We start from the raw sequence: 72,089 nt of genomic DNA on the forward strand, positions 1-72,089 counted from the left end.
GAAATTTGCTATTGCTAATTTCATATTTTGAAATAAGTTCTTCAAATGAAATAAAGGTCCCATCGTGAATAACATGTTCTAAATTCTTTATTCCTTTCTCTTTCCATGTTGAAAAGTTCAGTACTGTCTTTTTCTGACATATATCTGGATTGTTCCAAATGGGTGTCAGTTTACATGGGATAAGTGAAGACTTTGTTATCTTTAATAATTCCCACCAGGCTGTCAGAGATGTGTTTATGTCAAGACTTTTAAAGCATTTATGCTGTTTAATACTGACACTAATGAAAGGTAAGTCAGAGATTTTCACTTTTCCACAGAGTGTTTGTTCTAGATCCAGCCATGGGCTGTCTAAAGGGCTTGATTTGATCCATCTTGAAACATACTGTAATCTATTGGCTAAGAAATAGCGATAAAAGTTTGGAAGTTCTAGACCACCACTGCATTTTAGCTTTTGTAAAGTCTTTAAACTTATTCTTGAGGTTTTATTTTTCCAAAAAAATTTTGAAATGTTTGAGTCCAGAGATTTAAACCAGGCAACAGAAGGTTAATTAGGGATCAGTGAAAACAGATAATTGATTTTAGGCAAAATCATAATTTTTACTGTGGCAACTCTCCCCATGATAGATATAGGTAGAGAGTTCCAACGTGTGAGATCATCCTCTACTGTTTTTAATAGAGGAATATGATTCAACCGTACCAGGTCTGACAGCCTGGGGGAAAAATTAACACCTAAATATTTAATATTGCCAGATTGTAGTGAGGTGGTCGTGGTGTTCTGAAAATTACAATGGAGTAGTCTGATATAGATGAGAACTTATCTATAAGTGTGATTGTTTTTAGAAGAAAGGTTTGTGGGTTCCCAAGGAAAAGTAATACATCATCAGCATAAAGGCTTATCTTATGGTCTGTGTTTTCTGTTTGAATTCCTTTAATATCTACATTTTATCGGATTGTTGCTGCTAGTGGTTCAATGAAAATGACAAAGAGTGAAGGAGAAAGCGGGCAGCCCTGCCTGGTGCCCCTCTGCAGACTGAAGCTTTGGGAAATAAGATCATTTGTTCTAATACGTGCATTTGGAGAGCTGTATAATATTCTGATCCAGTTTTTGAAGGATGAACCAAATCCAAATTTGTGTAGAACTGCTAACAGAAATTTCCAATTTACCCGATCAAATGCCTTCTCTGCATCTAAAGAGACAACTGTGGTTTCTAATTTATTAATAGAACAGTAATCTATTATAATTATCAGTCTGCGTGTACTAACCTTCTGGCAAGGACTTTGCAAATTATTTTAAGGTCTACATTAATGAGAGAGATTGGCCTGTAGCTGGATGGGAGTGTGGGGTCTTTGCCAGGTTTAAGAAGTAGACTAATGTTAGCAGAGTTCGTGTTTGGAGAGACCGCGTGATTGCTCTGAATTTGAGCCACCATTCTGAGAAAAGAGACCACAGACCAAAATTCTTTATAAAACTCTGCTGGAAAACCATCTGGGCCTGGGGCTTTATTATTTGGGAGATGCTGTACTGCTTCATAAAATTCAGATGATGAAAAAGGCGAATCAAGAGTCGCAGCCTGTTCATCATTTAGTTTAGGTAGATTTATGTTATTAAGATATTCTTCAATTTCAGCATCAGATGGATTAATCTGTGATGAGTATAAGGCTTCATAGAAGTCTTTAAAAGAGTTATTTATTTGTTGTGGGTCGTGGGTTATGTTACCAGTTGAGTCCTTAATAGAATAGATAGCTGTTTTTTCTTTATTTAGTTTTAACTGGTTAGCCAAGAATTTTCCAGATTTATTTCCATGTTCGAAGTTTTCTAAACGCAGTCTCTGCAACATGAATTGCGTCCTTTTATCAATTATTTCATTTAACTCCAGTTTTAGTTTCCTCAGGTTGTTAATTATATGTTCTTGTGGTGAAGCAGCATAGGCAGTTTCTAAAGACTTAATTTTATGTTCTAATTCTAACACAAGTGTGTTTTCTTTATTTTTCTTATGCGAGCAATGAGATATTATTTTGCCCCGCATTAGGAAAAGATTTACAGTGAGCTGTATGTGAGGCTGGAAGGAGAAAAGGACTTGTATCATTTGGCTAAGCAGAGAGTTCAAGCTGGAAAGGATGTGCAGAACATTAGGGTGATTAAAGATAGAGCTGGAAATGTACTTGTCACAGCACCACTGTGTGGCAGGCAGAAGATTGGACTCCAATGCAAGACTCAGTAAACTGAAGGAAACTCAAGAAACAGCTTTATTGCTCGAGTGTTCCGCAACACAAACCAAACACAACATAAACAGACTGGAAGCACATCAGTCGGAAATAACAAAGCCTTCTGCGAGTACTCCACACAACATGAGGGAAGACACTACAAACAGCAGGAGGAAACGCAGGCAATAAATACACATGAAGTGATGAGGGAAGTGGAACCAGCCGGGGAGGACAGGTGACCAGAATGCACTAATGAGGTAAGGGGAAACACAACTGAATGCAAAGTTCACCATGTAAGGTTTACCAAAATAAAACAGGAAGTAACTTAACAGACCTACACATGTAAACTAGACACTGACAAAACTGAGGAAACAAGAGAGGAGGAAGAAGATAACTTAAATCATACAAAGGGGAGAACCCCCCAAATATCCCGAAAATACAACAATCCTGGGTCTGACCCAGGGACCATGACAGTACTAACAAGCAAAGAGAGTCTCCTCAGAAGACAGAAGGAGTACTTTGAGTAGCTCATAAATGAAGTAAGTAAGGGAGAGAGGAGGACAGATGGAAGAAAGTTGGTGAATCAGGAAGTGCAAAGAATTAGTGAGGAGGAAGCTATGAAGAGGATGAAGGGTGAAGATGACATACCTGTTGAGATATGGAGATGTCTAGGAGAGAGGGCAGAGGACTTTTTGACCAGACTGTTTAACACAATCTCGGAGAGCGAGAGGATGCCTGAGGAATGGAGAAGAAGCAAACTGGTACCAATTTTCAAGAACAAGGGTGATGTGCAGAGCTGCAGTAACTACAAGGGGATGAAGCTGATGAGCCATACCATGAAGCCTGTGGGAAAGACTTGTTGAAACTAGGCTAGGCTAGAAGTGAGCAGCAGTAATGCAGTAATGAGAGCGCACTACAGATGCGATGTTTGCTTTGAAAGTCTTGATGGCGAGGTATAATGAAGGTCAGAAGCAGTTGCACTTTGTCTTTATGCATCTAGAGAAAACATCTATTTGGGTGCCAAGAGAGGAACTGTGGTACTGCACGAGGAAGTCAGGAGTGGCAGAGAAGTATGTGAGGATGGTGCAGGACATGAGGACGGCGAGACAGTGGTGAGGTGTGCAGTAGGAGTGACAGATGAGTTTGAAGTGGGGGTGGGATTACATCAGGGTTCGATTTCTTTAGTCATCTCCCTATGAAGGATAAGGTCTTTATGAAACTGAGTTCTGTAGTGTTGCTGTAGTCCTTTATTGCCTCGTAAACCTCCCAGTGGATGGAAAGTGATGTGGTGATTGGATCTGTGAGAGATGTTTGCCATCGGGGAATTGTGTTGCTGTTTTTGTTTCCTCCTTGTTGCCACGCAGTTCTCACATTATTCATCTCCAGTCAGAGCTGTAGCGTTAGCTCGCTGATAAATATATTTTCTGTTTGTTGACAATATAATTTGTGGTGATGTCTTTTGATCATTAGCGCTATCGCTCCCTTGCACGCACACAAAGGTTGCCATGGAGTTTTGCGTACTGTGCTCTGGAGGTTGCCATGGCACCAGTGTTTACCGGTGTGTTGTTGGCACGGTGGTCTCTACCTCCTTCAGAATAAAATAGTTCAAGTTTTTGGCTGTTGAAGACAGCGCTGGATGTTTACTGACTCCTAAAATGGATCATAATCACTGACGTCTGAAGAGAGGAGGATGACAGAAAGTGAGAAAGGCGTGTGTCAGGGATATGATCTATAAACATCCCTGAAGTGTCTGTGAGCACCAAGCAGATCACCACAGACGAATCAAAGGGGGGAAGAAGCACTGTGCTGAGCTACAGCTGCACATAAGAAGGAAAATACAACTTTTCTGTAGTGCTGTTTTTTATCCTAACATCTTACCATTAGTCTCCCTCTTAAAGCAGTACACACATTAAAATTCCTGCCTCTGTGGTGCACATTAAAGGAAAAAGGAGTCTGCAGCAGGGACACACAGACAGGCTACTCCTCAGAATCCATTTTAGCATCATTTTAGATAATAGCATCAAAAGATTTCCTCCCTGTTTGGTGCGAGTTCCCTGATACTGTAATAGTTTCTTCTGTTTGCTCTTCATCCTGCTTTATAAAACAATCAGATACTAAAAATACTTCCCAGTCTAACAAACTGAGTGCAAAATAAGTTTGGTGTAAGAAGACTGTGAAATGTTCAGTTCTGCTGATAAAAGGCAGCTTGTTGAACCTGGTCTCCGGTGTGATGTGATGAAATGCCTTCATCGCGGGCAAACGCATCCTTCTTGAAGCCAAGTAGGTTTCCTAGGAGACGAGAAAAGAGAGAATAAATGGAGAAAGGGGGGAAAAGGCAGCTGAACGGCCGCCACAGAGGTGATGCCAGTAACAACTGATATTCTGCCCATTGTGTTGGCACTTTGACTTCTTTTATATTTTCTCCTCAAAAGCTGTTAACAGCAAATCCCCCCAAAGTCAACGAGGGTTCAAACCTGCGGTCTCATTCTGTGTGCCAGACATGCATCCAATCAACACCCGCCATACCTGCCAAACCCTCCAGCTCTGCAAAGCATTTCTTTGTATACACTTCATATTCATGGACATAAACACACTAAAGGCAAAAGGGAATGAGAAGAACCAGGATAAGGTATGTAATAAAACACAAACTTAAGGAGCTCATTTATTTACTTACTTTAGAGATCGACTGTTTACATATCTGATTATTGTTCCTTCAAAGTAGACAGGACTGGGGTAGTAAAATTACCTATAACTCTGTAAATGCTGCTATAAACCTGTTTTTTTGCTTTGTTTTGTTTTATTTTGTTTTTTTACCAGCAGGTAATTCAGTTAAAAATAATAAGTGCGCCCCACCCGATGACCACTCGATTATTTTATTTTTTTTCTTTTTAATTTGCTTTAGTTTTGATCCCTCATGATTTAAGTACAGGAGAAAGGATGAAAAGCACATTTTAATTCTGTTCGCCAATTTTACATCTACAAGTCAAAATTTTGCTTTGGTTCAGCAGATTTTTCTATAACCCCCTTTTGCGTATCAGTATTATGGGATAGCGATATCATAGTTTGTTTGACAGTATGATGTAGATATAATCAGTGATGCCCTGAATGTTTTATCTGTCCCACATACTGATAGAATTCTTGAAAATGTACCCAAAATGTAGTTTCCAGGCTGTAACTTGTTTGGAGGTAAAATGTTCGATGGCTATATTAAATATCCTAAAGTTATTTTAGAAGAGGAAAAAAATCAGCTGAATCTGAGGAGGTCAGGTGGAAACTGGTTTTCAGGCTGACCCATACAAGTCTGAGGACTGACTCACTTTTGGAGCCAGGCTCAAGTGGCCATTAAAGGAACTGCAGTTTTTGGCACTGCCCTTTGTTAAATGTTGAGCTGCTGCAGCTGGAGAAAAGCAAAGCGGTGCTAACGGAGGCTTTACTCCTCAGCAGCTGAACACAAAGATGCTGGAGCATCAACTGTAAAACAGTGGAGCAGTGCACTCCTTTAATAACCTAATGAGTATGTGACTGATTCATAATTACTGGGCTGACAGACTTGGGTTTAGTAGGTGTTTTACAAGATGATACAGGCCAGCAAGAACATGAAATATATCAGTCTACACTGAGAAATACTCATCCAATTAGGAAAAATATTCTGTAAATGTATAAAGCACAGTGGCACAGTGGTTAGCACTGTTGCCTCACAGCAAGAAGGTCCTGGGTTTGAATCCCCTTGTGTGAATGGTTGGCGGTGTAAGCCCTGCGACAGGCCGGTGACCTAATAATTTCATAAATATTTGTTTTGTTTTTAAAGTGACTTATTAATACTAAACTCTGATGCCGTCTCTGGACGTGTCAGCATCTTTCTCTTTTTTGGTGGCACTCCATGTCTCCCCACAAACTATAAATCCTGATTGTGTTTAGTGTTCACGTGCGCGCGCACACACACACACACACACACACTCACACCAAACCAAAGTACTGAGAGTGAACAGAGGAGGTTGTGGTTTGTGGAGGGGGGGCTGATGGGTGTCGAGCAAACAGAGAGCCTCGGCCTCTCCAGGTTTCGATCTCACTCACCTTTCTCATCAGAGCCGCTATGAGAACAAACAGACTTCTGTTCTGCTCCTGTCTGCAGATACACAAACCTGCTGCTGCACGAACACCTGAAAACACATTGGCCTCTTTTTATGCATGGAGCCTTAACCCCCCCCCCCCCCCCCCCCCCCCAAGTTACATTTTAATCACTTTTAAAACCAAAATAAAATGTGAACTACAAAAAAATGACTGAATAACTACATGTGCACATAAATAAATGTGATGTGTGGTTTTCAGCTGTACTGGACGCTCCCAGGTCATCACTGCTGCCTCCAGAGGACTCGTTTCAGTTTACAGGCCAGGGGTGATAAAGAGGGAAAATGGAAAGAAGACACCAGCGAGATTCTTCATCTTTTTAGAAAGGACGCTTATATTCCTAAAAAGTTTGCTTCTACAAATCTGCCCTTAATCCCGAGATTTGAACTGACTGACTTCTTTCATTTTTAGCTCCTCACACGGCTTTAAAATGAAAACAATAACTAGGCATCAAAAATTATTTGTTTATAAGAAAAGGCCAAAGATGTTAAACTGATATACATAAAGAAGGACTTGCCATGGCTTCAGAGCCTGCTTCAGTGAATATGAAGAAGCTGGTCTCTGAGCTCACCAGGATCATCAACATCTGTGTAGCTTTGGGGAATTATTTTTATAACACTCAAATCCTTACAAATGTACTACGTGTAGTAGCTGATCTTAAAAAATAACGGCAAAATGACGTCTATGTTACATGTACGTGATTGTGTGTACAAGTCAGTGTCGCTAGGAGTGTTATAATAACTGTTTAATAAATCCTTTATTTTCAGAGAATCAAAAATGGACGAGGATTTAGCTTCCAGTTGTTTAGCCTTGAGCACATTATCAATTAGTGTTACAGGCCCTGGTGAGTCCTACGTTAAGGCAGTTATATGAAAAGGATTCCTCCTCAGGGGAGCAACAGTGAGTGCAGTAAACCAGCTGCAAAGATTTTAGTATTTCATGCAGGCCTTTTTTTAATTGATGGTGGCACTCGAGGAAAAAAAATCATGAGGTCGCCATAATAATTAGATTTTACCCTCTGTGGTTTATAGACATTGAAATGGGAACTTATTCTGAACCAAGCTGAGGATTAAAGCCGCATTCATTCAAAAGGGCCACACATTTTTAATATATTAGGACCTTACAAAAGCAAAACAACACAAACTTCCAGCAAATATCCCTCACACAGCGTATACACAACAAAGAGCAAAAAGAAGTGAACAACCCGTCTGTTACACAGGACTCCAGAGCTAACAAGCTGGGCTTCAGGTGATAGAAATGACCCATTTCTAATATTTTAACAATTAACCGATCGATCGATTAATAAAGAAGTTGTTGCCCATTTTATCAAGCTGGTGTTCCAGCCTTGCATTTAAGCTGACTGGATTCATGTGCACAAAGTCAGGTTTCAGATGGAGTTAGACTTCATGTTATAACCAAACAAAGAAATTCACTTTGTCTCTGCTGCAGACGGCTGGTTGCTCCTTAGGTTTATAAACTGTCTTTTCCTCAGTTTAAGAAGTTGAGACACATTTCAAATGAGTCAGGATGTTGCCAAAAGCCTCCAAAAGCAGACAGGCTCATATAGCAGGAAAAAACTAAACACTAACTCCTCTTTTTCAGGACTCAATTTTTAGAGACAGAAGGGAGAAAAAAATCCATTAAAGTTCAGTGAGAGCCTCGTGCTGAGTGGTTCACTCAGACGTTGACCTTTTCTTGGTGCTCTTGATAGCTGCCACAGCGAAAATGACAGCACAATGATAAGAAATGACTCGAATTACACCGAGCTCCTCTTCAGCTGGCAACAACGCCAAAGCTTCTGTCACAGTCTCAGCTGACGTTTGGCCGCTGCTGTTGACAGAAGGAGCCGTCGCGCTTTATGAAAAAGCAAAGAAACCCACAGTCAGCAGAGTCAGAGTTGGCTGCTCTCAGTCTTTGACTTCTTTGTTGACATTCAGCTGGGAAGACAATTATGGAAAATGTTTCTAAAGACTCAAAGAAAACCCACCAACTGTCACGTCTATCAAGAACCAATTAGTCCCAACTAAGTTGTCCTGTTGTATTAGAAAATGGGCATTTGATGCAGTCTGAATAGCACTGAGTATTTAAAATACCCTAAAGTATTTGGACAAACACTGCTTTGTGTTTATGGTCATTTTTCTCCCCTTTTAACTATTTTATGACTGATTTCCACAGCAGAGATGGACACGCTCAGCAGCAATACTCAGGCAGGTGAGTATCCCCCACAAAATTACACCCCCACCACCATCAGTCTGAACTGTGGATGAGAGGCAGGATGGAGCAACGCTTTCATGTTGTTTAAATTCTAAATTCTGGACTAAAATGACTGAGTGAGTCATTTATGATCCCTTTATGTTTTACACAGAACTCCTTTTTTTAATTGTGTTAATTATAGATTTATGACATGTTGCAACATCTATGAATTACGGTTTTCAATCATTTTAATGCAAAAAGGGGTTTTCACACTTCCACCAGATCTTTATATACTTCCATACTTCATATTACCTGAAACTGAACCTGCCTCTGAACACTACCAATCCTTCATTCACAAACAGCAGGTCTGTTTATGACTGCATGTACTTTGACTTCATGTGTCTGAATCCGTTTCTAACTCTGTGATTTACTGTAAAACGCTAGAATTTAGAGAATAGAAGTAGAAAATTACAATAAAAGCAAAGCCTGTATGTTTCAAGGACATAAATGATCCCACGCTGGCAACACCAAACGATCAAATCCATTGAGACTTTCTCTGTGAGGGGAAAGGTGCAGCTCTCATAAACCCATATATTATTCACAATAGAACATACAAAACATATCATATATAAACCCTTTTAAGAATATTAGCTCGTTGAAAGCTTATTAGCTAATTTTGAATTTGATGGCTGCAACATGTCTCAAAGAGTTGGGTCAGGGCCGTGTTTACAGCTGTGTAGCACAACGTCTTCTTTTACCGACAGTCGGTAAACATCTGGGAACCGAGGGGACCGGTCCTTTGGGAAAGAAATGTCGTCCCATTCTTGTCTGATATAGGATTCCAGCTGCTTAACAGTCCTGGCTCTTCTTTGTTGTATTTTTTGTTTCATGATTTCAGATATTTTCAGCTGGTGAAAGGTCTGGACCGCAGGCAGCACCCAGACCCTTCTTCAGCCATGCTGTTGTAATAGAGGCAGTATGTGGTTTAACATTGTCTTACTGAAAAAGATGTGGTCTGAATGGGCGCATATGTTGCTCTAAGACTTGTATATACCTTTCACCTTTCTATAGGTACTTTAGAATCAGCAGCTTATCATCAGAGATGCAGGCTTTTGAAATGAGAGCTGATAACAAACCACGAGCTCCCTTTCCTCTGTGGTCCAAAGAGTGCGGCGTTCCTGGTTTTCAAAAAGAACTTTAAACGTCCATTTGTCTGACTGCAGAATACTTTTCCATGTAGTCTCAGTCCATTTTAAATGAGCTTTGGCTCGGAGAAGACAGCAGTCTTCCTGGATCATGTTCACATACAGCTTCTTCTTTGCATGATGGAGCTTTAGCCTGCGTTTGTGGATGGCACGGTGAGCTGAATTCACAGACACTGATTTCTGGAAGTGTTCCTGAGCACATGCACTGATTTCCATGCCTGTTTTTAATGCAGTGCTGCCTGAGGACCTGAAGATCACAGGCATCCAATATTGAATGATTGATTGGTGAACATCTGCCTATTTTTACCTCTGAGAAACTCTGCCTCTCTAAGAAACTCTATTTATGCCCAATCATGTTTCTGACCTGTTGCCAATTAACCAAATTAGTTGCAAAATTTCCCCCCAATCTACCACTTACATTTCCATCCTTTTGTTGCCCACATCCCAACTTGAGATCAAATTTAAAATGAGCTGAAATGTTTCAGTTTAAACATTTGCTATGTTTTCTATGTTCTACTGTGAATAAAATATGAGTTTATGAGATATCACTGCATTCTGTTTTTGTTTCCATTTCACTCAGCATCCCAATTTTTTGGGATTGTGACCATTAAAAGTTAGACGGGGGGAAAAAAAAAGGGATTTCTGATTTGAGGCCGCGGATGGCTTTCCTGCATTTCTAGAGAACTCTGATTTCCTGCATCATGCGCCACATCACAATGGATCCAAATTTAGAAGCAGCATTTATGGAAATGGAAACATCATTCAGAGAGCATGAGCAGAAAGAGAGGCGGGGACGTAAAGAATCAAACCCCTGTAATAATGTACAGCGTGTGCACAAATGAGCAGATTATCAGTTTTAACGTGTCCTTTCTGGTTTGTACCTGTGTATGACGTGAGACCTGCAGGCATTCACCAGGCTTAGACTGTAATCCACTTATTCATATAAAGCATCGCTTGCACGTTGAATGTTTAAGACATTTCTTTGGAAGCCAAAGCTTTAAGCTCAATGCAGTGATTAAAAATGTAAAATCCCACCGAACAAACATCCCGGACACGTTGGACACGACAATGAAAAAGTCAACATGTCGAGTGCGTCGTCTCTTTGTACAGATTATCCTTGGATTTTGAAGCTAAGTACGGTGCTGTGTGCTGTTCTGTAAGCCCCGTCACCCTGGGGGAGCTCATTACTGGCACTCCAGGCAAGGATTTGAAGCCTGTCAGCCCATACTCTGCTGTAATTAATTCTACTCCTTTTGGCTCTTTTTTCTCCTCCATTAATCTGTGTATTTAATTAATGTCTGCTTGCTTTTACGGGGCAGAGAGTGAGAGGCAGAAAAAGGGACAGAGAGAGGACTGGAGAGAGAGAATGAGCCACAAAGTTACAGACCTTTTTTTTTTTTTATGTGGAAATCCTCTCAATTATCTGAGTAAAGGAGCAGAGACACTCATTTTTACTCAATTAAGATCTGGTGGCTCTGGGCTCACATGACCTATAATTAGCTGTCTCAATTTTCTTATTCTCTCAACATAACACAGACAGTGTGCTACTATCATTTGACAAGTGACTAGTGACACATGACTTGTAGACAGAGTTGATTTCAAGGAAGGTGTGGTTATATCTTACATTAGTCAGAGACTAAATGAAGGAGCTGCAATCAGTTTGATTGCATCTTTCTTTAAATTGACAGAAAATGTTTCTGGAGATTTCTGAGTTCATTGTACTGCTGCCATCATGCGTGACATCATCAATGAAGATTAATGAGCCCGTCCCAGAAGAAGCTATGCAAGCCCAGGCTGTGACATTGCCTCCACCCTGTTTCACAGTTGAGCTCGTTTGTTTGCTAATTAGTGGTTTGCATCTTCTGGTGAATCCTCTGTACTTCTGTTCATGAAGTCTTCTGTGAACAGTAGATTGTGATCCCTTCACTCCTGCCCTCTGGAGGCTGTTGCTGATGTCACAAACAGCTGTTTTAGGGTCTTTCTTTACAGCATTTACAATGTTTCTGTCATCAGCTGCTGTTGTTTTCTTTGGTCTACCTGTTCCACATCTGTTACTTAGAAGAAGAAGACTTTCTTCTTCAGGACCTTCCAAACAGTTGTACCAGCTTTGGCCAATGTTTGCTCAATGACTGATTTTCCATCTTCTCTCAGCTTCACAGCTGCTTGTGTTTCACCCACAGACAGCTCTCTGGTTTCATGTTGGTCACTCCTCTAATTATAAATGCAGTCTGCACAGGCAAAACCCAAATCTGAACCTGAGTGTAGACATTCAGCACTATTTATTGTTTGAATAATCAATGTAACAGGACACACATGGGCAAAAACACACACACACACACACCTGTCACATGTTCCAATACTCCAGGAAAAATGGGTGAGCCCATACAAAAAGTGCTGTCCTCTGAACTGTGTATCCAGAACTAAATACCTGCCCTCTGCCTGCTGTTGCTTGTTTGTCTGTGTCTTGCAGGTTCCTGGTGGGCGGAGCACCTGGCCAGTCTCCCTGAAGCACTTCAGAGCTGACTGTCTCTTCTCTGGAGAAGGTTTTTTCTTTCCTTACCTCCCTTCAACCAGCACCATGTTTTTCTGCTTGTTAGGGTTTATACTGGGTTACCTTATTGTTTGTGACAAAATAAACTGGTGTTCTGGAATTTAACTGGTGTCTCTCCCATCACTTGCCATGGCCCTTGAGCCAGACTATGACACTGGTAATAAAAGCTGAGATGTTGATCTTTTGTTTCATATTCATCTTTTAATGTTGAACCAAAATGTTTTCTTTGTGCAGCAGAAATAAAGGGACTGACCTCACTGTTAATACTTTTGGAGAGGTGTGTATATCTATGAATCGATACAGATGAATGGACAGTATGATGAGCGCAGCTTGACAATAATTAGACAGGCTGGTGGAGATAATCCACACGTTTTTATGCTGCTGGATCCATTCTCCAATTTTGCTAGTTTCTCTTGGCCGTGCTATCTATACCCAGAAACTGCCCGGAACGCTCTCTCCTGTTTCCCATCCACCTTCCACTGCGCACTTTCTCAGCCGGTGCATTTTTTCCACAAACAGAGTGTTGATAACACCTGAAACATGACGGCCTGTCGCCCTGCTTCAGATAAGAAGTCTCCTGACTGTGGTACTTTGTCTGAAGGGGGTGTTTGCATAGCCAGCAGCGAGTGAATTCTCACAAATGGTGTGTACAAATATTTACATTTTATTTAGAGTCTTTTCCACAAAAGTATGCAGTCACAAAAATGATTTCAAACTCAACACTGGCTGTGTTACTAGCACATTATACAGTATGCAGCACTGGGACAAAAGCTAGGGATGCTTTGATAGACAGTGTCATAGACAGTGGTCTCAACATTGTACATGGTCATTTGTGTAGAGCTCTATTCATTTTTGGCAAGCGTTGTATTAAAAAAAATGAGATTTTACATAACATACATAACACAAACTGAAGACAAGAGAGTTCAGAAGTAAGAGGTGAGAGTCTGGTTGCTATGTGGAGGTTAGGGTTCAAGGTGATTGTTAATCAATCAACAAGCCTAAGTCTCAGTCAGTGTACTTTGTTTAGTTTATTTTGATCTCAGCCAGTTCAGTTTAAGGTCACACTCACACACGACACAGAGTATCGCGCCCTCGACCGTCCCCCCCCTCCAACTCCCCACTTTGTGCTTTTGGGGCTAAATATGCTTCACTTTTTTCTCCCCATATTTGACTCCACTGCTCTTCTTTGTCCTGAAATAAAAAGAGCATCTCAACCCCCTCGCAGGCACGCACACTTCATCATGATACTACCGTGCAGACCCAAAGCACTCTCGCAAAGCACAATGCAGTTCAGAATTAAATTTACTTTGTGTCTTGCTTGGAGTCATTTTGGGTCACAGTGACAAAGTGTCCTCTCAAAAATGAAGCAGTTATTTAAGGTGAACCCAACAATCCCTCTGAGCCAAAAGCTCAGGCTTCACACTAAATACTCTGTTTGAGTCGTTGCTTTTCTACTTTTGGCTCTTTATGATGTCAGTATGAAGCAACGTTCCTAATATGGTTATCTCAGGCTCAGATCTCTGACTGTGAGCATAGAATACCACCTGGTATTCAAACCTTCTTCATGAGGGGCAGCCAATCAGAAGAAAGCTGACTTAAAGAGGGAAATGGAGAGAGGAGGAACTGAGGGGGCTGCACTAAGGCCATGTATGAAACAAAGGATTATTTTGAACTCAGCACTACACTGACAATGAGTTGAGGTCTACTTTAAAAACAAGTTTTCAGTTGTGCAAATGGAGGCAGCAGGAATGCTTTGATTTCTGTGTTTAGGGACAGTTAAGAAGCGCATCACATGCATCCTGTCAAAGTCCCTCTAAAAGCAAGTTGGCAACTTACTTGAAATGCCTCCAGGCACTTATTCGGGCAATTATTACTGACAGAAGAGGATGTTAGGTACAGGGTGTGATGGAGGCAAATGAGCAGCTGTGGTGACCCAGAAAAAGGAGCAGCCGATTTTGAAGACTCTGCCCAAGTAAAGTTTGAGCTGGACTCCTGGGGGTTGAACACACTCAGGCACAAAGCCGCCCACTGGGAGTATATTCTCAGTCAAACGTGGACGAGATAGTTTGGGGAAACTGCAGCCACTGATTCCACTCCAAAACAAAGCGAGAAAGAGGAGTTTGAGCTGAGACTGATTTATCCACTGATGCTTACAAGGTCAAGCTTCACACATTAAGTCTGAAAACAAAGGCATTTTCAGGCTTCTTGTTTTTGCCGACCATCAGTCCAAACTCAAAGATAATCAACTCATAATGATATAAAACTGAGACGAGGGTTTTAAATTCCACTGAAACTAAATAATCAGTGTAAATCTATTATTTTCTACAAAAACACCAGGCGTTTCAGTGTAAAGCTTAATTAAATCTGAGTGTGCAATATTAATAGATGATTCTGTTGTCTTCCAGATCTTAGAAAATAGAGAAGGACACCAAAATATTTGGATCTCTGAAATGTGAAGGACCACAGTGAGAGAGAACCTGAACAAGGACTAAAAATGTTTCTCCTTGATGTATAAATAAATAGAACCGATCTGACATGTGAGGCTACAGGATACAATATCTAAAAATGTCTTTTCTTAATAAAAAATGTCTTTCTTGGCATTCAATCCACAGTTCTTAACCAAATGGTTCAAAGTGTTGCTTTAAAAAACTGCTGTGCCATAATAAGTGTACAAAAATACATAACTGTGCAAGACGGAAGCTATTAAAAGAGTCTCTGTGAATACTGCGAGCTCCTTACAGCACTGTGTTGTTTGGTGGGGACGTGGGGCCAGTCTGGTGACGCTGCTCTGAGCACAAAGAGCTGAAGGCAACGCTGCTGGATCAACAACATAAGACAGCAGTAGTGGCATTCAGAGTAAGCAAACAGCTGATATGCAGCATTTAAAACGGTGTAACTTCATTAAAAGAGCAAGGTGCGCTGGTGTGGGGCAACGCTGGGATTCAGATGGCGTAGTCATCCTGAGCAGCAGGGCTGAAGGCGGAGCTCCGCAGGACATCCAAGCAGTTGACCAGGATGAGCGTGCCGGTCAGGTGCTTCCAGCGTTTGGTGATGGGGTTCTTCATCTTGTCCAGGCCCATGTGAAGCTCCTGGATCACGTCCCTGTAGCTGTCGCCAATCTGGGCCGCCCACGTGACCAGGAAGTCATACGCCGGCTTCCACATGGCCTGCAGACAGGCAGAGAAACAAAGGTCCCGTGATCCGCTGGGACACTGACGTGTCTGAAAAGTGTCACCTACTGACAGCACGATAACGATGCACTCTGTTTTTTTTAACTGCATGTTATTAAGTTAACATCGCCCTTCATGCTGACAGGGCACTGACTTAGCTTGTTTTGTCTTCTAGCGTCTAAATAATGCTAACAAAGTAAAAAGAAATGTGATTTTCACAGAAGGGAGAGGTTTTTTTTTTTTAAAGTGAATAATTAATGAATAATTCATATTTCTCATAATGCTACACGAGTCCTTTAAAACGCAATAATCAGGTTAGGAATCTCCTTCTATTTTAGCAGCTCTGAATGACTGTGTTAGCAACAACAATGCTTTGAATGCTAACATCAGCATCCCAATAAATAAACTGAATATCTGGGCTAAATTCAATGACATTTCAAATTTGTGATGAAACTAGAGAAACAGTCTACATCGCCCAAGTCAGTTGGTTTCATCCTCTGAGGAACATGAAGGCAAACAACAGACAAGACAAAAAAACTCACTGGTCAGTCTTAAAATCCTAAAACACAAAAAAGCAAATCAGGGCTGTACAGAATAAATTAGTTGTTTTGCCAGGTGCAATTTAAGATATTGTGTGAAATCCTTGCATTTTGGCTTGTAAGACAGGCGTACCTCACTGTCCACCACCCCGTTCTTGTCACGGTGCGGCGCCTCGTAAGCATCCATCTGCTGGCGCGAAACCTTGGCGAGCCTCTCAGCCAGCTCCCTCCAGCGTCCGGCTACCTCCACGGCGGTGGTGAGGAGGACAAAGTCCATCACCAGTCGGGCCACGAGACCCTGACAGTCCATCTTCAATAGGGCCTGCAGGAAAAGGACAGGGAGAGGATCTTAGATGGGGGTATAAATAAATCATTCCTAAAAGGTTCAGCCTGAAGCGATGGAGGTAGGTACAGATTCAATTCTTGATTCTGGACACACAAAGGGCTGGAAAAAAAACAGATATGAACTTTGGCTGGGAATCAGTGTGTTAACAAAAAGTCTGGTGAAGATAGAAAGTGAACAGAAGTAAGGGAGGTTTGACAGAAATCACCCTCTACAAAGAACCTAATAAATGTACACATACAGGTTTCATTTCACTGACTTGATCCTGTGTTATTTTCCACAGCTTGCCTCTCTAACCCCCTGCAAACCTCCGCCTTGTGCATTTTTCAGATGCTTCATCTTTGATTTAGAAGTGAAAGCCATGTGTTGCTTCAGTCTGATGTCCAAAATGTCCCACATTTTTTTATACAATGCCCCAATTTGGTAATAAAATGTCTTGAGTCTTTTACCACACTCATGATTTAGTTAGGTCAGAGTCAGTGATAAGCAGTTCTGACCAAAGTTTAGGACAGCTGAATAGCATCTCCATCCTCAGACTGTGCTGCACGCGAGAGGGGAAAAAACCAAGAAAGAAAAATGATTAATGCCAAAGTGGTTCCTGTTTGTTTGGGTTTAACTGGTCTGGACAGGAGCCCGGCCCCTCCCATCAGCCCCTGCAACCTCTCTGTCTCTGTCAATTCTGCCCAGATGACTGGTGATTGTGGGAAAACTAAAAACTGTGGCGGCTCAGTCTGTTCCCACAGCAGAGAGAACCTGCTGCACGTCAGAGCAGATTTGCAAATACAAGTGAGACGCATGCAAATACAAGCACATTTCCAATAATGTGTATTGACCTTTACGTGCATGCTTGTGAGGACATAAAGTATTCTAGAGGCCCTGATGCTCATATGGAGCAATTTTCATAAAACAAATTGCAAATAGCTTTATTAAGCAACTGTCAACACCTAATGCTAAAGTTAATCCTGAAACCAAGTCTAAATCCAGCACTTTACAGAAGCTGTGGTGAGACAAAAGAGACCAACAAATATCCAGACGTTCCAAGAATCATCTCAAATGTCCTTCCTGACCACCTTCCAAAATGCGCAGTGGGATGCTGCTGCAGAGTCAGTTCTACCTGGGCCCCTTTTTAGAACCAGCCAGCATTTCAACAGATTTGGAAACTGATTATTACGTAGCCTTCCTGCGATTGGGATCATTCCCGATCAAGTTATTGATTGATTTTTGTTTGTTTGTTTTGTGGCAGCCCCTCCAGTACAGCCACTGATGTAAACTTCAGTTCCAGCACTTTCATGGTGCTGTGATGGTCCCAGGTTTCTGTCAATGGCACCAGCTCTCTTTCTGGTGGAACTGCATGGAACTGGTTCCAGACTGGACACCATCACTTCAGTGGAAACCAGTTTAAAAAGGCTGATCGAAAACTCTCTAAAAATGCCCCCACTACTTAAAAAAATATTCCTACTGCATGGAAGTCAAATTGGTCCTCACAAAGACACACACTCGGCACACAGGCACACACTCGGATGCAGCCTTTGACTTGCAGACTCAACAGAGCGTAGGTGAGTTTAAAGCTCCACTTTAGACCTCAGCTGGATGTGCAGGAATGTGTGGAACGGCAGGATATGAAGGGGGGTGGGGGGTTGAGGATGGAGGGAGACTGGGGGAGGGGGTGAGGAATGCAGATGTCATGCTCCAGCAGCCTCTCTCACTCTGAGACGAGACCAGAGGATGAGATAGCGGCGGCTGGGGGCCAATCAGACGGCGTTGGCTGTTCTGCTGGAATGCTCATCTGCCACCGCATTACATCAAAGACAGAAAAGCAAACCGAGTCATTCAGACACTTCTGGGCAAATTCTCCAAATAAAGCTTGATTTGGACTTTGACTGACAGACCCAATCACACAGTGTTTGTTTTGTTCTGATATCTTTGTGGATGTTGAGGGGAAGAGGATTTTAGCAATACAAGCACCTGTTTCCTTGTTGGATAACAACAGGAAATTCCTAACAAAATAAAGGAGAACACTTCCTGCCTCAACACAACTTTAAGTCGGCCGGGTAACAATATTAGAATCTGTTTACTGCAGTGCAGAGAAACAGTTGGACTGACAAAGTCAGTAAACATTTTGAAAATAAAAACATGTTTTTTGTATTTTGTAGGTTCAGAGATTTCAATTTTATAAACAAGGCTGCGACAGAAATCTCTAAAGTTTACTTTAACTCACATGCTTTTATTTTGCTGTATACTGCTATTACAATGTAAACGTACTATTTCCAAAAAAAAGAGAATAAACATTCAAACTCCAGAAAAGGAACTTTATGAAAGTACACAAAAATAGAAAAACAGAAGACCCAATAAACAAAGAAGTGATTGGTCACCATAAAGATTCAAATCTAGACGGGTCATTGGTGGCCTGGTGGACATTATTACAACACTGGTCTAAGGTAGAAGTACAGTGGTAGCAAGGACCCTTATACCCATCATAGTCTGTTTGAGTTTTCTGTTTTACATTTTAAACTTTAAGGGTTTTTTTGTTAGTTCAAAGTTTTATGTTGGTAACTCCTATTTTTATAGTGAACAGTTATTTTTTATAGTGTACAGTTATTTTCAAACATTAGTGAGGTGGCTGTATTTTTAACACCATCTGCATTTGGAAAAATGAATTTGCCTTTCCTGTTTCATTTAGTCAGTGGTTGCACAAAGCGTTGCTGGGGGTGGTTGTACACTGAACAAATGTAAACCTCATTTTTCCAGCTTAACAAACCATATGTTTAATTGCTGAATGATGTGTGGATTGATCAGGAGCCAAGAATCAACGTTCAAAGTAACTATGTTACAAACCCTATCTTACATATGCTCTGTAATGCTGGTGTAGCTTCAGATACAGTTTGTATTTTTTTATTACAGTCATGAGGTCCATTTCACTGCGTGAGGTTAAAGAAGAAGTTCTGTGAAGCTGCACTTTGGTCTTTTTCTGGAGTGTCTTGGTGGTTGGAAATATTCTCCTTGCTGTAAATTTTTGATGGCGTGTTGTAAAGTATTTATCACAGAGCGTCGCTCCCAGTCACTGAGTCTGATTTTAAACTAATAATTGCACTGCAGAAGGCCGAGCCGCGTACGCTGCTATTATTGCCATTTAAAAAGCTTCTGTGCAGAGGGACAATACTCTGCCTCTGCAGAGGAATCAACTGCTGTGCTGTGTTTTTCCAAAATGTCAGCTGCTCCATGTGTTATGGGACTCTCTGAGTGTGTGTGTGTGTTCATTAAATGCCACTGAGTTTGTTTCACCAGCTCAGCAATCAGTGCTCTGAAGCCCTGCAGCTCTCCCCGCTGCATAAATCATCTGCTTGTCAAAATGAGAAGAAAATTCCTGCAGACATATTTTCAGAGATAACGTGGAAACGAACGAAGCGGGTGGTTTCGGTGTCTGTCATTACACACAAACACACACACACAGCTTTAAGACGTGTAGAAACTGAACCTTAGATGTGACCAGCAATGAGAGTTTTGACAAACGATTTGTTTCTTCTGACTTCCTGTTTCAGTTTTTTAACCTCAGCTAGAAAACTGACACTCAATCTCTCCACTTCAATCTCCTCTTTATTATTTTTCTATCCCATCTTCATTTTCCATCTGACTTCCTCCACCTCACCCATTTTCAGCCTCTACACTCCATCTTTGCCGCGCAGTGTGGTTGCGCTTTCACTCTCTTCCCAGTTTGGTGTTAAACGTTCTTTCTCGTCTCGTTACCACTTTGTGAGCAGCAACCTCAAAACCAAAACCTTGGAGAGATTAGAGGACTTGACTGCTGGTTTTGACCCTGCATTTGAATTATCCTAATTCTTCAATAACTCCCCGAAAGGCTGAATCTCTCAAGAGTAAGCGATCTGTTGTTCAGACAATTATTCCAGAAGCAGCAGCTCACCACACCCAACCACTGAAAGAGGGGGGGGGAGAGGAAGCAAAGGGAGAAAAAAAGAGGAAGGAGCCCACGGATGGTTAAAAAAAACCCTCTAGGCTGATCTGTGTACAAAAATGGCACAGCAAAGAGCAAATCGCATATAATGGGCCTTGCCATTTTTCAGAGTCCTCCACCAGAAATGGGATGTTATTATTATTCCCAGGCTCGATTTGCTCCACTGATCTCACTGCAAGTAATTCAGCAGGGTCAGATGTTCAGCTGCAGAGCTGAGTGAGAGCTTTGAAATGAAAATCCCCTTTTAGCTCTGAGATACAACAGAGGTCCCCCCCCATGTGGTGTCATGCCTCAAGATCTTCTGGAATCTGTGCACCGGCATCTGACTGAAAGGAAGAGCAGGATGGAGGAGGAGGGGTGGAGTTCTTTGGTGCTTCTCTTATTCCAGCTGAACAGAAGATATTCAGCTGTAAGACCAAAGCTCCCAGTGATCTGGTCTTTTTTAAGGGTAAAAGCAGGAAATGTGTTCATTACCTACTAAAGGCAGTGACTCAGCACAAAATTATCTTTGTATTTGTTGCTTTCTGTTGAAAAGTTTTAATCAGTCTTTTGTTTTTCCTCCTGTTGGGTCAAAATTAGAGCTTAAATGATTAGCCCTATGAGGTCTAAGTCATCATCAGTGGTGACTGTAACCCTAACCCCAGGATATCAGAATATATTATTTCTGCTCTTTTTTTAATTTGTCTTCCAACATTTTGGAAATCAGGGCACAAGCAAAGTAATCATCCTAACTGACTTGCATCATCATCTAATTATTTTACCAAAAAGAAAGTCCTTTTTACTTTTCATAGGGTTCAGAGAGGGGGCCGGGTCGTTACTAATGATGACCAGAAGTATTTTAGGGTACTGTGTCAAAGAAATCACAGCTCCAAGATGAGGGTGGTATCAAAGGAGACTCTTCATATGCTGGAGCTTGTTTTAACCAGCCATCTATCCCACATGCTGACATAACCCATGAAATTTTGAATTTTTCTCTGGTGAATCAGAAAATATCCACAGTACCGGTCTCCAGTTCTGCTATAGAAACTATGATATATATCTTTGACGCTGATGCTTAAAGCCAACTATAGAACAAAAACAAAAAGTTATATTGTGATGCTGGATTTGGTTGTAGTTTTTAGCAAAGGTTAAACGTGTCTTTCAGCCAGTAAAATTTCATGTGTCTCGCTCATATATTTAAGAAGTTATGAGGGCTCAAAAATGCGACCTTCAACCCCTATATCATTTATGTATGAGGTATAATATTTTGCATAGTTTCATTAAATACACTGAAGTTACTGCAAAATGTCAGTATAGCTGATTCTGAGGGGGGTCAGGGTTTGGCTTTTTTCAGATTTGACTGGTTTTATATGGAGGTCTATGAGGCGGTCATCATGACCTGACGTTTATACGTAGCACACCTCAGCAGGTCTGTGGGAACCCTGAAGGCCTCCTACCAGAAAAATTCTGCACATTAACTGAAAAACATACAAACATTAGTGTTATTGAAGAAGACTGACAGCATGACCATCACCATCAATAGACACTAGCTGAGATGGACAGGTAATGTACAGTGATACAAAAGCCTGATCAGATTTAATGCTGTTCAATGGATGTCTGGATGGACCAAAGTGAGAAAACCTTGCAAAGATCTTGCAAAGTTGCATGGATTTTTTTTTTTTAAAACTATTTACCACTTTCCACAAAGATAAACAGGCTGCCACAGAAAAGCTGCAGCCAACAGGCTTCCATAAGCCAGCAGAGAAAAGCAGCACAGTCACATTTCTGGCACCTCACATCGGTGTGCACACTGTGAAAAAGTTGGTCTTTTCAGAACCATTTTAAGGACACCACAGGCAGACCATTATACTCCACTTCTTTCTTTAAAGCGGGCACTCGTGATAATGGTGTGCAGCATTGTTACAGTTACTGCAGCTGCTGCAAGTGACCATCAATAGGAAGCACTTCTGACTGATCCCTTATTTCCCCAGGAGTCATGTATCCATGTTGATTTGGCACAATTTAATTTGCTCTTCCTGATGCAACCCTCACATTTGATTCAGGCTCGGGACCGGCACCAGGAGTTCACTAACTTGAGACCCCATGAGGCTGGATTTGTACCCCTTGGAATCTCAACCAGGGACCTTCAGGTGTTGAGCAAATGTATTTAAATACATTTTGGTGTCTAGATCTTGTCCCTTCAACTCTACAACCCTTGTCATAACATCCCAGGTGACCCGACTGAGTAGCAAAAGAATTTTGCTAGTTAGAGTAATGCATGTTTGGCCTTAACCATTTATATTTATCCCACAAATGCTGGTAAATTATCATAAAAATAGGAGTTAATCAGTCTCCAACTCTCTGGAGAGGAGGAAGACAAAAAGTTTCTGACACTGACTGGTCAGAAAAAACATTAAATATTTAAAAGTTTGTTCCCTGAGATTTTTATGATTAAACTGCAGAGAGATGTTCATAAAATTTCTATTGCTTTACCCATTTTCCATTAAAATGCAGACTATTACTGCAATGGCAGTAAATGTTGGCAAATGAACGGTGTTTCTACAAGGCAGGTTTACAGTTTACTTTAAAACCTGAACGTGCCTGAACATCATGTGGGGGGGAGAGGTTACAGCAGGACACGAGCAGATAAGGAGAGGGGGGGGGGGTGGGTTAGAAAGAAACCTGCAACAGCTTAAGGGGGGAGCGTAGCACGGAGAGAACCTGTAAAGACTTGCCCAGAATTTCTCAATCAGGACAACATAATGTTGAAATCATGTAATTTCCTTATCACATTAATAAATATTACATTTTTTGATAAGAGCGGGTCTTTACCGACCCCTGAGGGAAATATCTCACTCTTTAATGTAACCGTTATCAGGAAACACTCATTTGTCTGAAGAATGTGAATCTGTGTGTATTCCCTTCCAACAGCCCCAGAAAAGTAGAACTGCAGATTAACAAATACCACTTACTTAATATGTTATAATATATTTATGCTTTGTCCTCTTTTTCTTACTTTCACAGCAGTAGCATTTCCCAAAACATTAAATATGAACAAAATAAAATATATGGCATTTTACTGAAAATTGAAATGTGCTGTAGCGAGTGCCATTTTATAAACACGTTCTACAATTTTAATCATAAAGTGAAAAAAACAGAGAAAAAAGCTAATAGAAAAACTGCAATTTATGATGAGACTTTTAAAGCCTCAAACTGCAGAAATTCCCCTTCAGTCTGATTTCTCAGTGAGTGGATGTGATGTCCGGCCTGACGTTATGAAAGCATCTGCTGAGATTTTGCTGCTGCTGTGTGTGAAACAGCAGAAAACATGAGCACAATCTCTCAACACTGAGCTCAAAATGAAACCACATCATTTTCTCTCTCTTGGTTTTCCCATTACAGTTTGGAAGGGAGGGGCTCACATGCTCTAACATGCACACATGTCCAGATTGGTTACCAAAACATATAACAAAAAATCTCAGATTACAACACACACAGAGGGAGTGTGACTTCATCGCTCCTATGTATCTTTATAATAGCAAATAGCTATCTGCTGCTCTATCAGGCTTCAAATTCTTTATTATCTTTTTCACAAAGCACCTACTATCGTGGTCTCGACACCTCCACTGCTCTCACTTGCCCTCAAGAATGTTTGTGTGCTTTACAAGTTGCCACCCGAGGGTGCGGAAGTTAATAAGATTGTGAAGCAGCTGGATTCGCACACCTGACGCCCATTCTTCATCACACTTCAGTGCTTTTTAAGACCTGCTCCTCCCATCCACCTTCACCAGGTCGCTCAGCTTCAGTTCGATCCGGCTCCTTTTTTGCTTCATGCATTGCTTTCTTCATAAATCCTTATCCCGTGTCTCCATCTTTAGGAAACACCCAATGTGCGCTCCATACCCACGTGGCTTCCCAGAAAGGATTCAGCTGCCTTCCCAGGTAAGTGCCTGCTCACTTACTGGTTAGTTACTCTGCTTACATGCTTTCCTTAAGGAAAGGCTGTGCTGACAATTTACTCAATTTCAACTCACTTTTTGTAAATAAACTGCTGCCTGTGTCAGTGACTGAATGGCCAATGCCCTCCTCTAAGAAGCAGCTGTAGTTCTTCTTAGGTTTTACCAGTTTCTGCAGCAGGGACTGCAGCAGAAACTGTGGCTCCTCTCACTAAACTCACCTCACCAGCTATCTCCTTTCTCTGGTCTCCTTTCAGCAGATGCAGCCTTGCAAAACTGAACAGAAAAAAAGGCACCCAAAACAGAGCTTTGGAAGATCCTCCAGGAAGCCGTGAGAACTATTCCTAAATACTACTTGAAGTTACAAGAAAGCTGCCTGAGAGCTCAGTGTTGAAGAATAAAGGTGTTCATACCAAACACTGACTGTCAAGCTCTGTGCACACTCTGTTTTTGCCTTATTTTTAATAAATCACAGCCCCTATTTCCCATTTTCTAGCAAATTATAAAGAAATGAGGGACAGCTTAAGACTTTTGCACAGTACTGTAACTGAAACAGTTAACATATCAATCTGTTGTGCCCCTGGCATTAACCGCACATCATCCACCTGCCACAGGCAAGTTCATATTGGTCCTCTGTTCAGGGTCCGGGTCAAGGACGAGTATGGGAAGGACAATGAGGTCGTGTGGACTGCAGGCGCCTGCCAGTCCACAACTGCATCTTCTGTTTAGTTTGCGAACAATGAAACAGGAAACATCTGCAGGTCTGAGATTCAACAGACACAACTTGGATCATTTCCATTATCCACAACAACAACAACAAAAACACTCTTTACATACCAACGAAGCTCACGTCTGCTCGTCCTGCAGGGCCACACTGTTACATGTGGAACGGAAGCTATATTCACACCACTATTATTACTCACAGCCTGAAACAATTTCACATATAATGTATTAATTAGAATAACATTCAAACACTTTTCCGCATTTAAAACTCCCTGCTCACTTTAAAGCTCAAAGCAGCACCTGAAAGGGTGAAATTCAGCATCAAAATAAACGCACCCATTTAAATCGGACGAGGTTTGACCTGTGACTTTGTTAGCAGGCGGTCCTGATGGTACTTTACCCTCTACTGTTGGAGTATAAACTGCTCCACAAATAACAAATGATTTGCAGACGATTTCAAATGTAAACAGTATCTCTTAATACACAACACAGCCTTATTTTTCTGTTGGCAACTAAGCTGTCACTGAGCCTGAAATCACTCCCCATTAATTAAACTATTTAGTGTTCTTAATTTACATTTAATCCCCCCATCTCTCACATTTTCTTACTGTCACATATCTACTGTTAATCACTGTGTTATTACAAGAAAAAATACTTTTTTTTTTTTTAGATGAGAAATTTTTCCAGCATTGTAATACATTTTTTTAAAAAATACTGAATACTGGTAAAATAACCAATGCCTGTGTAGTCACACCTGACAATAAATATCCAGGTATGCTCCTGAGGTTTCCACTGAGACGTCAGGCCTGTGCCTGCCTGCTGCTACAAACAAACTTCACAGAACGAGAGCTGCTGATACACTCCACTGCTCTCTGAAAATCACCTTTAGCAAAGCAAAACTACTTCACCTTAATCTTAATTTAGCATTCTGACTACTGTTGAACATTTCAAAGATTAACTATGGGAAACCTATGTATGGTAGAAAAACAAAAACACAACAAAAAACATCATTAGTAGTTTAGCTATTAGAGTCTTATCAGTATTGGTGCTAAGGGCTTCACTGTTCAGACAGCAGCAGGGAAACCATTCTTGTCCCTTAGAATTACAGCTGCAATTAACAATTATTTCCACCACTGATCGATCAGTTCACTGTTTAATAGCTTTTTAAATGAATAAAAAAAAGACCAACAGGAATCCAAAGCAATGTCTTCAAATGTCGTCTTTTGTTTCATGAGCAGAACTCAGCCTGAAATTATTAATGTTGCTATAGCACAACAGAGAAGAAAGTCCTCACATTGGCGTGGCAGAATTAATGGAATATTCAAACAGCTTTTTCATCCTTTACGTGAGACGCAGCCATTGCAACAAATTCATTTGTAATCCCATGCAAAGGGGTGACTGTGGCTCTGAGTAATCCACTGACTGGAAAATTGGTGATTCGATCCTCTGGGTAAAGTTTACTGCTAACGTACCATCGGAGGAGTCGGCCGCCCCCACAGCCAGCTTCACCAGGCAGGCCGGAGCTGTTATCAGCTGTTACAACTGTTACACTAAACATGTAACATTACAGCGGCGGTACAGCTTGGTTACTAGCAAGTACACAAGTCAACAATTTATGCCACGCTGGTCTAGTTATTTTTGGATATTGTAATGTGGAAATTTTACACAAAAATAATGATGACAAAAAAGAAATCACAGAATATTTGGCAGTCTCTGGTCATCAAAAATGTTCACTGACTTAATGGATTAATCTCAGCAGAGCAGAATGACAATTATTACAGAGGAGTGCAGTTTGACCTGATGGTGGTGCCAGAGAATACCCTAGCTTGCCCTGAAACATTTTGAACTGAACAGCTGATTGGTTGAAGTGTAGCTAATACGTACTCAGGTAGCCTAACATGTTGGGGAAAGTAAAAAAGTAAGAAAAATAATAGAGCAGGATTTATTAGGAATATGAGTACAGCTGAACCGCCTGTACTTATTTTCCTCTTGAATAAAACATCACACAGATAGTCTGAGTGACAGACCTCCCTGCTGCTCTGCCTTCCTCTTATGGTTTATGAAAGATCTGCAAGAGTTACTCACATGATAGAAAAAAAACTTCAAATCCTTCTCTTGTTTCTGCCTCTCCGGTGTGACGATTTGTTTGGTTTTTGTTCTAAATGAGAGAAAATTAGTCCTGAACTGTTGGTGGACCAAAACATGGCATTTAAAGATGGCACCTTAGGCACAGACTGCAACACTCTGGAACACGGGATACATCAGTGACAACGTTACAACAGCAGCACATAACATAATCTCCTCACATGTTAAAACCTTCTCTACCTCTGAAAGACAAGTACAACCTAAAATGAAGATCATAATCTTCATGATTGCAGGGCCGTGCTGAATGTATGCACAGACACAGCGCTAATCATCACAGCACACTAGAAAAGCATCAGACATTTAAACACAAAGGCAGCTCTTTGCTAGTACCACAGTGCTTTTGATTTGGTCCTCTTTCTTCTAAAAATAGACTTCTGTCCACGTCAAATTGCACGCAGGCAAATCATTGGAGAATGTCCTCCCTGACACAGAAAATAGTTCCTTTTCTAGAGGAGAGGAAGATTTCATCTGACAGTCTTTTTATACTCGCACGGCTTTATGTTGAGGCCCACGCACGCAAAAAATAATGTACTTTCAAGGGGACAATATTTACACATGGCACAAACAGCACATTTATGCTGGTAAAACAAAAACGTTCGTGATACCAAATCTGCGTGATGGTTGCGTGCTTTGATTGTCCTGACAGTAACCAGTAGTTTAGGTGTAATCCAGACAGAAATAACATAAAAACAGGCTTATATTCAAACTACCCCGCAGGGCATATTTTCAGTCACCACCTTTTATTATGTTCTTTTCCATACTGCAGTTTCTCTGTCTATAAATGTTTCTAACTAGTGTTTACAACCCTGTGTAAATTACAGTGTTTCTGCTCGGTGTTACTTCAGCTGTAAGATGTCTGTGACCTCTGAGAAACTCTCCAGAGGATAATGTACTGATACAGAAACAAAGTGCAGAAATAGTGGTTGAAGTCAAAAGGGGACAGCACTCTCTAAAAAGGCTGTAGTATTTCAAGCGCACACACAGACATAAAATAAAAGCCATGAAATGAAAAATGCGACATTTTACGGAGCACAGTTCCACAAGCGTAAGTCATACTGGATTTGATGGGAGTGTTCGGTGTGTTTAGGCATGTAAGGATGAGGCTCGCTACCCAGACAGCCTGAGGCGCTGCTGAAAATCCACATTTCCATGACAGAAGATGCACAACCTAGTGCCAGAGGGAGCTGGTATGTGTATTTTACAGTGAACACAGCTCAGCACTTTGGCCTAATTCAAAAAAAAAAAAAAAAAAAAAAAAAAGGCTGAACGCACTGAAAAGAGAAAAGCATAATGCATGACCAAGCTGCAGACACATCTGTTCACTTAAGAAGAAAAGCACCAGTAAAATCCCAACAAATGTTAAACCTGGTTAAAGAAAAAGGAGATGTAAACAGGACTGTTTGTGTTATGAACTGACAAGCACCTGTTTTTTTCTAACCGGCTGACATGTATCACTAACCATAACTCCTAACCTTAAGCTAAGAATATGTGAATTTTGGTTTTTCAAATTTGTTCCCCAAGTTATGGCAACCAGTGATCAAAAAAATCATGGTTGTAACTGACACAGATGGCAATTTATTTCCCAAAAAAGTCCTTTTTTTCCCCCACCAAACCATAGGGTATGAGTTACTTCTCATCATCAATCAGAGTTAGCTTCCCAGAATTAAAGTATTCAGTATTATTGTAGCAGTACATTAAATCTTCCAGTATTTCCATTGCTGAAATGTCTTTGTAGTGTACATACCAGAGTAAGAGCCATTTTCATTAAGCTGTTCGCCTCTCGTTTTTTTTTCCTTCCTCGTGTTTGATTTATATGTACATGAAGTTAGAAAATTATTAGTGCAGCCTATTCTATCTATTGGATTTGTAAGATCAGCATACTCATGGGGACAAAGTATTCTGCTGCTCTGCACGGCTCCTCGGGTCCTGATTAGACCCCGATGCCTACACAGCAGTTATTGACTGCACTCCCAGCAGAATCAGTAGACTGGACCACAGCCTAAAGCCTAAAGCAGCTGTGAAGATCACACAGGAGAGGGAGGATTGTGCTCTAAGAAAGAAGAGTCCAACCATATGGATAAAGAGACAAACAAATAATGCAAATAAAGGACAAAACATAGCCAACTGAAAAAACAAAACAGAAAAGAACAATTTGCATTTTTACAAATCAGCAGCTCAAAGAAAATACTTTGTCACTGCTACAGAGGAGGATGCCAAGGTAGTAACTTACCGTCAGGAGTTCTTTCTGGAAGGACTTCCTCTCTTTGCTCTCTGCATTGTTGCAGTCTTCCTTCAGGCTCTCCAACACTGATGCAACCCGCTCTGGTTCGCTGTCCAGCTCTGCGCGGCAGAAATGCGTTAAGGGCAGGTTGACGTATCCAAGGGCGTCTGCGAATGCTCGCCAGTTGCCAATGTTCTCCATCAGAATAGTTCTTACAGAGGCGTAAATGTATGTGAGAAACTTGCAGGGCTTCAGTATCTGCTCCAGTAACAATGACGTCGTAAGGTCGGGCCCACTGAAGTAAATTGGCTTAACTTTGCCGACCACTAGAACATTCTTACAGTGAACAAGTCCCATTCTGCCCTGATAATACCCAATGTACCATTCTTTTGTCCACAGCTGGCCTTTCAGCTTGATCTTCTCCTCACTCAACAGCGCTACAAAATCTCCTTTTCGGTACTCAAGCAAGTACTGATTTTTTGTTTGTCGTATGACAGTTTTGATTAATTTTCCAAACTTCAGGTTGTTTATTCTCCTGTCCTGGAAAACGGGATACTTAGTTGCAATGGCAAGAGGAGACAAGACAATCTTACCAACTTCCTTCTTCTTCAGGAATCGCCGTTGCACTGATGTCTTTGGGCCTGCTTTGGGTGGTGGTGTTGGTGTCTGAACACAAAACTGGGCCAGTATGCAATCTTGGTCATCTTTGACCTGGATTCTTAAGGTGAAATCAGACACATCATCTGCGTTGCGTGACACAATGACATAGACAAGCCGGCTGACTTTGCCTAGCTTAACTTGGAAGCCTCGAACCACCCTGGCCTGCTCACTAGCCTTTACATCATAATTGGCCATGTTGGAGTAAACTCCAACACGGAGGTCCTGTGGTCGGGACAGGATAAACTGGTGTTTGCCCCAGAGCTGGAGAGCAACTGGTGGTGCAGACTGGGCCTGCTTGCCAACCTCACTCACCAACAGTGTCTTTGGTGCACAATCATGGCCAAATATAGCCACAACTGTTTTGAAAGATGGGTGAATATGTTTGGGACCATACACTCCTAAGGTGATCTTCTTAACCACATGCTCCCAAACTGTGGAGTTTGGAGATAAGGACTGAGCCTGAGCCACAACACACACATACATACATGGTTCAAGGTTATCCAGGCACACCTGGACTGTGTCCCCGTACATGTACGCCTGAGGAACAGAAGTGTAAGGTCCTTCTTTACAATCACTTCGTACACACAAGACTTCAGTCATCTGCCTGCTCTCCATTTTTACCACAACAGACACTTTCATCTCCAGGGTAACAGTGGTCTTTGTTTCCATGTTGCTGAGTTTAATCTCCACCACAGGGCTGACAGTGGTACACCGGTCGTTGTTGAGCTCTAGCGGCGGGTCTAGCAGAGCTTTAATTGAGATCTGCTGTGTGTCCCCTGGGGCAACATGGCCTTCGGGTACGTGGATGCTGATGCTGGTGTCCGGAAGCTGAACAGCACCACCTGAGCTATCTAGTCGACAGACAATGTTAGTCTCCACTGGCTGCGTTTGGCCCCAGCCTGGGTTCTGACCCAGTGAATCCAAATCATGGCAGGACCTGGCCAACTTGCGATGGGTGAGCCATGCCGTCCGGAAATCCTCTCTGCTCTGGAATTGCTCTGGCGCCGGTGCTTTAAGGCCTCCAAAGAAACCAGTGGAGGCCTGAGGAGCATCGGATTGTGCCTGCAGGATGGACAGCTCAGACAGACTGTAGGAACGTTTGCTTCTAAAAAACGGGTTGTCCCTGCGTAAAATTTGCCCTGCCCCCACAGCAGGACTAAGAGGGTTCAAACTGGTAACACCACTGCCAAAACTATTAATGTCGGCAGTACTGCTGGTGGAGTTGGGCAACGAAGGACTGAGAGTATCAAACAGAAGAAGATCAACTGATTTTTCGTTACTGTTTTGATCAAGTGAGCTCTGAGGACCCCCATTTAGAAAGGGATTTGTAGAGGTATGGTTTGTTTCAAAAGGATTTCCATTTTGGAAGGTGGTTGGTTTCAGAATCACTCCTGCCCACTCTCCTAGAAGGTCCATTTCTTTGGCTGCCTCCTCGTTACAGTCTCCCACAGTGTCAATCATCCCACTGTCACTGAAGGACGAGTCTCTGTAGTTGATGGGCTGCACATACGCTGAAGGAATGTAACCCATCTCCTTGTTATTGTGGGCATACCACCACTCCCCTCCTGACGAGTCCAGAACATAGAGGCGGTCCCCTTTAGAGAACTTCAGGGTGGTGAAGCTAGACGGGCAGTAGTCCTTAATGGCAACAACCTCCCTGGCAGTGCCAAAGGAGGCAGTTGTGTCCAGTCGTAAGGCACTGGGAGAAGGCACTGGGAAAAAAATAAAAAGGACAACCATCACGAAAAGAAAAAAATGTAATTTTATACATCATCATGTATTTGATGGCGTAAAGCAGGTGCTTTACTGTGTTTCTGTACGGAAGTGATAACATTTAAGGTAGAGAACTTCTTGAAATAGAGCTTTAATAGAAATGTAGTAATTGCAAATTATTTCAAGAACAAATTATTTTTAGTCTGCATGTGTAGAAACATTAGCATAAAAAAATAAGCTTGCAAAGATGACACCATTAAGCCATTTATATTTAGCTACTGAGTGTCACTACCAGATGCAGAGACATTGAACGAAATGACTCAATAGTTCATACTCCTCTTTTTCTGGCAGGGAGAGATTGAACAAAACAGAATGTCCTTTTGATTACATTTCACTGCTGTAACAGAGGTACGGGGGGCTGGGGGGGGCCTAAAAAACACTTTATTATTTATTAGAGTGTACCATTAAAAAACTCTAATCAACTTATTCTCACCCAGGCACCAGTTTAAACCTCAAACCAGAGAGAAAAGCAGAGAAAAAAGAAATAAATAACTCTTGTGAAAAAAACAAAAACAAAAAATCTTGCAAATTTTAAATTTCGTTTCAATCCACTTTCAGGCCTGCTGACCTTTGACATCAGTGAGACTGGCTTCTGACACTCCTTCGGTGAGATCAATGAGCGTTCCCTCTGATTTGCAGCGAGGGAGCGAAACGTTGTTGTTTGTGGTGGCTCTGATTCGATGGGCAGCCATTTTCAGACCAGTCACTGTGCACCCGTAGGTGTGTTCAAGCTACTCTCGTGTCCTTCGAGCTAACGGCGAGGTCAGATGTCAACAGCCTCCCATGATCTCTGTAAGACACAGAAAATAGTGAGTCAGTAGTTAATAATTATTATTTAGAACACACCAATGCAAGGCGAGACGGCATAATACTGGCTTTATGAAATGGATCCTCTTTAAGTAAGATGTTCAACCATCTTTTAATCTGAATATTTTTGCTATTTCTGCCTTCTGTAGCTGTTAATCGCTAGTGTGTGTGTGTGTTTGTGTGTGTGTGTGTGTGTGTGTGTGTGTGTGTGTGTGTGTGGGGGGGGGGTGGATGTTCAAAATGATTTGGATGATTAAAGTCTCCTAAAACTCTTTGATGCTCCTTCAGGAGTTCGGGATCTCCATGTACAGATTGAGCCCAACAGGACAGTCAGCACAGAAACATCAACAGAATAACAAATTAAACACACGCATGAGTTCTGGCTGCCTGGCTGATATGTGATTAATCTTCATAAATGTTAGTTTATTTATTCAGACTAATCTACTCTTCAGTGATAGACTATTTCTGTTCTGATAGGATGGTTAAAATAAGAGATTAGCTTGTTTTTGAGCTTCTAAAATCTAAAATGCAGATGGTTATTCATATTCAAGGGGGAAGCCAGCTGCCAGATATTAAATAAATATATTAAATATTAGCTATATTAAAAACTGATAGTACTTAAAGTGTACAGCTGCAGCCATCTATATTTTAGTAATTGAGTATTCTATCAATCGATTAACTGACTAATAGAAACACCTGCATCTTATTAATGATTAGAAATGCTTCAAAGAGAAAAAACATAAGTCTTTTATAATGAACTGCTCATTGGTTTCCATTTTAAAAATCGCAGTGTTTTCAGTTCTGTGTATTTATGTGCCATATTAAAATAATATTTTTTTAAAGAGCAAAAATAAATAACCCCAAGTACAATAAGGTATACAAAGAGCCTGAAATAAAGCATACAATAAAACAGTCTCTACTCCGTCCTCTCGAAGTGCTTTCTTACATCAGTGAAGTTCTGCCAGTGTTGTGTCTCCTAGATGAGTTAAATTTGGTGTGTGGGTTTGTGTGTATGTCTGCCTATTTAAGTGTGCTAGTGAATGAGTCAGTACGTGTATCTGTAAGCCTTTAAAGGAGCACGAAGAAAAGTGAGCATATCACTGATCTAACTCTGCAAAATAATGTTTCTAAAGCTTTGAATTAATTATGGTCTGGTACCCCCCTTTAGACTCACCCCTGCTTGCTGCAGGTCTCACTACCAGGCAAAGCAGGATGGCTGCCGTCAGCCTTCAGCAAGCTGCATAATTTAAGCATCATGTCAAACTAAGTTAACTGTTCATTTTCAAATTTTAATTTCTGTATCTTTACTGCAGATTTTCGCTGTGTAAAACAAACAGCAGTGGGTGGAGCATCTACAAAGTTCACTTGTCTTCACGTTGGAGCTTTACGATCAGGTGGTTTGATGAAGGACCTCCAGCTGTTTCCCAGTAACAGTTTGAATAGTGATTACAGGAACAAGCGCTGCTGTTGTGAAAAATGTTTCTTTCACTCAACCCGAGCTCGCTGTCATGGCTCCGCCTCTTTTATCATGCTATTTACCTTCTTTGGACTATAGGAGAACTCACACTGCTGTCCACTCTTGGCTGTTGGATCCAAATCAACTAAAGCACATCAATATAACACATTATCAATGATTCCTCCACAGTGATTACTAATGCCCTGTTAAAGTTTCAGGTTGCTACTATTCTATATTTCTTTTCTGTTTAGATCCTCCAAAAAATATCAAAACAAAGAGTTATTAATCCATTTCTCATAACTGTGGCGTTCCTTCCTGTACTACTGACAGCCTCAGGCTGTCTGGTTCCTGCTGGAGACATGAATCTTTAAAAATTGTCACAAATCGAGTTTCAATTTCAAAAAACTGAAACTGTTCCTAAAACAGCTGCTCTCTCTTTCTCTCTTTCTCTCTCTGGGTGGAAATGTTGCGATCTGCTCTGGAACTGTTATCAGCAACTGATTAATTCCCATTTGGTGCTCCAGTGAATCTGCAGTCCATGAAAAGTCATATAGCGCACCGTTTCGAGTACAGGTTCTTCAAAACCACTTATTATAGTTGTAAAATGTTTTTCATCATTTTTGTACAAGCCCCCCCCCCCCCCAACAATATAGTTATTGTTTAACACCCTTTAATTGTAAAAATGTTTTGCTATGCCAAATATTAAATGCAATGTCTCCTGGTGTAGTTTTAGAAGGACAGAACAATTGTGCTCTTTTATTTTCTGAAATGCACATTGCAGCATTTCTTGGTTTTTTGGTAGGTTTGCCTTCTCTGTGGCTGCTCTTCCAGTCCCCGCCTGTCAGTACACAGAGTTTAAAACCAGTGTAGTCAATGTAAACACAAGAAAAGGAGCGTGAAGAAATGCAAACAGCAGATATGGGTCAGTGGAACGCAGCAGTTTGAGAGACACCAGGCATTTCACTTCAATCCATAATTTATAACAGTCAGCTCAGAGACAACATACTGCACAAGGAGGAAGAGGCTGAGGAAGACTCACAACTGGCACACTTCTACAGCAGCAGAGCATCAGCTGGACTGTAGTACACAAGCCAACATCAAGCCTTTCACTGGATACATTCAGAATCCTGGCTTGCACACTTTGGCAATCTCCTTAATATTATTTGGGCATCGATATGATGTTAATACTCATGGTTTTGATTGCCACATTCATAAAATCTTGTAATGCAATTTTCATGTTCTCTGTTTTACTAACAGTTATTAATGATCGGGATTGCTCTTGTGAATTAAATCAGACTTTCTAATGGAAACCAAACATGGTTTATGGAAACCTCCAGTACAATGAAAAGGCTGACTGAGGGTATATCGTCACATAACAGCAAGAGCTTCTCATACACCGCTGCATCTCACGCTGGTGCCCCATTTATTCACACATGTACACAGAACGCAGGACCAAAAACTCATGTCCAAGGTTTTACAAGTTTCTTTGAATCTCATGAGCACCACGTGTTACTGATTAATTCAGCTGTGACTCTAAAGTTTGGCTTCTCAGATGATCCGAAATGCAGAGCATGATTATCATTTATCAGCTCTCGAGTTTAAATTTGTTAAATCGGGACATGAATGTAAAGCCCTTGTTTTTCATCACACTCACTGAACCACTCCAAGCTGCAATCAAGTTCAGTTAGTGCTGTTGTTCCTGCTGCTGCACATGAAACATTCACACAGAGGCTGTTTCACACACAAAGAGCACTGAGTTTGAAACAAGCAGCTACTCCAAAACAAGAAGTCACAGCATTACAACTTCCCACTGTCAGCTGCTGACATATAGAACTTCAGGGAAAATGACTGTCTCATGTTTTTGAAACATTAACAGCCCATTCATTGAACCCGAATTATTATTTTGGTTTAGAGAAGTTGCAGCGTCAGCTTCTTTAACGTATGCCCATAAACCCACATGCAGAGTGTCTGAGTCCTAACAGGCTCACAAATATCAGCTTATAATTAATCTGTATCCTGCTGGCAGAGAAACATTCACTTTACATTTGTAGCCATGTGTAAAGGTGTGCATGATTACGCTTCATTATTCTCTAATACATTAAATACAGTTTTGTTTTGTGTTTTAACCCTTAAAACTGCATCTGTATGCTGTGTTCTCAGTATCAATTTTCTACAGTGTTTTAAAGCACAGGTTGGGCATTTTAATTTGAGGCACATTAGCAATAAAAGCAATTTTCAATACTGCCATGAAATTGCTTTCTTTATTTTAAACACTGTCATGTTCTCTAAGTGGGGCTATTGTTTAGTGGTTCATCAACAAAATAAATTACCCGTCAACCAATGTGACCTATTTCCTGACAAATACAGGCACATCACCGTCACTGAGTGAAATCAGCCACTGCACCAAAAGCTTCAGATTGCTTTGGTCACTAGCAGATTGAAAGGAACACTGCAAACACTCGCTAACTAACCGAGCAGTAGGGGTCTCCATTAGCAGTCTGCACAATTTCACTCTTAGTGAGCAGTTGGTGAGTGTTTGCAGACAAATTGATATCTTCCATGCAAACAATGGGCAACCGTAGCAATCTGCTAGTGACCAAAGCAATCACAAGTTGGTTTTCTGTGCAAAACTATGTCTATTTCACCTAGCAACAGCAAGCAAAAACAAGACATTTTTTTCCACAGTGAACTGTGATTACCCAGGGTCACTGACCAGTCTCTAGACCTGCACGACTGGCACTTAGCAATTGACTTCACAGCAACCTCCAGCAACCACTCAAGGAGTACTCACTTGTCCCTACTGACCAGTGGTTACCAAGTGGTCGCCAACCGGTCTCTAGGCCTGTGCAACTGGAGCCTTAAAAAGGTCTTGTAGATTCATTTTTGGCCCCTGCCGGCTAAATGTTTTAAAGACATTTTACAGTAGGTGAACTGCCAGTGAACACAGCAGAGCAGCTAAACACTTAAATATTTTGTGTTAGAAGAGACCAAAAATATAACGTGAATATCAGATTCAAGAGGTGGATACAAACAGCTTCAAATGCATGATCACGTTGCGCTGTTAAATAAAATGTGAAAAAAAGCATCATTAGGATTTTTGTCACCAATAAGGGTGATTAAATATTGCTATTGTAACTCATTTCTGCTGCCCAGAAGTGGCCAAAATAAGAAGTCTGAGGCAATTTTGGCTTAATTAAGATGAGCTCTTGTGCACATTATACCAATACAAAAGCTTTAACACTAATTGTCAGTAATTGTGTTGATTATAACAATGCCTCTTACAACATTACACAAGACTACATGGTCATGTGCCAACATACAGCCCATGTTTGAATTGTGCTTTTTGTTGGATGAACCAAGTGGGCCCCTTGGGTGTTCTCCACCAGCCTTTTTAGGTTTTCCAAAGTGCAGGCCAAAATGCTCTGGTGGGGCAGATTTTTGCTTGGCAGCTCTGAGCAGTTGAAGCAGCCTGATGAGGCTCTGAGAGGAGCACAGTGTAGTGACAGCTCTATACATATTTAAAACCCACCCTTTCAGCTCTTAATTTTTGGACTATTCGTTTCAGTTCTTTTTAATTCAAATTTAAACCTTGGAGCATCCCTGTTTATTGTTTTACCTGCTGTCTTTACTGTCTTTTCAGCCATGCTCAAAGCTCCTTTCTGAATATAAACTACTACATAAACAGTTTCTTAAAGAAAAAAAAAAATCAAGCTTTCATCCAAAACATCACTATCACACCCAATAATCCACATCAGTCCAAGCCCAAAAGCAATTCTCTCACTATTAACTCAATAATAATGTTAGCATGCGCTGCTCAATGGCATGATGTCTGGATCTCATCTCTTTGAAATGGGGGGACGTGGGTGTGGTGAAGTCAGATGTAAACTTTGGGTGGTCTGCAGGAGCAGCTATCCAAACCTCAGCCTGACCACCCTGCACTGTTTAACTCCCATCACAGAAAACAATGGTGGGTGAGGTCCTTCTGGCATGTAAATCTGAGAAAGCACAACAAGAAGACTCTAGTCATGCAAATCACCACATGCTGCCTGGTAATAAGGCGCTTGGAGAGGCCATAATGAGGCTCAGCCAGCTTCTTTGCTAACAGCATGTCAAAAACTCTCCCTCCAGACTTTTCTAATAACATTTCTGCAGAGTCTAACTGCTTTAATTGACTTTCAGAGCAGTTTCACACAATTTCATGTGTCTCAGTGGGAGGACTCTGTCAAAAAGGAAAGTTGTTGGCTGATATTCTCCCCAGAACCACACAGATAACTGCAGAACAACAGACCAGACAGCACAGTAACAGTCTTTTTTTTTTTAAATCTGTTGTAGAGAATTTTATGTAAGGACCTGAAGCCTGATCGTGGAGGCTAAATTGGGCTCTCTGAGGAGTTTTTGCACAAACTAATGCAGATAGACCAAGTGTGTAGACAAAAATACTTTAAGCAAATAAAGACTTGATGAAGATGTGCAGCGTATGAGCAGAAAGCTGCATGAGCGCAAGGCAGCAGAGTAGAACCAAAATAGGAAAAAGTGAGTGAGACAGTTTCTCAATGTTTTCGAAAAATATCAAGCTTATCTGGATCCAGGGCCTTAATTCACGGAGGTTATTTTCAGCCTTGGTGGCGGTATACAGTTTAAGACTCTTGAGGCTTTAAGGCTCTTGACTTTCAAAAGCAGCAGACATTGTTTAAATGTATGAAATACACATGAGAATATTCAGTCACTTTGAGAATTTTCTGGTTTCTGGAGTCTTTTTTTAACCTTTATTTAACCGAAGGATGAAATTCCTGAGATTAACTTGAGAGAGTTTCCTGGGCCAACATGGGCAGCATTAACCTACCATGTTTTTAAGGGTGAAAGAAACCAGAGCTCCCTGAGAAAACCCACGCTAAAATGGGGAAAACATGAAGCTCCACACAGAAGGGCCCCACCAGGGTCTAAACATGGGACCCACTTGCTGTGAAGCTAGAGGCTGGAGCTAGAGGCAAGTTTTGGAATATATATATATATATCCCTATAACTACTGTTGGCTGGCTTTAAAACTCAAATCTTTAAAATACTTCTTTACAGAGCAACAAGCAATAAACTCTAAATTATATACACACACCATTTAACAGGTTCAAGATTGTCCAATAAGCTCTGGTACAGTGAACCATACTGCAGGCAGCAAGGAGAGATAATTTGGTCATATCTTTTGTTTGCTGTCTTTCTCTGTAGTTGTTTAATGGTACTGATCCACCATCAGCCCAGTTAAAGCTCAGCTGCCCTCAGGCTGCCTGCTGGTCTGTCCATTCAACTGTCTGCAGCAGGAGAGAGAGGAGGAGGAGAAGGACGAGAAGGAGGAGGAAGTGTTAACTGCGCTTCAGCGTGATACAACTCTACCAATGCAAACCAATGCTATGAATATAGAATTATAATCACATCCGTCATTCTCCAACCTCTGCTCTCATTTCCTGTCTGGGCAGTGAGGTGGTCAATTTAGGCAGGCAGCAGGAGTGGCAGATAGTTGACCCTGCTGAGGCGCCTTAAGCCGATTTCCACGCTTCAGTTCACTGCAGCGGGCGTGGGAGAACATCTCAGCTTTAAGAAAAAGTCAAATCACTCAGCCTTTCCTTCACGGTCCCTGCAGAGGAAGTGCTCTGCAAAGCTGTCAACTGTGCCACTCCTTTTATTCAGCCGTTCACTTCCTGTAGGGTGGATGTCCCTCAGGAAAACGCTGGTGCCAACTGGTTTTTATTACAGAGTCACAGGAAAATCACAAAGAGCCTTTGAACAGTTTACGGGGCACAGCGGGCATCTTCATTTAAGAAAAACACAGTTTACAATTAATGTGCTCTCATTATGGGTTTTAATTTGAAACATTTTGCTCTAACTCTAACTTTAATGTACATATGAGGTATAGAAAATACATAAATGTTATTAAAAGCTATAAAAAATCAACATGTTTTTTGTGCCAGTGCCTAGCTCTTGCACAGTAGTTAGGTTGGAGTTATAGTATGCTGTTACGCAAGCTTACTCTACCTCTGTGCCACAGCATAAACTAATTTTAATCTGTGTACAGTTTGACTTAATAAATGACAATGCCAGCATGTTAATTAAGCATGTTTAATTTTAAATTAAATTCCAGGACTACCAGATCTGTCAAAAATGACGAAAAAAAAAATCCAGCAACTGTTAATGATAACAGGCAAATTAACCACAGACATGCAAAAGAGGACAGGTACAGTGAGGGGAATTATTATTTGATCCCCTACAACCATGTGGCACACAGACTACAATCAATCAATTACAGATACTCAACTGCACACAGAATCAGTTTCTTCCATTCAAATCTCTCCTCCACCACCACCACGGGCACAGAGCTGTCAAAAGACGTCAGAGACAAGACTGTAGACCTGCACAAGGCTGGAATGGGCTACAAGACCATCAGCAAGAAGCTTGGTGAGAAGGTGACAATATAAAATGACCATCAGTCACCCTCAATCTGGAGCTCCATGCATGAGGTGAGAATGATCATGAGGAAGGTGATGACTCAGCCCAAATCCTGCAGGTCCCCCTGCTCAAAAAGGCACATGCAAGGCTTGGGAGAAAGTGCTGTGGTCAGATGAAACCAAAATCAAATTGTGTTTGGAGGGAGAGAAACGCTGAGTATGACCCAAAGAACACCATCAGTGAAGCACAGAGGTGGAAGCTTCACGCTCTGAGGCTGTTTTGCTGCTACACGTCCAGGACGACTTCAACAAAGCCTCAAAGTGACGGCAACAAGTGGATGACTTTATGAGTGGACTTGGCTTTAGCAGGCTAATGTCTGTGAAAAATATTAACATTTAAGAACATCTAATTATACATGACTGCGGTTTCTGCACAAATCCTGTTCATAAAATAATTATTTGACAGATTATCATTTTACATTAACAAATGAAAACCACGGGAAAATACTTTTCTGGCTCCAGCTTTACAAATATGTGGAAACAAAAGCTTTTGGGTCTTTTTGTTTTGTTGGGGGTGGGGGGGGGGGGGGTGTCAATCAATGGACTGGAAGTTATTCATCTAATTATTTACTGATTAATGGCACTGACAATTAAAAAGTTTTGAGCATTAGAAAGATTAAAAGTAGTTTCATATTACAGAATATTTCTTTCCATCCCCGAAGGGCTCCTGTAAATCAGATGAAATGTTTGTATTGTGTATTTCTCTGTGACACTTTCATGATTCCAGCATCATAAAACACAGCAAATCCAGTTTTGCTGTAGTCCTGTGTGCCAGTGATTAGATTTACCCATTTTAATATACTTGGATCCAGATTGTGGCTTGAAACAGACCCTGCCTTTCTGCTTGCTCATCATGTTCGCTTTATGCAGTTACATTAAAAAAGGCGAGTACATGTTTGTAAAGGAGAGGACTGCAGTGGATGGCCACTAATGAAGCTATGGGCTATAAAACTATTCAATGTACGAGGTTAAAGTTGTTTTCCCCGCAACAATAAAACCAGCCAAATAACCAACTGACAGGCTTCATATTGACCCTCTGTGCAGTCTGGGCCTCTGATGTGAGTTTAAGGGCGACTGCTCCTTAGCAGGAAGTGGCTGAGGAGGAAATGCCTTTGTGATGAGAGGCAGCCAGATCTCTGCTGACTCTCCCTGCCTGTTGCATTTCCTTCAAAGCGCCGCCTTCGATACATTGTTAGCATCTGCTCACTCACAGTCATGGATGCTCAAGATTCACCAACAAAGAAGCCAGAAAAAAGGCATTATATTACGGTTTACTGTTGGAACATTTACAGTTTAATATCAAGCTTTTTCTTATTTTTGAAATGATAACAAATCATCCTTAAGTGCTTAAGCAAAAGTGATTCCACCATCGCATCACATTTGAACCCACTAACGCGCGGAGTTGTCTGGGTTTGTTTCCAGTGAGGGAGGATGAGGCAGCTGACGAGCGCTGGCTGTTAAACGAGCACTCAGACCTTGAATTAGCTCATGAATTCATGAGAGAATGAGAGAAACCCAGCTGCCGTGTTCGCAGGCAGCAGCCCTGCGAGAGATGTAAGAACACAAACACTCTCATACTGAGTCAACACTGCTGAGGCCTTGAATGCTCTGAAACAATGTTCCAGTATCTCGTGTCCCGCAGCGAGGCAGAGCTCTGGTGCAGAGTACACACAACTGTCAGTGAGACTTGTTCCTGTGCATCTGTACAGTCACGCTTCACTGTCACGACTACACCTTAAAAATGTTTAAACTAAAGAGTTAATTCATCATTTAGTAACCTATGAACCAATGAAATGGCGGCAATGACAACAGCGAGCACAAACTAGGTGTCAGTTATGCACTGCCCAAAGCACAGCAGGGAGAGAGTCTCAGTAATCCCAAGACAGAGGCAGCATCATCTTGGTTCAAGCTGAAATAAACACTCTGAGTACCGTATTTTCCGGAGTATAAGTCGCACTTTTTTTCATAGTTTGGCTGGGGGTGCGACCTATACTCCGGAGCGACGTATATGTGACATTTATAACACATGAACCAAAATACTCCAGCCACTTGACATCTCCGTGAACTGCAGCTTTAAGGCAGTCTTGCGTAACCTGTGGGCGCAGTGGATGATGGACGGAGAGCACAGCTTAACGGCAACTGGGAGAATGCGCCACCCAACTTTCCTGGAAGTCATTGGATGGATCAAGAAAACATGGGCTTCAGTGACAAACCATCCTGTTGGGATTCAGAAAGGCTGGAATAATTGGAACTGCAGCTGACGACAAGTCTGACTAACGCGACACAGAAGAGGAAGCGGCGCTTCGTCTACGGAGTGTACGGAATTGTTTAGAAGTGACACCGAGGATGAAGAATTCAATGGATTGATGGTTTGGTTAACTTGTTAGTATGTTCTTTATGCTATGATTATCTGAATAACTTAATGTTACGTTAACATACTGTAGCGATTCTCTTAGTTAGAGAGCGTGTTGATGTTGTGGGATTTCGGACTGTTCGGGAGGTTCGTGAAGGCAGCATGGAGAGAGAGAAAAAGACCGAGAGCTTGCCTGTGTGTGTGTTGCTGTTCCGCTGTTGTAGTTGTGGTTGGCGTGGCTGTGGCCTACAGCAGCCGTTTTTCTGTTAATAAAGACGACCTTTGTTGTGAATATCGCCGACTTTGGAAGTGTGTTTACAACGTTACAATACCGAACACGTGTTCGTTGTGCGTCATGTAGCTGAATGTGCTACGTTAGCATAACGTAGGTGTAACCGTGTTCGTCCTGTTCTTTAATCCATTATTATTTTAAATTGCCGTTCAAGATGGAATTTGTGCTCTGAGTCTCGGATTCTATCAACCCCCCCCCCCAAAAAGTGCGACTTATAGTCCAGTGCGACCTATATATGTTTTTTTCTTCTTTATTATGCATTTTTTGGCTGGTGCGACCTATACTCCGGAGCGACGTATAGTCCGAAAAATACGGTAGCTCTTTGGCTACGGAAAGAGAGGATTTGTGGAAAGTCAACCAATGCAAAAGCTAGGGGATGCAATGACATGGATTTCGTTGAGTAAGCTGAATGCTGATTGGTTGAAAACATGCCACCACAGCAGAAATTCTCAGTGTGACAGTACCTCACTAAGGCGCAGCGCCAGGCGATCAGATGATTGGGTGATAGCTAGAACCGTGCATAATCATTAAAACATAGTTAGGTTGTTTATGTCATTAGGAATGAAAACAAATGCATTTGTCAAATGAATAAATGCCATCATGGGAGGGGGGCTGGAGCCTATCCCAGGTGTCATAGGACAAGAGGCAGGATACACCCTGTACAGGTTGCCAACACAGAGAGACAGACAACCATTCACACCTGTGGGCAATTTAGAATCACTAATTAACCTAAAACCAGTAAGTGCATGTCTTTGGACTGTGGGAGGAAACCAGAGTACCCGGAGAAAACCCACACAGACACGGGGAGATCAGGCAAACTCCACACAGAAAGGCCTGGGCCAAGGATTCAAACCTAGACCTTCTAGCTGTGAGGCAGCAGTGCTAATCATCATTTTAGGTTTCAACAGCAGGTAGGTAGCTGACATAGGAAGGGCCATAATAAGAGAAAGCTCAGCTGTGGACACCCAGGACAGCTGGCTGCTCTTATACTACTTTCTAGTCCACTATGGGTCACAGCTGATACCTTGTAGTGTAGTAAAAAAAAAAAGTGAAGGATGGCAGAGCATAAACAACAAACCCCAAAGAGTTTGCTGATGCATCCAGTAATAACACTGGTGTACTCTGTGCTGCCAATATCAGGACAAAGCGCTGGTATCTTTCACAGTGTTTATAGAAATAAAATGAAATTTATGCTAAAAAGGAGAAAAATAGAGAAAGCATGTGCAACAAGTGATGAAGATAAAGCATGGAAAGGAGAAAATAAGTTATTTTTCCATTGCAGTTACCTTCTGTAGCAGATGCTGCACAAGCCAACACTAAACAGGCTGTTTTTGTTTTATTCATTAGACTCAGACATGAAACCATCAGACATCACAGTGGAAAAAACATGACGACTCTCAGTCCTGGTGTGAAAATTGCTGGTGTCTAATCTGCGTATGGTTTTTCAGATGGAGTGAAAATGGAAACAGAAATACGTGACATTCATTTGTTTTAGTTTGAATTTGTATAACGCAGTTCCTGGAACCATGAAGATGACAAAAAACATACAAAACAGAGCCACAACCAAGGACATGCTTCTCTTCTTTGGTTGAAAAATTACTTAAAAATCGTTCTTGATTAATGATCTAACCGTCACTCAAACTTTAGTACCAAACCATCTGACATACTTTCTTCTTTTTTTTTTTAACCAAATACATGGGTAAGCTACGAGGACCTTTGGGTCATCATTCTAATGAAGCGATTCGGATTTATCCCCAAATTTGCTCCAGCACTCCTCCAAGTTTAAGAAAATTCAGCCTGGTAGTTTTTGCATAATCTTACTGATTAACAGACAAACTACAGTTAAACATACATCTGGGAAAGAAAACTCTTTCAGCTATCATCTGAAAAGCCAAAAAGGAGCCTACTCATCCTGTGGAATCTGCCCGCTACATTGAGTTGAGTGTTTCATGCAGTGGTTGCTCTTTTTTAATAAACTCTATTAATTATTTCTGTTTTCTGGCCATTGGGACTCTGCAGTCTGAGGCCCGTGCAGCCTGTGGTCCACGTGTCTGATCGGAAACAAACGCACATGCATGCCAAGTACGAATTTTCACTGCACTTATTCTTTTTTGTTCATTCACAGACTTTGTTTGCTGGCTTACAGACTCTCCTCAGTGCACTGTGATAATGACCGGGGGCGACAAACTGTACAGGTTAGAACATTCTGACTGCAAGCACCTCTGTCTCTGGCAGTCAAGGGTACATTTACTTAAGCACATATTTACAGATGTGTGTGACAGATTAGTTGTAGACAGTTTTCTTCTACAGCCATAAAAATATTCTGTGTGGTGCGTCGGTGCTGCGGCAGATGCAACCATCATCCAATCTTTCACTTCGCAATATAAACACACCAAGGTGGAATGGTGCTGTAGGGAAAAAGTATGGAGGAATGCGAGGAATGCAAGGCTCCAAATGCAATCATGCACTATTCAAGTGAAGGAGGAGGGAGAGAAAGAGGAAAACTTATTCTTCTGGTGACAAAGAGGAGGTTAGAGATCACGTTCAACTGTCATTCTCTGCCTTTACCAGCAAATTCATTGGGCTGCTTTCAGTGTTGCCAGTCTTGTCACGAACCCAAAAACAATGGCAGTACACAGACACACACACACCCCTACATCCTAGCCCCAAGGCGCACACACACTTCACTGCCTTTTGCTTTCTTTAAAAAGTCCACAGTCTGAAGTTAGTGCTAAGTGAGGTGTGAAGCTTGATTCTATATTACACACCTAAAAACCACGCTGTGGACGGGTCACACAGTCCAGCACTGATGCCATGTTTGTTTATTACTTCGGTCATTGTTCGCCACTTACAATAAGCCTTAGATTAGAGAACCAGTCGTCTCGCATGCCGGTGAAGATCTGCTCTGGGGGCTAAATGGGTGTTCACACAAGAAGCAATTTGCTTATTGCACACAGATTTGTAGCCCAAGCTAGACAGCCCAGGCTCCAGGTCCATAAGTAACCCACTATTTACCCTCACATGTTAATCGGCTGTATCCTTCATTCTGATTGGGAATCATTTTAACCGCCTGCCTTAAAGTTAAGAAAAGTTTAAATCGTTGCGTGCCCATTTTCATCAAAAGAGGACTTGGCCAAAAGAGACTCAACTGCCAGTAACCTTTCCCGGGTTCACCTATGGAAAATTCGTCATTTTTACTTCCTCTAGTCAGTTCTTGTTAACCGGCTGCTCTCTTTTAGCCATTCTGGCTGGAGCTGAACTGAACGACAAGTCAGTTTGCATTTACAGGAGAGGCAAAAGTGAAGTTAAAATTCTATTAATCGGTACTACTAAATGAAGATCTTGTGCAAAGCTCTTAGAAAATGTTTATCAAAAACATTTGTTCATGTTATTTCCTTCCAACTCTTTTATAGTCTTACACGCCACTCAGAAACACAACAAGCCACAGAATTTGTCACTCTAATGAGACCCCATTAGCACCTTATCAGATAAACTACTGTGTAATCTAAACAGGCTTGCAGGGTGTTTCTGTGATTTCTCCATGTAGCTCCCATGTTGTTGAATTCTTGTCAGAAACCTCACACGCTCTTTAGAACTAACACAAAAGCCTGACCATCACATCCCGCCACCCTTGGAGTCACCTCTACTGTGCTGCACTTATGAATACCAAACAATGTTGCAGGGACAATGATGTTCGCACACCCTGTCATGGAACATGGTTTAAAAACCTGAAGTAAATCAAACAGATAAACAGTGTGTTTCCTTTTTGATAACAGGTGGTGATGACGCGGGGCAGCAGTGAAACGCTCACTCTAAGCTCCAGCTGATGCAGAGCGGGGACGTAGGTAGGGAAAGACCAAGCTCCAGTATGACTCACGCCTCACATAAAGGCTGGCTTCAGTCCCTGACAAGTAAAGCTGATGATGGTGGCCCTGTGCTAGTGGGTGGGGGTTGGAGGTAGGGACCAGCTGCCTGTCTGATGCCAACAGCAGCGGTGCCCATGCTGTCATAACTCATGCTGTAATCAGCTGGAACTGAGCTACAGCGACACCGGGACATGCACGTTCACCCCTGGAGGGGAGAGGGGCGGGGGGAGGGGTGGGGGGTGCTTATCTGGAATCACATGTATTCATTCACACAATGAAGTCCGTTCAAGTCCAGCTGAAACACAAGATCAGGCCTCCAGCAACAGAAAGATGAAGTCAGTTTTGCTCTGGGTGATAAAATGTCCAGAGCAGACAGATTCTGACAGACCTGCAGATACCGTTCAGCCACGTTAACGTCAGTCATGCGCCAGTAATCAAATTTACACTGCAATCAGCCGTATGACTGTTGTTGCTGTATCTGCAGTGTGTGGCTCTTAGAAACGTCTGAGACAAGGGAGGGCAGCCGGGAATGAAATAATAACACACATAGTGCGGTCGTTACGGTATCAGTAGTTGCTCTGGAGGATACTGTTTACTTCGCTTTGTGAAATGGAAACCATACATTATGGAAATATTTTAAGCTTTTCAACAATGTCCTTTCTAATTATAGATGTGTTTTCAGACTCTCAAACTTCTGGCAGTTTTCTAAATGCCTCTTTTTATATTTAAGTATTGTGCATGCATATCTTATTCCACTGTGCAACAGAGCTCCATTATCATCCAAAAACTATTAAAAATACATTAGTGAGCCATAATGTTGCACTGGGTGGCATGTTCATTAATTATGATAAGCACACACACGCACGCCCGCACACACAAACACACACACTTATTTTGACTTAGTCACGGACACACATCCTGTTGTCACAAATATGCATCCATCCCTCACTGAAAATAGTTCCCAGCAAACTGCTGCTTCTCATCAGAATAGCCAAAAATCTAGAGTAGGATCATTTAGTAAATTTAACCTGTCTGTAAGTAAGGCTTTATATTCTGATCTGAGCTAAAGGAGGAAGCAGTAAGATTGGAGCTGAAGCCACAGACAGGGCAGGGTAGTCAGGAAGTATTTAAAGATGGACTGACACGCTGTTGGTTTTGGTGATTTCACTGGATTTGTTGACTATAGTAAAAATAGAAAACTACAGGCCTTGTAGCAGACTTTAACTGAAAACTGTCTCTTAAACTAACAGGAATTCCTTAAAAGTTTCCATTTTTTGTGATCTTACTTTTTGTTTTAATGTATTATACAATGCACTTGTAAATAAACGTATCCTATTCCCTTGCTTACACAGAGAAAATCCACTTACAGAAGGAAACAGGAGCTAACTGGCTTTAAAATCCACTGATTAACCAAAAATGTAAAAAAAAACAAAACACGACAGAGCTACTCTGTGGACTTGTTTTAATCTGATGTCTAATATGTCAGATATGAGCTTTTCACGTGCTGTTTTTGTATCCACATTTCAGCAGGCGATCAAAGCAGCAGAGCTCTGAATAAAATTTGCCTGCATTTTCATGTTGTCAACAAATCACACCCATGAATGTGAAGCACATGTGATTATATAAGAACGTTAGGACGACTGGCTCGGAAATGTTTTTTGACTTCAAAGTAGGTATTAATTCATTTGTAGTGGTCTTTCAACCCAGTGAAAGTCATCAGATTCACAGAAAAACAGCCTTCCCACTGAGCAAAAGTAAAGAAAAGATGCACAGATAAAGTGTCTCTGGAAACATGAACAGCTGATTGGACTCTCAGCACAGAGAAGCACTGTAAATAGCACAGGCTGTGCCACATGAAGCCATCACACAGCAGGTGTGCTCAAACAATCAAGAGTTCAATATTTACTCACTCGGTGCATTTATATATGCGCACATCTCACATGTCACGATGGATGCTCTCATGTACTGTGTACACGCAGGGACAAAGAAAATGACAGAAGCAAGAATCATTTTTGGATGCATTTCTACCAAAGTTTAATTATTTTATTGACTATTAAAGTATAAGCCAATGAACTGTAGTTACACTTGTAGTTGTGCTGAATCTATTGTTCCTTTAACTGATCAGTTGACTATTTTTTGGCATCATTTTTTTGGTCATTTTTGAAGTTTAAATTGCAAAAAAAAAAAAAATACCCCAAAGTAAAGTAAAGAACAGTAAAGTGAATACACAGTTTTTCTAACTTTTGGTTAAACTAAAAAGATTACTTCAGTTTGGCAAATCTTTTTGAAAAAATGGAATTAACTGTAGATGAGCAGTCAAAAATGTTCAGCCCTATCACACGTGTAATGCACTGTGCAAGTACTCGCTTCTCTGCGCAGTTTGTGATGCTTCTTGCTTCTCGGCCTGTACTTACAGTCTAATTGTCTGTCTCTCAGATCATCTGGTCTGTAAGTTCAGTTGATGAGCCTTTAAATTAATTCTTTTTTTTTTTTCATCGTGTCACTTATTTAACTTATCTCCTGGAAAGACCAGATTCAAGAATACAAACCCTGTAACAATGATCCATGCCCTGATTTACAGGAGGGCCAGCACGCAAGTCAAAGCTGCCATGAGGACGCCTCTTTTCTGGGACTACTCAGTTTGTTAGGATTAAGTGCAAACTCAGTGAGAGATGATCAGTCTAGCTCTCAAATATGTGCTCGCATTCACTGACATCTGACATATGGCAGTCATTTATTATTGAATATGGATATTATTAAGAGTAAACAACTCTTGACGGTTAAGATGCATAATCATGTAAAAATCTATTAGAAACTGACTGCTGCTCAGCACGCCGGCAAATCCAGTTTATCCTGGAGTAGCTCTGCATGATTCACATTGCAAAATACTCCTTACTGGGCCTGTGCAGCCTCTCTATACCCCAAGAGAATTCTATCCGAATGTTGGTTTTAATTTAAAGATCACAAGTATATAACCATTTAAGATTTGTACATTTGCACTTTTCATCACCTATTTCTCATAATCTCTGTCTGGTCCTCTTCATCTGTATCCTCCACCACTGCTCTCTCTCGTCCCTCATCTCCACCTCATCCTCTTCACTCTCACTTCAAGCCTCGTCTCCTGAACTGAAGTCAGGGCTCTAACACATGAAAAGGTACATAAAGTTGCTTATTTTTTCCTGCTATTGTCACAAATACTGATTATCAGCAGATCAGACATGTGACCCTCCTGTCTCGGGACACCTGGCAAGGGCCGGCTAAACAACAACAGCTGGTTGTAAGCTAACATGCCAGCTAAAATCCCACTTTCCCTACGATAAACAGTTTGATTACATTCTAACATCTTCTGAGAGTTCATCCGCTCAGTGTTCAGTAACTCGGCTAACAGCAGCTAACAGCAGCAAAAAAAGAGGCCCTTACCTACAGAGAAGTTCTGGAAATCCTCAACAACTCACCTTGATATTATTAAAATATGTTCAAATATAGTGTGTGCAAATGTGTTTTTATACACAAACAGTAGTAGAAACACGCCGGCTGACTGAGGCCACTATGCGGTACAGAGGGTTAATCAATTGTGTGAAACAATCTGTTACAGCACTTTTTAAAGTTCCTTGAAGCCAACTCTTTTCTGATTGGCTGCTCCTCGTACCCAGAAAGTTTGAACAGTGGGTGGGTGGGGCTTCTGTGCTTAGAGCCAAAGATGTGTGCTAACAGGGACTACAATGTCAGTATTTAACATTGGCCCCTGGCCTAAACTTTTTTCAGTACATTCTTCATATCCTACTGTATTATTTGACTTAAACAAAGAAAACAGTTAGTATGGTGTTTCTGTTGGCAGGGCGTATTAATTTATCCCAGGACATATGTATTGAAAGCTTTGGGTTGTAAGGGCAGAGTTCCAGATGACAAATGTCCTGATGATACACAGCCAGCATAAAATATGTGTAAAGTATGCAATTAATTATATCATTATAATCACAAAGTCACCTGTGATGCTAAATGACGAAGCTAACCCTGAACTCCAGGGAGAGTATTTTATTCAGAAAGTATTTTTTTTAAAGAAAGAGGTGACTACCAAGGTCCTGGAAAACAATACAGTACACCGGGTTGGAGGGGGGGTGAGAGTGTGCTCAATTTTTCATCTATTATATATATAATAAATGGGCTGCAGAGCTTTCTGTGAGCTCCTGCTGCTTTTTTTAATTAGCTTATTGCAATTTGCTACACATGTACACTTCACAGTTCTTTATCTCACTATTCAAACAGCACAAGAATGAGAAGTGCACCTGTCCTACCATCACCTGCTCTATATGAACGAGTCTGTATGAGCGTGCTCGGGCCTTGTCCAGTCAAGTAGAGAAGAGAGTCGCCTTCACTGTTTGGCTAATGACTTGTCAACCACAAGTTGTTAGCCAACAAGAATACCCAGGATAATCCTCCTTTCTGGACACTACAATCACCAATATGTCGAAAAATGGACTCGAAGTTTTAAATTGAAATTGATTTGCAGCAACCACGGGCGACTTCAAGTGAATACAAGCAACATGCGGCAGGACCTGAGATAAACTTTTCTCAACTTCTGATCGAGCGACTGAAACAACCACCCATGAGAGTGAAGACTACTGCTGATTGACATATGACTTGTTAGTAAATATGTCACTAGGCAACCAGAGCCTGGGATGTCCACAAGCGACCGGCCGTCAGATTCAAAGCCATGTACGATAAGCGAATCGCTTCCAGCGTGGACGCAGCTTCATTCAATACAACCTGAAATAAGTGACTGAGCCCATAAACTCATCAGGAAAGTGTTTACTCTGGCCAGGGCTGAGTGCCGTCACATAGACTTATATAGGACTAAATGTCTTTTAACAACCTCAGCTATGGCCCCCTGCTGGCGATTTTTTTTAAATGCAGGTTTAAGGCAGTTCCACATTAGTTTCACTTTTCAGAAACTAATGTTTTTCATCGTGTCACTTATTTAACTTATCTCCTGGAAAGACCAGATTCAAGAATACAAACCCTTTATACTGTTTATAAAAAAGAAACAGTTTTCTTCATATCAATTAACTCAAATTATTTTCTGTTTTGCTGTTACTTCCGTTTTTACTCCTTCAGGTACCACTGCAGGGCAGACTTGCATTGCTGAATGAATAAAGTACTTTATGGCACACTAAGTGGCAAATTCAGCATTATGTTATCTAAATTCAGTTCAGATAACATAACTGCCTTTCACCTAATGTGTCTGTGGGTTGTTTCTTTTTGGCCCGTTGGATGTCACACAGACAGATTGAGATGTTCTGTAAGCAGAGGCTGTATTTTGCCTGTATGTGTGCTAGGACCAGCTAGCGTTGTTAGTTGACTGATAAAGAGATGAGAACACCGAGTAGAAACAAACAGAAACTGCCACAACTTAAAAAAAAAAAAAAAAAAGATTTACAAAAGCCATGAGTTTTCTTACACACACCATTTCTAAATTTGATGCAATAAAATTAAGACATGTTAAGAGGTTTTAATGACCAATGGGAGCTCAGGTTTACTGGACTGCATTACAATGAAATGTGTTCCACACTAATGGGGTGGATTTTTCCCTCCGTTTCCCCTCAGACCAATAAAAATGAACAAGGCCATTAAAGCTCTGATCCAGGTGGTCAGCAGGTGGGGAATGGACACTGGTTTAGGCCCCTGGAGGTCAGGGACCCCAGTGTGGAAGCAGGGATCTAACCCAGTGTGCACTGTGTGAAAGCTCTGACCGAGAAACTGTGAAGATGATGATGATGATGATGGTGAAAATGATGATGTCAAATCCTCACTTGAAATCAGTGTTGTGTTTAATGTGTTGTCATGGCAACTAGTGGGTCCCCCCCCTCCAGCCCCACTTCAGCTAGGAAGTAAATATTAGCATACAGTGAGACCATCAGGTTCTAACACTGCTACACTTCACTGTTCGACATTTACTACAGCTTACCGAGGCTTTAGTTACGCTTCAGGCTGATTTTACACGTGAGGAAGAGTCAAACGCGACTTTTAGCAACACAAACGAAGAAAAAGAACCGCTACACGAACGGCGGAAAGAACCGTTACTGTAGTTTTTAGGCAGGTACGATTCAGTTGCACCCACAGAGAGGCTGCGATGGTCCAGCAAACAGCGACACGGGGAGAACAAGACAAATAAAGCCAAACTGTTAAAGTGAGAGTGCGCTCAACATTTCTGCAAACCTATTCAAACCCAACTAGTGTCGAGTAACTGTCGCTTTCTGCCTTACAGCGTAAATGTATGCAGCGCTCCTCAGCTGGGCTTCCTAAGAAAAAGTTGCTGCTTGTAAACTGCCGCCCCCAGGTACAGCAGCGTTGTCTCTTAAAAATCATTTCTAACTGACACGGAGGGAAATGAAGGCGAGACACAGACGGCAGCTTACCTGGCAGAGAAGTAGTAATCTTGTTTTGTCCCATTAGAAAAAAAAAAAAAAAAAGCGACAAGGAAAGCTGAGCAGGCGCCGTTTCCGTCGAGTTCTCCCGGTGGCGGTGCTGGATGCGTATGCGCGGATACACCGAGGACTCCTGGAGGAAAGCAGCCGAGCTCCGGCTGATGTCACCGGGACAGGGAGGGGCCTCACCGGGAGACATTTCCATAAGGACATGATGTCACGATGTTACTGCTTCCAGTGACTCTTCCAGCACCAAGCAGCAACAATGACATCTACAGATCCTGCAGCCACACTCAGTGGTCTTAAAATCTTTTTTTTTTTTATTGCTGGCAAACAAAATAGACTTTTAATATCAGCTGAATTTGTTTCTACACAATAATTTAAAGTTTATGCATTTGTTTTATTGATTTTATATGCATGTCGCTCACTTTTACTATCACTGATGCTGTCTAAGTCAGAATCGGTATTGATACATTAAATTATGATGCAGGCTGTTTGAGTACTTAGACTTTAAGGTTATTAGAGCTAACTTAAACTAAACTTAAAAAATAATTAATAAATATTGCAAATCATTTTTAGTTCAATTAAATTACAATAAGAAAAAGAAACTAACTGAAATCATATTGCAAATGTCTCATTATTAATATATAGACTGCTAGAATTAGAGAAGTGGATAATTTAAGTTTGAGTTCAGCTGAAAATACATTTAAATATTTAAGTCATGAAAGTGGGATTTAGTTTACTTTAAAAAAAAAAAAAAAAAAAAAAAGCACAGATAGCTGTTAGCTAAACGATGGCTAAAATGTTATTATGAGAAAAAGTCATGCAAAACAGAATTTACCTATCAATGAAATTCTGCAATTTATCAAAAATATGTAAAAGACAGTAATTTGCTCATATTCCATCTGAAGCAGCTACACACTTGCTGCTTCAGATGGTACAGATTAAGAACAACTGGTGCAACATCATCTTAATGTTCATTTTGGCAAAAATCAGTTGATAAGCTGATAGTGCACAAAAAGATCATCCCAGAGAGTCTTTCAGAAGTAACGACTGGAAGGACTCCACCCACATTTGAAAGATAGCGTGGCAAATAGTTTAATTAATGACAGCGTTTCTTAAAATTGCAAAAAAAAATCTGGGAAATGTATCATCCAGGGAACGTGATGTCACTAAAAGATTTGAAGAAGATTGGGAGAATTTTAATGAAGGGCCTCGGGCAGCACTGCTTCACAAACAGACAGTTCTGCAGTGGGAATCACTGCATCAGCTTTAAAAACCTTTGAATAGAGTGAATACAGGTTTTGGTATATTAATGAAGGCCCATTACAATTCAGCCACGCAGAGAAATGTGTTTTTGTGTTTTTGTTTTGTTTTGTATTTTGGTATTTCTGTCCTGATCCCTGGGATAGGTCATGCTTTGAGTTTGCAAACCTTGGTTAATCTACAGGAGGATACGTTTCTTTTCTTTTCCTTTTTTCACTCTTTGAAGTCCAGATTTTTTGTGTTTATTGTATTTTTGGATTTCTGTTTTGATTTCCTCAGTCTTCTAGCTTCTCCAGGTTTCCTTTGAGATTTTTACTTTTCTGTTAGGTTCATTGTTATTTTCCTGTTTTATTTTGAAAGTTTGGTGTCATTGTGTCTCACTCTGAGTTTTATTTCCTCCCGTGTGGTTGTCTTGATTGTTTGCACCTATGTCTCATTCCCAGCTTTCTCCACTTCCCTAATCAACCCCTCGTGTATAAATAGTCCTGTCCTTCCACTTGGTTTCTGTCTTAGTATCCGTGTGGTATTCCCCGGCTCCCTGTAAGGATTTGGTTTCCTGTTTATTCCCATTTTGAGGCTGTGTTTGAGTCTAAATTCTATGATCTGCACATTTCACGTCATATTGCGTAAAACAGTAATTCCATTTTGTAAATTTCAGTCAGAAAGGAGTATTATCCAGGCTATGCTCACTGGCTAATGACTTGTTATTGGTGGCCAGTGAGCTTGTGGCTTCACAGTCCGATCCACAACTCACTCGTCATGTACGGTTTCAAAACACCAAGCTGATAACTGCAGAAACGCTCATCTGACACTTCAGAACAGGACAAACCAAATGAGGAACATCAACACGGTTACATCATCTTTTATAGTGTCTGTTGTTGGGCCCCAGCTGATGTTGATATTTGTACTTTATATTTTTTTAACTAATGATGGCTTGTAATTGAAACACTGAAAAATGAGGAAACACTCTAACAGGTCGAATAAATCAAGACCCTCTGGTGCTGCTTCATAAGTGTGACACAGACTACATTTAATCAGTCTGCATGACAATGAACATAAATCTGACTTGCACCATCATAAGCCTGGGCAACGTATTTAAAGAGTTTAATGCCACCATTAGCCAGCTGTGCCTCACACATATCCAACTGCTCAGTGTTTCAGTCTCTGGCTCCTTCTGCCACACCTGGAAAAATTCCTGCATCTTTTGTGTTCAGTGAAAGTGTTTGTGGTTTCCTCCGTTTTTCAGATGAAGGTGATAAATATGCCGTGTTTGAAGGGGGACGAGTGTGACTGCAGGAGGGGCTCTAACTGTTTTATGAGTTTGATACACTCAGGAAAGTTTCTCCAATTGTGACTGCAATGATTCATCATGTCAGGGAATATTTTGCCACATTCACACTGTGACTTATACACTGTTTCTGTCACAGAGTGTAACTTTTCAGCATCATTGGATCGTTTTTTTGTTTTTTTGCTGCTGTGGATTTAAAGCTGTGCCCAGAAAAAATGTGTTTCATTTTGTCAGGTGTTTTTTCTTTTTTTTTGATTGGTTGGCCAATTTTTTACAAAAGTGTAAAGCCTTGTGTTTTTTCCAAACATCCTACATGAAAAACAAAAAGCTGCATCTTTAGATCCGGATTCCAACCACGAAAAGCTTCCGAGCCAGTTAGAGTTGACGGATTACTATTGAAGCCAAAGTTGCACTGAGGATTTTTGGGACAACTTCACTTAGTTTGGATCACAAATGTTCCCGTCTACATTGCAGACACTGTTTTTCCCTTTTCCCCAGTTTGATCTTCTTTGCTACTGTGGCAACAGCTCCCTCAGTTTCATCTCTTGGGTGTGACTTCGCCTGTCTCTCTGCACTCTGTTCATCTATGTCTCTCCTGCTCCTGCACCATTTTTTCTCTGCAACATGCAAAAAACAAAAAACAAAAAAACCCCAGAGTCCTGTTAATGACAGCACAGTCGTTTTATCATTTTATGCATCAATTTGTGACAACAAATCATTTAATTCTTGCAATGAATATGGCCACATTGGCATTATAACTCTAAGGTCTGTCCCTCACCTCTTTCCTCTCTCCTCTGTGTGCCAGCAGTCACACATAAATAGATTTTATTCAACTAGATTGTGGCATATAATCTGATAATAAATAAAGCAAACAAGTATTTGTGTATTGAAAACAATCCTCCTCTTGTGTAAAGTCTTTGCGTTACAATATAAAACACCTTGAGGTGACTGTTGGTGTGAGTTAGTGCTGTATGAGTAAAACTGATTTGAACTGAATTGATCTTTGTGCTCCACTGGATTCAAACTGATCACTTATAATGTATTGAGAGGTTTAAACTGATCCATATCAATTAATAGGTATAGAAAGAAAACGTATATACATCCAAAAGTGACATTAGCAATGAATTTTTGTCCCAGTTCTTTAATTCAAATAATATAAATCAAAAGGCTTCTCCTGACACTCAATCTAAATGAATAAACTTCCAGAAGTAGAAGCTCATTAAAACTCAAACTATAGATTTTACTGTGGCACATGCCCCCATAAAAAGTGTCCATGGATGGTTTTAAGGAGCCACTTGGTGTCATTTTTCAGCCCAGGAAGTTTCCACTTGGCTGGAGCAGGAAAATAGAAGAAATGTCAACATCTTCTATGTTTTTGGCACTGTGGACAGCTTTGGGGGACATTACTGCCACCTACTAGATTAGAGTGTAAATCAGGTTCGTCTCTGTTTCCAAAAAAGGAAAAAACAAAACAAACAGCAGCGTGAAGGGCAGGGTTAGAGGGCACAGAGAAATATGATTTTAATTGGCACGGTGGACAAGAGCAGATATGATGTTAGCCATATAGCAACATCACATTTCACAGAATCTTAAGGAAGTCTGGTGTGATAAAGGTTTGATCGTACTTTCAAGTGTCTGAAAGAATCATTCATGACTGCAGTGGAAAGTTGAGAAACAGAAGTTTTACTTTAGCTTCTACAGAGATTTCTGTCTGGATCAGCTGACCAACAGTAGCCAATAGCACAGCTAAAAACACAAATATGGGTCCCACAGACCAAAGACATGCACTTACTGGGGTTAGGTTAACTGGAAACTCTGAATTGCCCATAGGTGTGAATGAGAGCGTGAATGTGAGTGTGGATGTTGTCTGTCTCTCTGTGTTAGCCCTGCAACAGGCTGGCGACCTGTACAGGTGTGCCCTGCCTCTCGCCCTATGTCAGCTGGGATAGGCTCCAGCCCCTCCGCGACCCTAAACAGGCTAAGAGGAAGTGAATGGATGGATGGATGGATGGATGGATGGATGGATGGATGGATGGATGGATGGATGGATGGATGGATGGATGGGTAAAAGCTGCTTATTTATCGTCATCATAAGGTTTTCTAGCAGTGTGATGAATGGCAAGGTGGAAATGTAAGACTGCTATCTGTCATATATCAAAGTCTGCATTCCCATCTGGCTACACTTCCTGACAGAAACGGGCAGCCAAAGCATTGCTAGGAAAGTAGATTACATTACACTGAACACGATAGAGCAGACAGCTGATCTACATAATCACTAACAACACCTAACAAATTGTGTTATGTTTCATAGACCTGAAAATAAGCGGGCTTCTATCTCTGTAAACCCAGAGAAACAGCTTTGCTGTGAGTGAGCAGCCAGAGCAAAAATCCCTTTATTTATATTCACTGCTAGAACTCCACCTGATAAAATGCATTCACTTTTATCAGATACAGAGCTGTGCAAAAGTTTTAGGCACTTTGGGATGTTTGAATTCGTATCCATTACTGACACCATCAAGGAGGTGTCTGATCATTTATTCTGCAAGTTCTGTGGCAGGTTCCTCTACACTATCCTGCAAGCGCGCTGAGGTGAAATGGTGTATGTTCAAAGACACAGGGTGCAATATACCACTTTATTTATCTTCTGCTTAGTGAAACTTCATAAGTGTTGTGTTTTCAGTGGCAATACATTTTACTGTAGCTACATAACAGAACAAAGTCCTATTAACTGGGAACAGTGCCTCCCACCATTAACATTTAACCCTTTGACGTGTGTCAGCAGTGGTGCTGATCCCAACCCTGTGTTTCTGTTTGTTTGTGTTAGAAGCAGAAATTTTCCCCTTTGAGCGCCACGGGACAACGAAGACATGGGAGAACAATTTGGGTGACTGTGTGACCCGCTGGGACTGAGCGTGCTTGAGCATGTGACAAAAGTGACTGAGCTTTGAGTGCTCAGCTAGAGTACAAATGCACTATTTAAGAACTAGTCCATTACCATAAACAAAAGGTGTGACCTGAAAAAATGATTTTACAGTTTTAAAAACAAAACTCCCAACATCACAGCTTCCACTTTGAGTGTGTGTGATGTTTATGAGGCTGCGCCAACACTTAAGCAACGGATTGACCATTTTGTTGGTTTGTTTGGAGCAACTGCCAAAAAGTAAAAGATCGTATTCACTTGTTAACATCCACCAGGTCACTGTGGTTCCACTGAGGGTTAGGGGTTCAGGGTTTGGGGTTAGATTAAAGTTCTTCTTTTAGAAAAAATTAAATCATTAATAGGAAATGAATTGTCTGTTTACCTCCAGTGAGGTACCACACAGCACAGCTCAGCTCCTAGTCTCCATGAGATGTTAATTCCAGCTGTTGCTCTAAAAGAAATGCTGGAAGTAGCTGAACAAAAGAAGGAAAACCAACCTCTGAGCAACATGTAACAAACTTTGTTTCCCTGCACTTCCCACCAAACCTGAGTTAAAGCGCATTTCCTAACTTGTGTCTACTGTTTGAATGGTGTCACCAGCAGAGAGGGTTAAGCCATCCTTCAGCTTCTTAAACTGTAGTATCTGTTTATATTTACTGTGAGCTTCATGTGGGTCATTGTTTGGCCAGGAAATGAATGTTGGGCTGTTGGATGGATATGAAAGAGTTGTAGTTTCCCACATTCACATCCAGTATCACTATAGAACCCCCATGTAGCAGTTCTACATTTTATCCCTGACTATCGTGTGGCACCTAACTTCAGTAAGAGAGACCTGGACTGGACTGAAATGCTTTTCTTTTTCTTGTCATTCAATTATTTCCTCCATGTTCCTTCCAGGGATCTGTAGGTCTCATCTGTCCCCATCCAGGAACATGATTTTGCCTCCGGCTCATCAGCTCTTCCTCTGTCAGAGCTGTTTCCTGCAGAGTAAACAGAGGAGAGCAAAGAGGACTCACTTTATTTGGAATTTACTCAACCAGAGAAGAGAACTGCCTGAGAATTCAGGTTGATTTAAAAGCTGGAAAGTCAAAAAGTAATCTGGTGAAGGAACCATGTTGTTGTGCTTAAGACAGCAAATTTTTCCTGACTGTAGAGGAGGAATTCTTTTTTTCAGCGCAATTAGAAAAGAAATGACTCGGGAATTCTGTGAGTTGGGCTCCCAAATATTAATGTTAGCTGAGTTGAGGGTAGCATGGGTTCAAAACCTCACACTAAGTTTAGAGACAAACTAGCACAGCTGCAGGACAGGCGGGAGTGCAAGTACATACTCTGGATCAAAGTGATGATTCCTGTGAGGAAAAACTTTGACTGCAATAACCCTGCAGTTTGGGGGCTGTGCAAAAAACTTTAATTGAGACAGAACTCCACTGATGAACTTCTCATCACAGCGGCGAGTGCAGCCGGCGTGTCTGCATGAAAGGGAACGCTCTGAAAACAGCATCAAATATTTAACAAATGATCTTTCAGCAATCGGTCATGCTGTTGTCGGGTAAAGGAAGCGTAAACACACTTTGAGACTCCTGATTGCTCGCAGCTTTGCTAAAGAGCGTGCCTAAAGACTGATTTAAAGAAAAAAATCCCATTAATGTTTTATTTCAAATCTACCACTCACTGTTATTCTGAATTAAGCTCATTAAAAGTTCATCACAGTGTTCTCAAAACAGAAAATTTGGCTAATTAATAATCTGATAGCTTAAAAAAGTGTTGCATTTTTGACAAATTTTAAAAATGCATCAGCAGATCAGGCATTAACTAAAGGATGTTTTATCGGGTTTACAGAAGTGAAGAGTCCACTTCATTTTTAAGAGGAGCTCTCAGTTCACCAGTTTTGTCCCATCGTCACCTGTGGTCATGAGCTCTGGGTCGATACAGAAGGAAAGATAAATGTGACTACAGTGAGGTCCATAAGTTTTTCTAATGTTGCCTCTGTACACCAACACAGTGGGTTTCAAACCCAACTGGCAGCATGTGAATGACATGCAGTTTTAATTCAAGGGGTTCAACAAAAATATTACATAACATTTTTAGGAATTACGTACATTTTTACAGTCACTCATTTTCAGAGGCTCAAAATGAACTAAACTAACTTTATTTTTTAACAGGATTGTTTTTGATACTTGGATGAAAAGGTAGTGCCTGCCTGGAGTCCAGAACCCATGGAGTAAATATTGTGGGTGTCTCTGCCTTCAGTTTTGTACTGTAAAAGCATGCTATGGGCGATTATCCATTTGCACTGTGAACTGCTGTCTGATCAGTTTTGCAGCATTTGGCTGAATCTGAGCTGAGAGTGCAGCCGGTGTAACTCTCTGTATTTCCACTGGTGAAGGCATCTCCTGACTGTAGGCTTGGACAATGGTGTGCACACCTCCCCAAGGGTGTTCATCACTTGTTCACTTATCCTGAACTTTAGTTGTTTTCTGTGGTCTTTCGGGTCTTTTGGTGATGCTGAGCTGGTCAGCGTGTTCATTCTTTTTAAGAGTGTATGAGATTATTGATTTGCCAACTCCTCGAGTTGTTGCTGTCTCTCTGAGAGGTTTATTTTGGTTTTCAGCCTAATGGTGCCTTCCTTCACCTACACTGACATCTCTTTGGATCTCATATTAAGAGTTCCAGTGCACAGCTAGCAAATAAATACAGCTAGCTGACTGGAATCTGCTCCAGATCTTTGAAGGGACAGACTTCACCTGGCTACAAAACTGCTTCTCAGTTAAGATAAGATAAGATAAGATAAGATAGTGTTTATTTGTCACATGCACAGTTATACACAGTACAATGCACAGTGAAATGTATTTTGTACCTGCAACCATATATACACACACATATAAATAAGAAGAATAAAAATAAAATTAAAACCGCAAGCGGTGATATCGGGCCCTCGCACTCCGCGCGCGTCGACCTGTGGCGCTCGTCGACCCGTGCCGCACTCGGAGGTTTTGTGATCGTGATGGGTCTCTAGAAAGTTGAATTCTTTTATAGGAAAAGGTATCTTTTGCTCTCGGCATAGACGCAATGGAATATTTGGGGGTGTGGTCACGGCTCCAGCATGCAAAATAGGGCATGGGTCTGATTGACTTTTTTGATGGGCTGTTTGTCTAGATGATGTGGAGCCAATTTGGTCTCACTGGGTGAAATGCCCTAGGAGGAGTTCATTCAAATAGCAGGCCTGAAAATGGCAAAAATTGACACTTTCAATTGAAGATGCTGGACTTCCTGTAGGGTTTGGAGTATGGCTCCAAGAGACTTTTTGTATGTCTTAGGATGTTACATGAGTGTGCAAAATTTCAGAGCTGTAGATAAAATGTAACTCAGGGGCTAGCTAAAAAACATGGTATATTATGATATTTAAAGCTGCCAGTAGGGGGCGCTCTAACGTTTATGGACTTTATGCATATCAATGTGTTCAGGGCAGGAGGCTTATCAAATAGATGAGGATTTTGTAAGGAATGGTGAAAGATATTTCATGTATTTCAGAGCAAAACTAATTCTGTGGACGGTCATACAAATTTTCATTTGCTTCTGTAGGGGGCGCTATTGCGCCTACAGTCTTGAATCTGTAGTTATGGATTCAGCCTGGGTGTGTACATGAGTGATTAAATTTTCAGCCTGATCAGACAAAGCATGTGCGAACAAGTGCACAAACAATTTTGGTGGTGAGGGAGAAAAACAAAGGCCAAATGTAATGGCCTGGTGTGACAAGGCCGTTTAATATTTTGTAAAGATTTCCACAATATTTGATGGGCTACTTGTGTAGATGATCTGGAGCCAATTTGGTGTCAGTGGGTGAAATGCCCTAGGACGAGTTCGTTCAAATAGCAGGCGTGGAAATCGCAAAAATTGACACCTTCAATTGAAGATGGCCGACTTCCTGTAGGGTTTGGGGTATGGGTCCAAGAGACTTTTTTGTACGTCTTAGTATGCTACATGAGCCTGTACATTTTCATACATGTAGATAAAACGTAGCTCCGGGGCTACTCAAAAAACATGCTATTTTAAGATATTCCGAGCTGCCACTAGGCGGCGCTCTAACGTTTATGGACTTTATGCATATGAGTGTGTTCAGGGCAGCATGCTTATCACACCACTGAAGTTTGAGCCAGATTGGGCAAGTTGGCTTTGAGTTACAGCCATTTTTGTGTTCATGGCGAATCATCAAACTTTGCCGTCCCATAAGGGTCACGCCCTTTTGTCAAAAACTCACAGTTTTGAAAACACAGTAAGTCCAACTTCTTAAGGCTTTCCAGGTGAAATTTGAGATGGTTCTGCTAAACCACCTTGGAGCTGGACCTCCAAGTGTAAAATATGACATTTCCTGTTCCCACTAGGTGGCGCTGCGACTGATATTAAATATTGTCATATGTATGTGTTCAGGGGGGCACCCTCATCCTACTGGAGAAGTTTGATGCACATTGGATCATGTAGGTATGAATGAGAGGCAATCAAAATTTCATGGCGAATGATCAAAGTTCAAAGGGGCATAAGGACCCCTCCCCCTTGGCAAAAACTCACCATTTTCGAGATTTAGATTCCCCTGGGGGTGTAGGTTAGACAAACCAAATATGAAGATGATAACGTCTAAAACCTCTGAGTTATTAGAAAAAGTGTGAGGGCTGCAAATGGCCAAATTTGCATAATTAATTCAAAATGGCGGACTTCCTGTTGGGTTTAGGGCATGGCTCCAAGAGGATTTTTTGTGCGCCTGGACATGATATACATGTGTATGAAGTTTCATTCATGTACGTGAAACACAGCGGTGGGGCTCCAGTTTAGGGGGCGCTAGCGAGCCATTTGGGCGCGCCCTTGCCCGAGCCCATTAAAATACTTAAATTTTCACCAGGTGTGACGCATGTGCAAAGTTTCATGAGTTTTTGAATATGATAAAGCCCCCAAAAAGCCAATTCATTTGCCTGAATAATAATAATAATAATTAAAGCCGCAAGCGGCGATGAGCGGGCCCTCGCACCCGGCGCGCGTCGACCCCTGGCGCGCTCCAGCCAAGCCGCGCGTCGACCCGTGGCACGCTCCAGCCGAACCGCGCTCGGAGGTTCTCGCAGACGAGAGAGTAGCTGGCTCACCCGGCTGCTGACGGCTCAGCAGGCTAGCCGTACTTCGCGTCGATCGTCTCCCGCTTCCACTAGGTGGCGTCGGTGAGTGCCCACTAATTAATATGTCACAATGCTCTATGTAATGCCTGCAGCCATCAATGAAACTGTAATGACCATAGGATGATGAGTATCAGTGTCCTACTGATTTCCTGTTGCCACTAGGTGGCGTTATGAGTGTGAACAAAGCTGATAGAGGGGTGTGTCCAGTCTCCCTTACCCTCCCATTAAGCCTGTGAAGTTTGAGGCAGATCGGACAATGTATGTCAGAGATGTAACAATTTGGTGCACTGTGGTATATGAGTAAAATCCCACATTTAGAGGGTTGCTACGGCAACACCGTTCAATATTCTACAAAACCATGAATATCTTTTGATGGGCTACTTGTGTAGATGATCTGGAGCCATTTTGGTGTGACTGGATGAAAAGCTGTAGTAGAAGATGATTCAAATAGCAGGCCTGAAAAATGTGAAAAATGCTGTAAAAATTACACCTTAATTAGAACATGTCAGGCTTCCTGTTGGATTTCGGCTATCGGTCCAAGAGACTTTTTTGTATGTCTTAGGATGTTACTTCAGCATGCACGATTTCAGGTACACAGACCAAGCACTGCCCTGGGGCTGATGTTTAGAACCTATCTGGGCCTGAAATGGAAAAAAAGTCCAAATTCAGAGGGTTGCTACGGCAACACCATTCAATATTCTACAAAACCATGAATATCTTTTGATGGGCTACTTGTGTGGATGATCTGGAGCCATTTTGGTCTCACTGGGTCAAATGCCGTAGGAGGAGTTGAGGCAAAAAGGCCTGAAAAAGGCGAAAAATGCTGCAAAAATGACACTTTAAAGTGAACGTGGCTGACTTCCTGTTGTGTTTCGGCTATCGGTCCAAGAGAGTTTTTTGTAGATCTTAGCATTTTACATCAGCAGGCACATTTTCAGGTACATAGAGAAAGCACAGCCCAGGGGCTGATGTTTAGAATCTCTGTGAATTTGAAATTGAAAAAAGTCCAAATTCAGAGGGTTGCCATGGCAACACCGTTCAATATTCTACAAAACCCTGAATAACTTTTGATGGGCTACTTGTGTAGATGATCTGGAGCCAATTTGGTGTCACTGGGTGAAATGCCCTAGGACAAGTTCGTTCAAATAGCAGGCGTGGAAATCGCAAAAATTGACACCTTCAATTGAAGATGGCCGACTTCCTGTAGGGTTTAGGGTATGGGTCCAAGAGACTTTTTTGTACGTCTTAGTATGTTACATGAGCATGTACATTTTCATACATGTAGATAAAACGTAGCTCCGGGGCTACTCAAAAAACTTGCTATTTTAAGATATTCCGAGCTGCCACTAGGCGGCGCTCTAACGTTTATGGACTTTATGCATATGAGTGTGTTCAGGGCAGCATGCTTATCACACCACTGAAGTTTGAGCCAGATTGGGCAAGTTGGCTTTGAGTTACAGCCATTTTTGTGTTCATGGCGAATCATCGAACTTTGCCGTCCCATAAGGGTCACGCCCTTTTGTCAAAAACTCACAGTTTTGAAAACACAGTAAGTCCAACTTCTTAAGGCTTTCCAGGTGAAATTTGAGATGGTTCTGCTAAACCACCTTGGAGCTGGACCTCCAAGTGTAAAATATGACATTTCCTGTTCCCACTAGGTGGCGCTGCGACTGATATTAAATATTGTCATATGTATGTGTTCAGGGGGGCACCCTCATCCTACTGGAGAAGTTTGATGCACATTGGATCATGTAGGTATGAATGAGAGGCAATCAAAATTTCATGGCGAATGATCAAAGTTCAAAGGGGCATAAGGACCCCTCCCCCTTGGCAAAAACTCACCATTTTCGAGATTTAGATTCCCCTGGGGGTGTAGGTTAGACAAACCAAATATGAAGATGATAACGTCTAAAACCTCTGAGTTATTAGAAAAAGTGTGAGGGCTGCAAATCGCCAAATTTGCATAATTAATTCAAAATGGCGGACTTCCTGTTGGGTTTAGGGCATGGCTCCAAGAGGATTTTTTGTGCGCCTGGACATGATATACATGTGTATGAAGTTTCATTCATGTACGTGAAACACAGCGGTGGGGCTCCAGTTTAGGGGGCGCTAGCGAGCCATTTGGGCGCGCCCTTGCCCGAGCCCATTAAAATACTTAAATTTTCACCAGGTGTGACGCATGTGCAAAGTTTCATGAGTTTTTGAATATGATAAAGCCCCCAAAAAGCCAATTCATTTGCCTGAATAATAATAAAAAAAATAATAATAATAATAATAAACGAAGCAATTACAATAGGGCCTTCGCACAGTTCGTGCTCGGGCCCTAATAATAATTAAAACCGCAAGCGGTGATATCGGGCCCTCGCACTCCGCGCGCGTCGACCTGTGGCGCTCGTCGACCCGTGCCGCACTCGGAGGTTTTGTGATCGTGATGGGTCTCTAGAAAGTTGAATTCTTTTATAGGAAAAGGTATCTTTTGCTCTCGGCATAGACGCAATGGAATATTTGGGGGTGTGGTCACGGCTCCAGCATGCAAAATAGGGCATGGGTCTGATTGACTTTTTTGATGGGCTGTTTGTCTAGATGATGTGGAGCCAATTTGGTCTCACTGGGTGAAATGCCCTAGGAGGAGTTCATTCAAATAGCAGGCCTGAAAATGGCAAAAATTGACACTTTCAATTGAAGATGCTGGACTTCCTGTAGGGTTTGGAGTATGGCTCCAAGAGACTTTTTTGTATGTCTTAGGATGTTACATGAGTGTGCAAAATTTCAGAGCTGTAGATAAAATGTAACTCAGGGGCTAGCTAAAAAACATGGTATATTATGATATTTAAAGCTGCCAGTAGGGGGCGCTCTAACGTTTATGGACTTTATGCATATCAATGTGTTCAGGGCAGGAGGCTTATCAAATAGATGAGGATTTTGTAAGGAATGGTGAAAGATATTTCATGTATTTCAGAGCAAAACTAATTCTGTGGACGGTCATACAAATTTTCATTTGCTTCTGTAGGGGGCGCTATTGCGCCTACAGTCTTGAATCTGTAGTTATGGATTCAGCCTGGGTGTGTACATGAGTGATTAAATTTTCAGCCTGATCAGACAAAGCATGTGCGAACAAGTGCACAAACAATTTTGGTGGTGAGGGAGAAAAACAAAGGCCAAATTTAATGGCCTGGTGTGACAAGGCCGTTTAATATTTTGTAAAGATTTCCACAATATTTGATGGGCTACTTGTGTAGATGATCTGGAGCCAATTTGGTGTCAGTGGGTGAAATGCCCTAGGACGAGTTCGTTCAAATAGCAGGCGTGGAAATCGCAAAAATTGACACCTTCAATTGAAGATGGCCGACTTCCTGTAGGGTTTGGGGTATGGGTCCAAGAGACTTTTTTGTACGTCTTAGTATGTTACATGAGCCTGTACATTTTCATACATGTAGATAAAACGTAGCTCCGGGGCTACTCAAAAAACATGCTATTTTAAGATATTCCGAGCTGCCACTAGGCGGCGCTCTAACGTTTATGGACTTTATGCATATGAAGTGTGTTCAGGGCAGCATGCTTATCACACCACTGAAGTTTGAGCCAGATTGGGCAAGTTGGCTTTGAGTTACAGCCATTTTTGTGTTCATGGCGAATCATCGAACTTTGCCGTCCCATAAGGGTCACGCCCTTTTGTCAAAAACTCACAGTTTTGAAAACACAGTAAGTCCAACTTCTTAAGGCTTTCCAGGTGAAATTTGAGATGGTTCTGCTAAACCACCTTGGAGCTGGACCTCCAAGTGTAAAATATGACATTTCCTGTTCCCACTAGGTGGCGCTGCGACTGATATTAAATATTGTCATATGTATGTGTTCAGGGGGGCACCCTCATCCTACTGGAGAAGTTTGATGCACATTGGATCATGTAGGTATGAATGAGAGGCAATCAAAATTTCATGGCGAATGATCAAAGTTCAAAGGGGCATAAGGACCCCTCCCCCTTGGCAAAAACTCACCATTTTCGAGATTTAGATTCCCCTGGGGGTGTAGGTTAGACAAACCAAATATGAAGATGATAACGTCTAAAACCTCTGAGTTATTAGAAAAAGTGTGAGGGCTGCAAATCGCCAAATTTGCATAATTAATTCAAAATGGCGGACTTCCTGTTGGGTTTAGGGCATGGCTCCAAGAGGATTTTTTGTGCGCCTGGACATGATATACATGTGTATGAAGTTTCATTCATGTACGTGAAACACAGCGGTGGGGCTCCAGTTTAGGGGGCGCTAGCGAGCCATTTGGGCGCGCCCTTGCCCGAGCCCATTAAAATACTTAAATTTTCACCAGGTGTGACGCATGTGCCAAGTTTCATGAGTTTTTGAATATGATAAAGCCCCCAAAAAGCCAATTCATTTGCCTGAATAATAATAAAAAAAAAAAAAAAAAATATAATAATAATTAAAACCGCAAGCGGTGATATCGGGCCCTCGCACTCCGCGCGCGTCGACCTGTGGCGCTCGTCGACCCGTGCCGCACTCGGAGGTTTTGTGATCGTGATGGGTCTCTAGAAAGTTGAATTCTTTTATAGGAAAAGGTATCTTTTGCTCTCGGCATAGACGCAATGGAATATTGGGGGGTGTGGTCACGGCTCCAGCATGCAAAATAGGGCATGGGTCTGATTGACTTTTTGATGGGCTGTTTGTCTAGATGATGTGGAGCCAATTTGGTCTCACTGGGTGAAATGCCCTAGGAGGAGTTCATTCAAATAGCAGGCCTGAAAATGGCAAAAATTGACACTTTCAATTGAAGATGCTGGACTTCCTGTAGGGTTTGGAGTATGGCTCCAAGAGACTTTTTTGTATGTCTTAGGATGTTACATGAGTGTGCAAAATTTCAGAGCTGTAGATAAAATGTAACTCAGGGGCTAGCTAAAAAACATGGTATATTATGATATTTAAAGCTGCCAGTAGGGGGCGCTCTAACGTTTATGGACTTTATGCATATCAATGTGTTCAGGGCAGGAGGCTTATCAAATAGATGAGGATTTGTAAGGAATGGTGAAAGATATTTCATGTATTTCAGAGCAAAACTAATTCTGTGGACGGTCATACAAATTTTCATTTGCTTCTGTAGGGGGCGCTATTGCGCCTACAGTCTTGAATCTGTAGTTATGGATTCAGCCTGGGTGTGTACATGAGTGATTAAATTTTCAGCCTGATCAGACAAAGCATGTGCGAACAAGTGCACAAACAATTTTGGTGGTGAGGGAGAAAAACGAAGGCCAAATTTAATGGCCTGGTGTGACAAGGCCGTTTAATATTTTGTAAAGATTTCCACAATATTTGATGGGCTACTTGTGTAGATGATCTGGAGCCAATTTGGTGTCAGTGGGTGAAATGCCCTAGGACGAGTTCGTTCAAATAGCAGGCGTGGAAATCGCAAAAATTGACACCTTCAATTGAAGATGGCCGACTTCCTGTAGGGTTTGGGGTATGGGTCCAAGAGACTTTTTTGTACGTCTTAGGATGTTACATGAGCCTGTACATTTTCATACATGTAGATAAAACGTAGCTCCGGGGCTACTCAAAAAACATGCTATTTTAAGATATTCCGAGCTGCCACTAGGCGGCGCTCTAACGTTTATGGACTTTATGCATATGAGTGTGTTCAGGGCAGCATGCTTATCACACCACTGAAGTTTGAGCCAGATTGGGCAAGTTGGCTTTGAGTTACAGCCATTTTTGTGTTCATGGCGAATCATCGAACTTTGCCGTCCCATAAGGGTCACGCCCTTTTGTCAAAAACTCACAGTTTTGAAAACACAGTAAGTCCAACTTCTTAAGGCTTTCCAGGTGAAATTTGAGATGGTTCTGCTAAACCACCTTGGAGCTGGACCTCCAAGTGTAAAATATGACATTTCCTGTTCCCACTAGGTGGCGCTGCGACTGATATTAAATATTGTCATATGTATGTGTTCAGGGGGGCACCCTCATCCTACTGGAGAAGTTTGATGCACATTGGATCATGTAGGTATGAATGAGAGGCAATCAAAATTTCATGGCGAATGATCAAAGTTCAAAGGGGCATAAGGACCCCTCCCCCTTGGCAAAAACTCACCATTTTCGAGATTTAGATTCCCCTGGGGGTGTAGGTTAGACAAATCAAATATGAAGATGATAACAGTCTAAAACCTCTGAGTTATTAGAAAAAGTGTGAGGGCTGCAAATCGCCAAATTTGCATAATTAATTCAAAATGGCGGACTTCCTGTTGGGTTTAGGGCATGGCTCCAAGAGGATTTTTTGTGCGCCTGGACATGATATACATGTGTATGAAGTTTCATTCATGTACGTGAAACACAGCGGTGGGGCTCCAGTTTAGGGGGCGCTAGCGAGCCATTTGGGCGCGCCCTTGCCCGAGCCCATTAAAATACTTAAATTTTCACCAGGTGTGACGCATGTGCAAAGTTTCATGAGTTTTTGAATATGATAAAGCCCCCAAAAAGCCAATTCATTTGCCTGAATAATAAAAATAAATAATAATAATAATTAAAACCGCAAGCGGTGATATCGGGCCCTCGCACTCCCTGCGCGTCGACCCGTGGCGCTCGTCGACCCGTGCCGCACTCGGAGGTCTTGTGATCGTGATGGTGTACAGAAGGTCTGTAGAAAGTTGAATTCTTTTATAGGAAAAGATATCTTTTGCTCTCGGCATAGACGCAATGGAATATTTGGGGGTGGGGTCACGGCTCCAGCATGCAAAATAGGGCATGGGTCTGATAGACTGTTTTGATCAGGATGATGTCAAGAATGTTGAAACACATTTTCATACATTTCCGAGAAACTAAGTTTGTGGATGCTATACAAAATTTCATTTGCTTCTGTAGGGGGCGCTCTTGCAGCTACGTATAGCCTTGAATCCATAGTTATGGGTTCAGAGTGGCTGTGTACATGAGTGATTACATTTTCAGGCAGATCGGGCAAAGCATGTACGAACACGTGCCCAAACAATTTTGGTCGCCATTGAGAAAAATGAAAGCCAACTTCAATGGCCTGGTGTGACAACACCGTTTAATATTTTGTCAAGATTTCCACAATATTTGATGGGCTGTTTGTCTAGATGATCTGGAGCCAATTTGGTCTCACTGGCTGAAATGCCCTAGGAGGAGTTCATTCAAATAGCAGGCCTGAAAATGGCAAAAATTGACAAAAATTGACACTTTCAATTGAAGATGCTGGACTTCCTGTAGGGTTTCCAGTATGGCTCCAAGAGACTTTTTTGTACGTCTTAGGATGTTACATGAGTGTGCAGAATTTCAGAGCTGTAGATATAATGTAGCTCTGGGCTAGCTAAAAAACATGCTATTTTATGATATTTCAAGCTGCCAGTAGGTGGCGCTGTAACATTTATGGACTTTATGCATATCAATGTGTTCAGGGCAGGAGGCTTATCAAATTGATGAGGATTTCGTAAGGAATGGTGAAAGATAGTTTCATGCATTTCAGAGCAAAACTAATTATGTGGACGTCATACAAATTTTCATTCGCTTCTGTAGGGGGCGCTATTGCGCCTACAGTCTTGAATCTGTAGTTATGGATTCAGCCTGGGTGTGTACATGAGTGATTAAATTTTCAGCCTGATCAGACAAAGCATGTGCGAACAAGTGCACAAACAATTTTGGTGGTGAGGGAGAAAAACGAAGGCCAACTTCAATGGCCTGGTGTGATAAGGCCATTTAATATTTTGTAAAGATTTCCACAATATTTGATGGGCTACTTGTGTAGATGATGTGGAGCAAATTTGGTCTCACTGGGTCAAATGCCCTAGGACAAGTTCGTTCAAATAGCAGGCGTGGAAATGGCAAAAATTGACACCTTCAATTGAAGATGGCCGACTTCCTGTAGGGTTTGGGGTATGGGTCCAAGAGACTTTTTGTACGTCTTAGGATGTTACATGAGCCTGTACATTTTCATACATGTAGATAAAACGTAGCTCCGGGGCTACTCAAAAAACTTGCTATTTTAA

The 72,089-nt window shown here is 41.5% G+C and overlaps 1 protein-coding gene across 1 annotated transcript; it reads right to left on the reverse strand.

Moving 5' to 3' along the window:
• Positions 1-12,926: 12,926 nt before the first annotated feature.
• Positions 12,927-53,625, reverse strand: LOC115801212 (SH3 domain-binding protein 4). Its single transcript, XM_030758969.1, has 5 exons — positions 53,446-53,625; positions 32,330-32,551; positions 29,338-31,700; positions 16,125-16,313; positions 12,927-15,449 (listed from the first exon to the last, which is right to left on the reverse strand). The coding sequence occupies exons 2-5, from the start codon at positions 32,451-32,453 to the stop codon at positions 15,225-15,227; spliced, it is 2,901 nt and encodes a 966-aa protein (XP_030614829.1). The 5' UTR covers positions 32,454-32,551; positions 53,446-53,625; the 3' UTR covers positions 12,927-15,224.
• Positions 53,626-72,089: the final 18,464 nt, after the last annotated feature.

Source organism: Archocentrus centrarchus, chromosome 21 (assembly GCF_007364275.1).
Source record: "Archocentrus centrarchus isolate MPI-CPG fArcCen1 chromosome 21, fArcCen1, whole genome shotgun sequence".
Lineage (NCBI taxonomy): Eukaryota > Metazoa > Chordata > Actinopteri > Cichliformes > Cichlidae > Archocentrus > Archocentrus centrarchus.

Bases quoted from the DNA above. Each gene is read 5' to 3' on its own strand.
- LOC115801212 (XM_030758969.1), bottom strand. From the start codon at position 32,453: ATGGCTGCCCATCGAATCAGAGCCACCACAAACAACAACGTTTCGCTC. The intron at 31,701-32,329 runs GTCAGCAGGCCT...TTTTTTTCCCAG, and splicing joins CAGTCTCACTGATGTCAAAG to TGCCTTCTCCCAGTGCCTTA. The intron at 15,450-16,124 runs GTACGCCTGTCT...GCCTGTCTGCAG, and splicing joins ACGGGGTGGTGGACAGTGAG to GCCATGTGGAAGCCGGCGTA.